The 72,089-nt window shown below is 37.4% G+C and overlaps 4 protein-coding genes and 1 pseudogene across 6 annotated transcripts; all 5 read left to right on the top strand.

Moving 5' to 3' along the window:
- The first annotated feature begins 21,655 nt into the window (after positions 1-21,655).
- FDH (formate dehydrogenase) lies at positions 21,656-24,003 on the top strand. Its single transcript, XM_079025778.1, has 6 exons — positions 21,656-21,853; positions 22,442-22,613; positions 22,709-23,249; positions 23,326-23,450; positions 23,539-23,651; positions 23,736-24,003. The coding sequence occupies exons 1-6, from the start codon at positions 21,758-21,760 to the stop codon at positions 23,847-23,849; spliced, it is 1,161 nt and encodes a 386-aa protein (XP_078881904.1). The 5' UTR covers positions 21,656-21,757; the 3' UTR covers positions 23,850-24,003.
- A 5,486-nt stretch (positions 24,004-29,489) lies between these two features.
- On the top strand, positions 29,490-30,029 carry LOC145089857 (uncharacterized). Its single transcript, XM_079028248.1, has one exon. The coding sequence runs from the start codon at positions 29,490-29,492 to the stop codon at positions 30,027-30,029; it is 540 nt and encodes a 179-aa protein (XP_078884374.1).
- A 1,303-nt stretch (positions 30,030-31,332) lies between these two features.
- On the top strand, positions 31,333-32,781 carry LOC145087734 (uncharacterized protein At4g28440-like). The gene is made up of 3 exons (XM_079025777.1): positions 31,333-31,472; positions 32,009-32,234; positions 32,312-32,781. Exons 2-3 carry the CDS (start codon positions 32,012-32,014, stop codon positions 32,500-32,502), a joined length of 414 nt encoding a protein of 137 aa, XP_078881903.1. The 5' UTR covers positions 31,333-31,472; positions 32,009-32,011; the 3' UTR covers positions 32,503-32,781.
- A 10,775-nt stretch (positions 32,782-43,556) lies between these two features.
- On the top strand, positions 43,557-45,875 carry LOC145090647 (uncharacterized). Of its 3 annotated transcripts, none has more exons than XM_079028777.1 (7): positions 43,557-43,727; positions 43,834-43,906; positions 44,461-44,631; positions 44,732-44,838; positions 44,914-45,046; positions 45,132-45,326; positions 45,403-45,875. In XM_079028777.1, exons 2-7 carry the CDS (start codon positions 43,892-43,894, stop codon positions 45,661-45,663), a joined length of 882 nt encoding a protein of 293 aa, XP_078884903.1. In that variant the 5' UTR covers positions 43,557-43,727; positions 43,834-43,891; the 3' UTR covers positions 45,664-45,875. The 3 variants fall into 3 exon arrangements, with proteins under 3 accessions (XP_078884903.1, XP_078884902.1, XP_078884904.1); XM_079028776.1 differs by having other exon boundaries at positions 43,798-43,906; XM_079028778.1 differs by lacking the exon at positions 44,461-44,631 and having other exon boundaries at positions 43,558-43,727; positions 43,798-43,906.
- Positions 45,876-48,440: 2,565 nt separating this feature from the next.
- Positions 48,441-50,029, top strand: LOC145087733 (UDP-glycosyltransferase 90A1 pseudogene; annotated as a pseudogene).
- Positions 50,030-72,089: the final 22,060 nt, after the last annotated feature.

The raw sequence follows: 72,089 nt of genomic DNA, 5'->3' as shown, positions 1-72,089 counted from the left end.
ATACACCATTTAGATAAGCATTAATAGAACCCTTTTCATGATCAAATGAATATCTAAAACCTTGTCTATATAAACCATGAAATGAAATGATGTTTCTTGCAATATCTGGTGAATAGCAACAATTCTCTAAATCTAATCCTAATCCACTATTAAGCAGTAAAGTAAATTCCGATCTTGGTGATAGGCAACGATCTTCTATTCCCCATGATCAAATTTATCTTCCTATGCTCCACATCCCTATCTCTTTTTAGGCCCTGCAAATCAGAACAAATGTGAAAACCACATCCTGTATCAAGTACCCAATAAATGGAATGCGATGAATCATTAGATTTAATTGTGTAAATACATGCGTAGGATGGCTTGATCTTTCCATCCTTGATGGCCTACATATATTCTGGGCAGCTTCTCTTCTAATGCCCTATTTTGTGGCAGTGGTGGCACTCTGCCTCCTTCAGGTTAGAGTTGGGTTTAGCAGAACCAAATTTGGTTCCACTAGAAGAGGTACCATCCTGGGATTTACCCTTGTGGTTGCTCTTTGAGGGAGCCTTCCTCTTCTTACCCCTCCCTTGCACAAATGCGAAAACAGGGGCAGCGGTTGGAGTGGGAGTTGATGCAGCAGACTTATCATTGAGATTGCTTTCAGCAGTCCAAATCAATCCTTGAAGTTTGCTCAAGGTGACCTCTTCCTTATTCATATGGTAGGTCATGCGGAACTGGTTGTAGCAGGGAGGCAGGGAGTGAAGGATGATGTCAATCGCCAGCTCTTCATCAAAGTTAACATTCAACTTGAGAAGACGATCAACATATCTCTACATCTTTTGCAGATGAGCGGTAAGGGACTCTCCACTACCCATTCGGGTAGTGATCATCAAAGTGATGATCTCATACCTCTCTTGCCTCGCACTTTGGTGGTACCGGTCCAGCAAGTCTTGATGCATCTCATAGGGATACATGTCCTCATAGGACTTTTAGTTCGGAAGTCATTGTCGCCAGCATTATGCAATGGACTTTCGTGGCATCACGCTCGTGGGCCTCAAAGGCAGCGATCTCTTCGGGAGCAGCAGTGTTCATGTCGATCTCCTTCTGCTCCTTATCTAGGACATGCTCGTTGTCCTCATAACGGGTGACCATTCTAATGTTACGGATCCAATCGTTGAAATTGTTTCCGTTGAATATCTCCCTCCCACACAAGTTCATGAGTGAGAATGAGTCGGAGGAACTCGAGCCGAAAGCGTTGTTGTTGTTCATGTTCGACATCTGCAAAGTAAAAAGAACAAAGTTTGATTAGAAATGAATCCTTAATTAAACACCCAAAATGAAAAATTAGGGCTAGGATCCAACAACATTATTTACATATTAGAAAAGGGATGTCGTAATCTAACATGCAAATAACTTGAAGGTAAGTGAATGACGATTCACTAATTCTCCACCATGAAAAACGAAAAGAAAATTAAGTTTTAAATGTATTGAAAACTCCTATATTCTTTTGAGATTCATTGAACCTTTCAATGGCATGTTTAAATCTCGATATGCCCCTCAAGTTTGTGATTGTGATGCCGAAGATCACAAAGCGGGTGTGAATAACCATGCAAATGTACATGGTGCCCTTACTGTTACAGTCACCTAATCGATATGTTGGTTAACTACACACGCTCGATCGAACTGTGACAAACAATGAGTCACCCTTTGCCACCTTTGCTTAGACCCAATTAGTGTGTCGGTTAACCACACACGCTCCACTAACGTCTTAGCAATGGTATAAAGTGTAATTTCATGAGATTGCATCAATTCACTTTGCCTAAAGTAACTAAGATTTGGAATTTTGTAAAAAAAAATGTTTAGTTACTTTAATAATTTATTATACTTATTAATGAGAAAAGGTTGCTCTATCCTACCCGTTCGGCTAACGACCCTCCACCAATCAAGGAAGCGGTGGGTGAGAGTGGACACCCATTAAATGACCATTTTATAGGCCATAACCTTATACCCCCTTGGAGATTGACTTTGTGAATGAGGCCTACTAACAGTAAGACTAGCATTTTAGGTTATATATATATATATATATATATATATATATATATATATATATATATATATATATTAATCTTATAATATTATAAAGTATAAGGTTGAATTTTAAACTTGTAAAATTCTAGGGTTTGAAATTTAAATAGTTCAAATTAAACATTTTAATCACAAAATTTAAATTTCAAAACTTGAGGACAAGTTTTGAACTTTTCAAAACACAAGGATCAAATAGCAAATAATTTTGAATTAAACAATTAATTTAATAATTATCTAAATTTGACCAAATCCATTTTATTTACAAGATAATTCACCAAATTAATTAAAATAATTAAATATTATCACATAATTAATTTATTATTCAAATAAATGGTAATTATATTTTAATTTGGTAAGGATAATTATAGCAAATATATGAAAATCGGATTTTATTATTCGAAAACAATTTTGGTAATTATCCAAACACAAAAACAGCCAAAAATCCAAATTTTGAGCCATCTGATCCACAGACTCGTCAAGCAGCTAACTGCACTCGTCGAGTCTGTCTGACAGACTAGGCTCACGTCGTGAATTGCAGAGTCACGTCCTGAGCTGGGTATTTTTCAAAAATGATTTTTAAATCAAGCAATGAACGAATATGTTAGCATCAAATATAATTGAAAACAATCAAGCTCTACTACCACTGAATGGTTTGAGCCATAAGAACATTCCTATGTGTACATGCAAACCCTAAACACTTGGACCTAGGTTTCACTATTGAACATGCAATTCATCCAAGATTTGGAACCCTATATCTAGCATATATATTAGAAAATCAATGTAACTAATGAGATCTAGATGATTACCTTTTGAATATCTCTTGATCTTCTTCTTCCTTGAGCTTAGAGTCACAAGTGTAACTCCTCTAATGGCTTACAAACACCAACTAGAAAGAGGGTAGAATATGAGAGAGGGAGGAGGTACTTAAATCGGCTCTAAGGTTCTAGGAGAAGCAGTAGCTGATTTTCTGTAACCTAGGGGTCCTATTTATACTGTGAGCAGCTAGGGTTTTAGTCAAAACCCTAATGGATAGCTTAAACATTAAGCAGCCCATGGAATCTTCTGGAATAACGCCATGGACGAAAATATGATGAGCTCCCATCATAATTTCGTTCACCCCATAGTCCATTAGGTTTCCCAGCCCAAAAATACAATTATCAAACATTTAATAGTTTCATCCCCTTTATTCAATTAATCTCTTTTAGTCACCAAATTAATTCCTAATTAATTTATGACTAATATTAATTAAATAATATGATTTCTCCTTTAATATATTATTCTTATAATATATTAATAAATCATAACATCTTCTCTCTCTCTCCATAAATTATCCTGTCAAGTTGCTATGGTGAAGGCAACCCAAAAGGACCATGCACAACCGGGTCAAGTACTTACTAAATATAGTTACGGTCTTAGACACTAATCCAACACTTTATACCTATAAAAGATGCACAATGATGAGTAGTTTCTGGATCCAAAGACTTAAGACCAAAACCACTTTCTTGATGATCTTCCTTCATACACAAGAATACACAAAACTCACTCTCAAGGCTAGGGTTTTCATTCTTAGGATTTATAGGAATGGAGGCTGGAAGGTGAGAAGGGTTGGAGGCCATAAAGTCTTTAAATAGGGTCTAAACCCTACAAATTAGGGGTTGTCCCCAGGTTACGTACACCCAGAATACATACACGTACGCTGTTAACTCCGCGATTCTCATGCCAAGCTCGTACACCCAGCATACCTGGCTCGTATGCTCAACATAAGGACTAATTTGTCAACTTTTTAAAACATGAAACTAAAAATGAAAATACTTGGAACACTTGATGTTACACCTGCCATGTCTAGCCAAGTACTATTGTAATGTCATGCCTATCCAAGTACTTTTTGTACTGCCGTGTTTACCCAAAATGTTATCATACTGCCGACGAATATCCTTTAGGAAAGACCTCTCGAGATCACCATACTAGGAATAAAAAGTGAGGATAACGAGAGTTGGTTAATTGGGTTATTTGGATACTGAAGATTGAGGTTTGCCAACCTGACCCACTAAACTTTTTTGTATTATAGGTAGCAATATAAAAAATATACATGCATGATGAAAGATTCAAGGAGACGTAAACCATTAATATATTGAGACATTGTAAGTCTCCATTTATGTTTATGTTTTGTATCAGTTATGACATCCTGAGTTTAAAAAAATATAACAAACACATTTCTTCGAAAATGATTTAATAATACTATTATCATGTTTTTGGGACAAATTCCGCATAATTAATCTTTTTAAAAGAATACTCTGATTTAACAAGCATAAACAAATCAATATTTTCTGATCGTAAAAATGGGGATGTCATAATTTGTGAAACTTGCAAAGAACCAACATCATCAACATCTCTCATAGCTTCTGGATCTTTGTTAGTGTGAAAGGCTCAATCTTTATGACTTAAAATGGCTAGATCTACGATGTTTTCCATGTTCTTCATGTTTGAGCAAATTTGGAAGGATGGACTCATAAAGTTGGCGACTTATGACTCTCCTGAGCCTAATGAGCATCATGTATTGTGGATCCAGACTTTGGTTGGAGTTCTTATGTTTTACATGAGTTTTGGTCATTTTTAGCTCATTTTTACCTAAAATGGATTATAGACATGTTTTGGATATACATGTCTATAAACCTTACACCTTTATAATAGATCTGGCATTATTAACCCTTTTGGAGTGGTTGTGCTAAGGACTTTTGCAGAATGAGGGCTTAATGGTTAAGATATTATGATATTTGGACTTATTTGGACCTAGGGTTGGAGATCTTAATCTCTTTAGGTGTCTTAATGGATAAAGTTGGAAATTTATCCATCTAGACCATAGAATGGACCAGATCTGAGCTTTGGATCTTTTGGAATTAAAGAAAACAACTTAATCCATTAAGTTGTTGGAATCTCAGCTCCCATAGCATGGCCATAGGTCGTCACGACGTGATGACTGGGAATTTCCCTTCTATTTGGTTGTTTAGGGCCAATACGTGACTAAGGAAGGCCACAACGTGGCAGTTGACTATAGTCAATGTTGGTCGTTGACTGTGATCATTGACTTTTGGTCAAATTTCTATTGGCTTTGTGATTCAGGTGAGCCTCCTCACTATACTCGGGGGGTCAAAGGCACCAATGTCACCTACTGGATTATGTATGTAGGAAGACAAAGTGGTGACCCCTGGTAATTGAGTGAAAGACTGTGACATCCCCATTTTCACGGCCAGAAAAGACCGGTTTTGTTTATGCTTTATAAAAATCAGAGTACCCTTTTTATAAAAATGTTGCGGAATTTGTTCCTAGAAAAACATGATAAATACATTATCAAAGCATTTCTGAAGAAATGTATTTTTTATTTATTTTAAAACATTGGGATGTCATCGTCAATACAGAAACATAAGCATAAACAGAACTTACATTCATTATCACTAGTGATTTACATCTCCTTAATCTCTCAGTGTAATGTAACTTCATATAGACACCTGTAATACAAATAAGCTGGAGTGGGTCAGGTTGGGAAACTTGGTGAGTACATAGGGATTTCAATCCCACAATGTTATATCATATATAATTTAGAACTCACAAAATATACAATTTCACCATATATATATATATATATATATATATATATATATATATATATATATATATATATATATATATATATATATATATATATATAAGCAACTCTTACCCCACCGCGTTAATCCTTACAACGAGACTATCCATACATTTGGACCTTAAATTTTACCTCTTACTTAACCCATACTCTCGGATCTAATTCATGTTCTCGGATTAATAATTGTGCCCATTCCATACTCTCGGATTAGGGATAAGTATCTATGTGTTAATCCATTCTCCCGGATTAACGACGAATGATTATGTCCTATCCATACTCCCGGACTGAGGACAACTGACTATGTCTTAATCCATACTCCCGAACTAAGGACAATTGACTATGTCTTAATCCATACTCCCAGATCAATGACAGTTGATTATGTCTAATCCATACTCTCGGACTAGGGACAATGACTATGTCTAATCCATGCTCCCGGATTAATGACATATACTAAAGTTCTATTCTCTGAGTATAACTTACTCGTACTCGTAAGAAAATACTACCCAATATTCCTCATAATTAATTTAGGTTTACTCTTTAACCTAAATCATCATGTATAATCAAGTATGTTCTTTAACACGTATTTTAGGCAACATCAATTAACTCGCAAAAAAACATATAATTAATACTTCAATCAATACTTGTATTAAAATCATGTTCATGAAAGGGACTATGCACTCACACATAAACTCTTTAATGTATATTTAATAATTTAATTCATAATTGTATTAAAATCATTGTAACAACAAAAAATACGACCCAAAATTTTTTGTTTTAATAATAATAAAAATCTAGTACTGTTCGTCACATCATAAAACCATGTGTCAATATCTCAACTCATAATAAGATGTCATGAACATTTGTATCAAATCAAACTATGAATCAACAAACTCCCAAGAATAAGACTGAAGCTGTGGTGTGTGCAATGTCATCATCCCGAGCTCTTCCCTTTACTTACGGAAGTACCTGAAACCAAAATTGAAACTGTAAGCACAAAGCTTAGTGAGCTCCCCCAAACTACCACATACCATACAATAACATATAACACATACTGGGCCCTTGCCGACTACATCGGACCGAAGTCCGGAAACTGCATCAGACCGAAGTCTGAAACTATCCAGGGCCTTGCCCTCTGCATCGGACCGAAGCCTGGAAACTGCATCGGATCGAAGTCCGGAACTGACTGGGACCGCATCCCCTGCATCGGACCGAAGTCCGGAACTGACTGCATCGGACCGAAGTCCGGAACTAACCAGGGCCTTGCCCTCTACATCGGACCGAAATCCGGAAACTGACATATCATAGCATAGCATAGACATATCAACTAGCACATAACTGCATATTGCATCGGACCGTAGACCGGAACACCCAACACATAAATCCTGTCTGTGCCACGAAGGCATCAAACATACTAACTACTGCATCGGACCGAAGTCCGGAAACTAGTGCTAACTAAACGGGTCGGCATTGTGGTCGTAGACCCGTTCCTACTAGAAAGAAACTCACCTCGTAATCTAGCTGCTGGAGGAACTGATCCAGAATCTGTCTGCTGCTGCTCCGGTTTCACCCCGACTACAATTTCCATAAGTACCATCAATCAAACACTGATAATAACACTGAGGGTACAATAACTATCTTACCCCTAGCCAAAGTCAACCTTTCGGTTAAAGTCAACACTCAGTTGACCTGACTTGTCAAGTTGGGTCACCAACTCGTCGAGTCCTTACTCTCACTTTATGCTTTTACTCGCTACTACTCGTCGAGTTTTGGCACAAACTTGGTGAGTTCCTCTTTGTTACTAACACTTTGACAATCTGCATCCGACTCGCCGAGTTGTATGAACAACTCGTCGAGTTCTCCTTCATCAGATGAACACACTAGTTGTGACTCGCCGAGTTGTATGAACAACTCGTCGAGTCTGTTCTTGAGGCATGAAGATTGCCTTGGACTCACCGATTCAGGGCATTGACTCGCCGAGTACTTCCACGAATGAGTTTAACCCTTTAGCTCACCGAGTCCTTCTCTCACTCACTGGTTCCACTCGGCATAACTCGAAACGGGGAAAACAGGGGACTCGCGACTCGACTCGCCAAGTCTAAAGAACGACTCGCCGAGTCACATGCATGCAAACACTATATACTCGATTCTGCTTGAAACCAGTCCATTCCATTCATAGATCTGGGTTCTTGGGGCTTGATTAACACGTAAAGTTTCCAACTTTACGTGTAAATAACATCAAATGAAGGTTTTAGGGTTCAAAGCACACTATAAGAGTAGATCTAGAGCTTTCATGCAAAATGGCTCCATAAAGGTACTAGATCTAAGCTTCTGGAACTCAAACCTAGCTAGATCCGAAGGCTATTCATCACAATGAGTCCTCTAAACTATTACCAAGCCAAGAAATGGTTCAAGAATAACTTTAATGGCTTTCCAAAGGGAATTAATGCATGAAAACAGAAAAGGGACGATTTATACCTCACTATTCTCTGAAATACCACAAAGATCCTGGATCCCCTTCTTCTCCTCTTGATCTACCTTCCTTCTTCTCTCAAAATCTTCAAAGAAACCCACCAAATCACACAAAATGCTAAAAGGGTTCTAGGGTTTCGAGTATGGTGTTCTGAGGGGTGATGGGGGTTGACTTGAGGCCCCAAAAGTTGTTTAAATAAGGTGCAAACCCTTGAAATTAGGGTTTCATCCAGAGTGGCGGACTCGCCGAGTCCGGAATATGGACTCGTCGAGTTGCCAACTTACACGTGCTCAAAGTCCCGACTCAACTCGACGAGTCTAGCTACTAACTCGTCGAGTTCCTTTCGAAAGCTTGAAAAATAATTATTTAAATTACATACCAGAATTGGGGCGTTACAACTCTCCCCCACTTGTCTCAGACTTCGTCCTCGAAGTCTGCTGCCGCTGAATCTGGAAACAACTCTGGGTAATGCCCCTGCATCTCCTCCTCGGACTTCCATGTCCACTCTGAACCCTTCCGGTGCTGCCACTGCACCTTCACTAACTGAATCACCTTGTTCCTCAAGGTCTTTACCTTCCGATCTAAGATCGCAACTGGTCTATTGACATAATTTAGGCTGCTATCCACCTGAATATCCTCAATGGGTACAATTGCCGACTCGTCCACCAAACACTTCCTCAACTGAGAAACATGGAAAATGTTGTGGATCTGGCTAAACTCTGACGGAAGATCCAATCGATAAGCAACCCGACCCACCCGGGCCAAAACCCTAAAAGGACCAATGAACCTGGGGCCCAGCTTGCCCCTCTTCTGAAACCTGATAACACCCTTCCAGGGCGATACTTTCAGGAGGACCATGTCGCCCACTTGGAACTCCAAACCTGAATGCCTTCTATCGGCGTAACTCTTCTGCCGACTCTGCGCAGTCTACAGTCTGCCACGAACCTGCTGGATCAACTCTGTCGTCTTGAGCACCACTTCGGTGCTCCTAATGACTCGCTGACCGACCTCGCCCCAACAAATCGGGGTCCTGCACTTCCTCTCATAGAGCATCTCGAAAGGAGGTCGATCAATACTTGCGTGGTAGCTGTTATTATATGAAAATTCCGCTAACAGAAGATATGTATCCCAACTGCCACCAAAGTCTAGAACACATGCCCGCAGCATGTCCTCGAGAGTCTGAATCGTTCTCTCACTCTGCCCGTCCGTCTGAGGATGGAAAATGGTGCTGAAATGGAGACGAGTACCCATCTCTTCGTAAAACCGCTTCCAGAATCTGGAAGTAAAACGGACATCTCGGTCCGACACCACTGAAACAGGCACTCCATGCCGTGCCACCACCTCTCTCACATAAATATCAGCTAACTTCTCTGTTGATATACTCTCCTGGATCGGTATAAAATGAGCACCTTCATCACCCGATCCACTATAACCCATATAGAATCCACTCCACGCGCAGTCCTGGGAAGCTTCGTGATGAAATCCATGGTGATGTCTTCCCATTTCCACACTGGAATGTCTAATGGCTGCATCTTTCCATGAGGTCTTTGGTGTTCTGCCTTAACCTTCCTGCAGGTCAGGCACCTCTCCACATACCAGGCGACATCTCGCTTCATGCAGGGCCACCAATAATAAGGTCGAAGATCTCTATACATCTTCATCGCCCCTGGATGAATGGAAAACCGAGACTTATGAGCCTCATCCATCAACACTTGCCGTACTCCGCCCCAGTACGACACCCAAACTCCCCCATGAAGGGTCAACAATCCTCTACTATCATAGTCAAAAGAAGCTACTCGGCCCACGATCCTCTCACACTTCTGCCTCTCTTCCTTGAGGCCCTCTACCTGTGTCTCCTTGATTTGCCCCAATAATGGAGTAATCACTGTCATCCTCAAACAAATGTCTCTGATCGGGGCCGCTACTGCCTTGCGGCTCAGGGTGTCGCCCACTACGTTTGCCTTCCCTGGATGATAAAGGATCTCACAGTCATAATCCTTTAACACATCTAACCACCGCCTTTGCCTCATGTTTAGATTCGGCTGATCCATGAGGTACCTCAAGCTCTTGTGATCAGTGTAAATGGTACAACGGACCCCATAAAGGTAATGTCTCCAAATCTTGAGGGCAAACACCACTGCCCCCAACTCCAAATCATGCGTAGGATAATTGGCCTCGTGAGGCTTCAACTGTCTCGAGGCGTAAGCTATCACACGGCCTCGCTGCATCAACACTGCTCCCATACCTGTGATCGAGGCATCATAGTAGACTACGAAATCCTCCACTCCCTTTGGCAGGGTGAGAATCGGCACCTCGCATAATCTCTGCCTGAGGGTCTCAAACGCTACCGACTTCTTGGTCAGTCGGGTGAGCAGTACTGCTATCTTGGAGAAATCCTTGATGAATCTCCTGTAACACCCTGCCAAACCTAGGAAACTCCGAATCTCAGATGGAGACTTCGGGATTTCCCACTGCATCACGGCCTCAATCTTGGCCGGATCTACCAAAATACCCTTCTGGTTGACGAGGTGACCAAGGAACTGCACCTCGCGCAACCAGAACTCGCACTTGGAGAACTTCTGAAAAGTCTCTCCCTCCTCAAAACCTCTAGCACCTCTCTCAGGTGCTCCTCATGCTACTCCTGAGTCTTGGAATACACCAAGATATCGTCTATGAATACTATCACAGACCGATCCAGCATCGGCCTGCACACGTGGTTCATGAGGTCCATGAACACGGCTGGGGCATTGGTGAGCCCAAACGGCATCACCACAAACTCACAATGACCATACCTGGTCCTGAAGGCAGTCTTCTGCATATCCTCACCTCTGACCCGCATCTGGTGATATCCAGAGCGTAAATCGATCTTGGAGAACCAAGACGCTCCCTGAAGCTGATCAAACAAATCATCCATCCTCGGAAGTGGGTAACGGTTCTTTACCATTACCTTATTCAGCTCCCGGTAATCTATACACATACGGTGCGACCCGTCATTTTTCTTCACGAATAAAATCGGTGCACCCAGGGCGAACTGCTCGGCCTGATAAATCCCTTGTCTAGCAGCTCTTGCAGCTGCGTAGACAGCTCCTACATCTCTGGGGGAGCCAACCGATACGGTGCCTTGGCTATCGGAGCCGCACCAGGGATTAGATCAATCCCGAACTCAACCTGTCTCTCAGGAGGTATCCTAGGAAAATCCTCTGGAAAAGCATCTGGGTAGTCTCGCACCACCGGAACATCATCAACTGTCATCTTGCCCTTCTCTCGGGCATCTAAAACATAGGCAATATAACTGGTGCAACCCTGCTGGAAGTAGCGCCTCGCTCTCGCTGTTGAACACAGAACTGGTCCGTGCTGTGGCCTCTCGCCCTGAATCACTAACTCTCCCCCACTGGGAGTGCGAACCTTCACCAACTGTAGCTCACAATCTATCACCGCCCCATTGGGGCTCAGCCAATCCATGCCTACTATAACCTTATTCCCTCGCAGGGGAATAGGGACCAAGTCCATTGGAAACTGCTCATCAAATAACTGTAGGGAACACCCTCTATGTACCCTTGCGGCTCTAACGGTCCTATCAGCTGCTATCTCAACCTCAAGTGGGCAATCTAGCTCCCCTGGAGCTCTACTAAACCTCTTGCTAAGCGCAAGAGAAACGAATGATCGAGTAGCCCCCGAATCAAACAATATTGTAGTTGAAATGCCGTTCACTGAGAACGACCCTATACAAAACATATAACCATAAGAAACAATCAATAATAAATGTAGAGATAAGGGGAAAAATACATACTCGTCACCACATCAGGAGTCGCTCGCGCCTCCTCTGCTGTCAACTGAAAAACCCTACTCTTCGCCACCGGTGTCTCGACCCGGCCCTGACGGCCATCTATAATCCTCAAAGTAGCAGGGGCAGGTGCTGACACCTTCCCCGCAGTAGCTAAACTCGACACTGGGACTTTTTATGTCCCCTCTGATTGCACTAGAAGCAAATCAAATCTGATGGCGCAATGGTGGTAGTAGTGGCCGTACAATCTCTGCTCATATGCCCAGTCCGACCGCACTTGTAGCAGCCGACACTCCCTGCCTTGCACGCCCCATCATGCAATCTCCCACACTTCCCACACCGATAGTGGCTCTGCTGACTCTTAGCTTTGTGATCTGAACCCTTGGGCTTTTTTCCCAAACTCCCTGAACCTGTAGCTGCCTCCGACTTCCTCTTTCTCTCCATCTCAAGGTCAATCTCTCTCTCTCTCTCTCTCTCTCTCTCTCTCTCGCCCTAGCAATCATGTCATCCAGCGTCTTACAGCTGGACCGACTCACGAACTGGCGGATATCACTCCGCAACATCTCATGATAACGAGCCTTCTTCATTTCCTCATCAGCCGCATACTGAGGAACGAGAAGTGCCCTCTCTCTGAACTTGGTGGTAATTTCCGCCACTGTCTCTATAGTCTGGGTAAGATCCTGAAACTCTCTGGCCAATTGCTGCACCTCAATGACCGGTGCAAACTCTGCCCTGAACCTGGTAGAAAAGTCTGCCCAGGTCATGGCATCCAAAGCTACGTCATCCCCGATGGCATGACCAACCTCCTCCCACCAATCCCGTGCCCTGTCCTTCAGAAGACAGGACGCCAACCCGACCTTGTCCCCCTTGGGACATCTGCTAGTGCGGAAAGCGTTGGCCACATCCGCCAACCATCTGGTACTCGCAATGGGGTCCCGCGCCCCGTGGTAATCTGGAGCTCCACATGCCCGGAACTCCCTGAAAGTAAGCGTGCGCGACCCCATCATGGCCGCTACCTCAGCACGGAAAGTGCTCAACCTCTCGTCCATCAACTCTAAGATGCCCTCATTGATCGAACCGAAGATCACAGGAGTCTGCTCAAGTATTGTGCGAGTAATCTCCGAAGAGAGAAACTCCCTAGTCTGCTCATCCATCTGCCCGGCCTCCGGGTCTGGTCCTGATCCCCCTTCGGCACCTGAACTGCCGACTGTTGGTCGAGGGCGCAATACCACCATTCTTAAAACACATCATAAAAAACTTCAGGATCATAAATATATCCCAAGGGATCACTATTATCACAAGTTTCCTGGTCTCATCTCAACTTTCCTTGATTCGAGTACGGATCCTCTGCTTTCAGTAGTACGGGCTCATACTATCTTCCACATCTATCCGTACTTTCCTCAAGTACTGCCTCAACTCCACCAAGTCACTTCTACTACTACTGATCTCTGTTACTCTCATCCTAGGCTTGCCCTAGGGAACTTCTAACTCCACCTAAACCAGTCCTCAGCTGCTGAAGGCCTCCTTGTAATGCCAATTAGCCACCACCTGAATACCATCACATGCAATGAGGCTCGGATAATCCTTCGAGTAAAAGACTCGTCCCTATAACGGTTAGACTCAAACGAGAGCTGTGCAGTAGGGCCAATTCCAGCACTCTGAGATTATTCAACTCTGATCACATGTGATGTGACATATTCACCTAACGGCTAACTCCCATCACTCAGAATCCCACCAAACACAAAGCAAGCAGCATTCGGATAAGGAAACATACCCATGCAAAACTATTCTCATAACGAGAAACTATACTAGCATACAATGCTAAGCTCATACTATCACGCATAACCTACACAGGCTATCCTACTACTGTCTATTCAACATTAGCATGAAATTCTTATCAAGATGAAACACATAAAGTAGGCACATAAGGCATTCTCCTAGATCCTTAGTCCTATACTAGCATGTTGTTCTACTGAAACTAAAACTAAAACAAAAACTGAAACTGAAACTGATGTTCACAAACGTGTATGGGTAATTTGGGAGTACTTACTTGAGCTCGGCTGATTGCATGCACCACACCCTTTTCTCTTTTCAAAATTCTTTTCGCTTTTTCTAAAACTCTTTCCTTTATACTTTTTCTGAAATTGTTTTCTTTTCTCAAAATTCTTTTTGAAAAACACTTTTGAAAATCCTTCTACCATTTCCTCAGTTTGAGTTCAGTCACACCCGAGAGTGTGCCTGAATCTCTCAAACCAAGGCTCTGATACCAATTTGTAACAACCAAAAATACGACCCAAAATTTTTTGTTTTAATAATAATAAAAATCTTGTACTGTTCGTCACATCATAAAACGATGTGTCAATATCTCAACTCATAATAAGATGTCATGAACATTTGTATCAAATCAATTTATGAATCAACAAACTCCCAGGAATAAGACTGAAGTTGTGGTGTGTGCAATGCCATCATACCGAGCTCATCCCTTTACTTGTGGAAGTACATGAAACCAAAACTGAAACTGTAAGCACAAAGCTTAGTGAGCTCCCCCAAACTACCACATACCATACAATAACATATAACACATATTGGGCCCTTGCCCACTGCATCAGACCGAAGTCCGGAACTATCCAGGGCCTTGCCCTCTGCATCGGACCGAAGCCCGGAAACTGCATCGGATCGAAGTTCGGAACTGACTGGGACCGCATCCCCTGTATCGGATCAAAGTCCAGAACTGACTGGGACCGCCTCCCCTGCATCAAACCGAAGTCCGAAACTGACTGCATCAGACCGAAGTCAAGAACTAACCAGAGCCTTGCCCTCTACATCGGACCGAAATCCAGAAACTGACATATCATAACATAGCATAAACATATCAACTAGCACATAACTGCATATTGCATCGGACCGTAGACCGGAACACCCAACACATAAATCCTGTCTGTGCCACGAAGGCATCAAACATACTAACTACTGCATCGGACCGAAGTCCGGAAACTAGTGCTAACTAAACGGGTCGGCATTGTGGTCGTAGACCCGTTCCTACTAGAAAGAAACTCACCTCGTAATCTAGCTGCTAGAGGAACTGATCCAGAATCTGTCTGCTGCTGCTCCGGTTTCACCCCGACTACAATTTCCATAAGTACCATCAATCAAACACTGATAATAACACTGAGGGTACAATAACTATCTTACCCCTAGCCAAAGTCAACCTTTCGGTTAAAGTCAACACTCAGTTGACCTGACTCGTCAAGTTGGGTCACCAACTCGTCGAGTCCTTACTCTCACTTTATGCTTCTACTCGCTACTACTCGTCGAGTTTTGGCACAAACTTGGTGAGTTCCTCTTTGTTACTAACACTTTGACAATCTGCATCCGACTCGCCGAGTTGTATGAACAACTCGTCGAGTTCTCCTTCATCAGATGAACACACTAGTTGTGACTCGCCGAGTTGTATGAACAACTCGTCGAGTCTGTTCTTGAGGCATGAAGATTGCCTTGGACTCACCGATTCAGGGCATTGACTCGCCGAGTACTTCCACGAATGAGTTTAACCCTCTAGCTCACTGAGTCCTTCTCTCACTCACTGGTTCCACTCGGCATAACTCGAAACGGGGAAAACAGGGGACTCGCGACTCGACTCGCCAAGTCTAAAGAACGACTCGCCGAGTCACATGCATGCAAACACTATATACTCGATTCTGCTTGAAACCAGTCCATTCCATTCATAGATCTGGGTTCTTGGGGCTTGATTAACACGTAAAGTTTCCAACTTTACGTGTAAATAACATCAAATGAAGGTTTTAGGGTTCAAAGCACACTATAAGAGTAGATCTAGAGCTTTCATGCAAAATGGCTCCATAAAGGTACTAGATCTAAGCTTCTGGAACTCAAACCTAGCTAGATCCGAAGGCTATTCATCACAATGAGTCCTCTAAACTATTACCAAGCCAAGAAATGGTTCAAGAATAACTTTAATGGCTTTCCAAAGGGAATTAATGCATGAAAACAGAAAAGGGACGATTTATACCTCACTATTCTCTGAAATACCACAAAGATCCTGGATCCCCTTCTTCTCCTCTTGATCTACCTTCCTTCTTCTCTCAAAATCTTCAAAGAAACCCACCAAATCACACAAAATGCTAAAAGGGTTCTAGGGTTTCGAGTATGGTGTTCTGAGGGGTGATGGGGGTTGACTTGAGGCCCCAAAAGTTGTTTAAATAAGGTGCAAACACTTGAAATTAGGGTTTCATCCAGAGTGGCGGACTCGCCGAGTCCGGAATATGGACTCGTCGAGTTGCCAACTTACACGTGCTCAAAGTCCCGACTCAACTCGACGAGTCTAGCTACTAACTCGTCGAGTTCCTTTCGAAAGCTTGAAAAATAATTATTTAAATTACATACCAGAATTGGGGCGTTACAATCATGTTCATGAAAGGGACTATGCACTCACACATAAACTCTTCAACAAATATTTAACTCTTTAACATATATTTAATACTTTAATTAATACTTGTATTAAAATCATGTTCATGAAAGGGACTATACACTCACACATAAAACTCTTTAACGTATATTTAATACTTTAATTCATAATTGTATTAAAATCATGTTCATGAAAGGGACTATGCACTCACACATAAACTCTTCAACAAATATTTAACTCTTTAACATATATTTAATACTTTAATTAATACTTGTATTAAAATCATGTTCATGAAAGAGACTGTGCACTCGCTTGATTAGGTGGTGATTTTGAACTCAGATAGCGCTTCGTTATCTCAAAACAAATTTTCCTCGACAAAACCTAGTATCAATACCACTAGGGTTTAGTTTTTAACGTTAACCGCGACTAATTAATAGTCTAGCTATTATTACTATTATATAAGTGTTATATAACACTCAATATAACTCATAATAATAGCCCAAATAATTATTTTAAGGTCCTAATAATGTTACTATAATTAAATAAAAGCTATATTAAATATAGTATAGGCGTAGCTCACTTACAGCGGTTTTTTTATTAAAAACCGGGCTTCGCTGGAGCAGCGTTTCCGAGCCGAAAGCTTTTCTTCTCGGAGCCGTCGGGCGCTCCGGGGCTTTCTTCTCGTTCTAGGGAGGTTCCCTAGACTTGGGAGGGGTTTAGGGAGGCTAGAGAGAAGTTAGAGAGAGAAAGAGAGGCTTATGGTGTGAAGAAATTATGAAGAGTTCATCTCTTATTTATAGGAATTTTATAGTAAAGTAGCATCTAAGCTTCGTCTGTATCTTCCGCGTACGAGCTCCGTTTTCTAGGTTATTTATATCCACTCGTAGGTATTTACGAGTACTACAACTGTCATTTAGACCCCGTCGGCTAATTCTTATTGTATCTCAGATTTACAAAACTTTATTCGAATTCGTCGCGCTCGAAAAGTAGAGATTAAGCTTCGTCCATATCTTTCGCATACGAGCTTCGTTTTCAATATTATTTATATCCACGTGTTGGTATTTATGAGTACTACAACTTTCATTTAGACATTGGTGGCTAATTCTCATTCTATCTCGGATTTACAAAACTGTATCGAATTCGCTGCGCTCGAAGAGTAAAGACTAAGCTTCGTCCATATCTTTCGCATACGATCTTCGTTTTTGACGTTCTTTATATCCATGCGCAGGTAAAAATAATATCTACAACTTTCATTTTGACTCCGTCGACCAATTCTCGACCGATAATAAATTTAACAGTAGGAGGAGATTAGACTGTTAAATTACCGTGAATAATTCGTAACTCCTTCATACGGACTCTGTTTTCGTCTATCTTTTTACCTTTGAGTTCCTATTAATGATCTCTTCAACTCTCATTTAGGTCGCGTAGGCCAAAAACCGCTCGAACTAAAATTCGAGTTTCGGGTCGTGCACTACTAAGCAAAATCTTAGAAAAATCATAACTTTCTCATACGAAGTCAGATTTGGGCGTTCTTTTTATGGACGCTCTCAGGTGAGCATATTCTACTACTTTTGTTTAGATCTCTAAGGCCAAAAAGTCTTCTATCATAACTTCACTATTTACGTTGCGCCATGTCATGCCGGTTTTGCCGTAAAACTTCGACGGGTCATAACTTCTTCGTTATAACTCAGATTTCGGCGTTCTTTATATGTATGGAGCCCTTGAGACATATTCTACAACTTGGTTAAGATTATTTATTCTAAATAATCTTTTGTATTATCTCTAAATTAACTAGCCCAGATCTACGGGCGTTACAAAGACCTAGATACGACTCTCGGCAAATTATATGCAAGACCAAGCTCTTGACCTTGGCAGTTATATGTAGAATGCTAGTTGTCTTTGTGATACTCGCATGGAAGACCATAAGGTGATTCTTGTCACTTGTTTGTCAGACTCGGGTTTTAGCCCCCAGCTTGGCAAAGAAAGATCATGATATGGCTCATGACATAATGAAAATTGTAAGACTATGGTTAGCACATAACAATCTTTATTGTATGTATGATATGTGGTATTTTAAAAAATTCACTAAACTTTGTGTTTACTGTTTTATATGTATGGTTTTAGGTACTTTCGATTCTTAAGGGAATGACCCGACATGACTGGACTACATCCCCCAGAGTTTTCGCATTGACTACTTGTGATTTTTACTATGATATTTACGTGATGTAATCACTTTGGTTGGTTTTGGAACAACTTATTTGTATGACTTATTGTTTTAAAAATAAAAATTTTACTTTGAAATTTTACAAGGCCTAATAGACATAAGCAATGTTCCAACTCATCCCTACATGGAGATAGTTTAGAATTATAGACCAAAAACATTCGATCTTCATAATTCGTCCATGATGCATCAACCTCGTATATAGGCTCATCCTTAAGAAAATGCTTATTCTTCTAACGAGAAATATACTAAACAACGTCGGTTTGTGGAGTCATCAAAGTAGGGAAGGAAATATGTACCTAATTGCTTTCAACAACCAATTGATTTTCCACATGATCTTTTCCTACCATTAACACGGCCCATTGTCAACACACGATGTTACCATTTGTTGTAATATATATATATATATATATATATATATATATATATATATATATATATATATATAATAAGTTTCTTGCATCACCATTATTAAATATCTTTGACAACATTACATGTTTGAGCAAGGACATAAAAGATATAACATGAGCAAATCCAATAAAATAAGTCATGACTTTTCATGTCATATACTCTAAAATTTCATTAACTTTCTCTTTGAAAATCTCTACTACCAAGCAATATTATCATATCTCATCTAGTAAATTTATTTTTTATTTAAAGAAAATAACTGAAAGATCATATAATAACATTAAAAGAAATCAGAAGGTGTTAATGAAGAATATTTAGTACATAATAAGTTAATAATGTGGCAAAATGTCTTAATTATTGACATCTCTTTAGGTTTTCACAACCTAAGTTTACATCAATTAGTCTAGTGGTTTGTTTGTTTTTTTTTAACAGACAATTATATTAAAACAATGGTCCTAGCAAGATGCTAGGGACCAAATACTACATCGTACATAGGAGACATAACATAGAGAAAGATCACCATCTATATGCAACTAATAGGTGACATACACCACTTCTCCCACTCGATAGCATCACCTCTACGCATCCTAAATTTCCGCCAGGTATAAACCATCGATTTGATAATGTCCAAGATCTTCGCCGGTTCCACATTTACACCTTTGAATACCCTATCATTTCTCTCCTTCCAGAGACTGCATAATGTTCCATATAAAATACAACTTAACATCTCTTTCTTTTTTGGGCAATGTCCCCAACTCCGGGAAAACTTTAAAACCTCAGCAACTTCAGTAAATTGTTTGTCTGAAATGCCGCATCAATTGAGTACCCTATTTATCGTGTCTCTCGCAAAAGAACAAGATGTGAGAATATGGTTTGCCATTTCCACGGTGTTACTGCAAAACCCACACATCGGGGAAGGGACTTGGATGTTTCGTTTTTGTAACTCTGCTGCCAAAGGAATCCGTCCATGTTTCGCCCGCCATATGAAACTTACTACCTTTTTCGGGGCTGAATTTAACCACCAAAACTCCTCGTCGCTAATAGGATGTGATGCTCTATCTAGTCGACTACGAAGTTTTGCCACATTGAAAACCTCATATTCCACAAAATCTGATCTCCATGTTATTTCACCATCATTTGAGTATAAGATATCCCTCGCCTCCATATTTAATTTCCATAGTCCATTCTTCACCCTATCAATGGCTGACCAAACCCCACTGACCCTTCGTTTTGAGAAACAATACCAAGGGCAGTTTGTGTGGCAATGAATCCCCCTGATGATTTGAGCCCAACGAGATTGTGGTCTTGATTTGAATTTCCACCACCATTTTGCTAACAGAGCTAAATTTAGATTCCTCAAAGAACCCAAATCCGCTCCTCTAACATCCTTTGGAGCCTTCAATCTATCCTAAGCAATCCAGTGTACTGTTGCCCTTCCGGATCCCCCACTCCAAAGGAATTATCTTTGAATCTTTTCTAATTCTTCAATTACTCCAATAGGGGTTGCAAACAAAGAAAGGTAGAACGTGGGAAGATTCCCAAGGACCGATTCACCAAAATCATTCTTCCACCAAAACTCAGAGTCCTAGCCTTCCACATTGAGAACTTGGAGTGAAACTTATCTATAATCCGCTTCCACGCTGTTTTCCTGTTCATATTTTCTCCAATTGGGACCCCCAGATAGGTGAATGGAAGGGATGATGGGGCACATCCTAGTGGAGCAGCCCAACATCATACATCCGATTATAATGCCCCGATACAAAATACCTTCGATTTATTAAAGTTTACTTTCAACCATGACACCACATGAAAGCATCTTAGGATTATAGCCAGATTAGAGATGTTTTTCCTTGACCAATCTCCAATAAATAGAACATCATCTGCATAAAACAAATGGGAACAAAAATGTTAGTGTTTGGAATATAGACTCCATCAAAAACCCCTTTTTATGTAGCCGCCTTCATCATAACATTTAGCCCTTCCATTGCCATTATAAATAGAAAATGTGATATCGGGTCGCCTTGCCTCACCCCTTTGAACATGGAGAACTCCATTGTCGGATTAACTAGCAACAAGAACCTAGTGGATTCAAGGCATCCTTTTATCCACCCCTTTGAACATGGAGAACTCCATCCTTTGTTTGTTATGACGTAATTAAATGACTAAATGAACAACGTAATTAAATGTCTAATTATATTTCATTGTTATGTTTGGTTGACTTATAAGTCATTTAAAAGTATTATGAGTATTTTATCTCTAAATATGATACAGAGTAAAAAAAAATTAAAAAAAGAAAAATAATAAAGACCAACATGTTATTTTATAATATTAACATTTAACTAAATAAATACATATTATTAAAAAATATCAAAATTAAGAAAAAAAAAATTAATAAATTTCAAATACTATTATTTTATATAAGTAGGTTGATGAATATAAAAAAATATAGTATTTATTTTCTCATTTTCTTGTAACATTCTTTACTTCATTTATATCCTCCTGCAACGATTCTTATTTCATTTTCAAAATTATGCATTTTCCTAGTAAATTATAATATCGAGATTACAATTAATGTCACCAACCTTTTCGAACACGTGGTTGTCATGCACCGATTATTTAAGGGGGGTGGTCAGAGACGTCTACGATTTTGTAACAGACTTGGCAGTCCAACATTTTCACGTTCGACTGTCTTCCTGAGTTTGCCTTTATCCAAATTTCCAAAGAGCACCAGCGTTGCGACGGCGATGATGATGGCGATCGCGATGAAGCGTGCTGCTGCTACTGCTGCTCGTGCTATTTCCACTGCTAATTCCGGTTCGATTCTCACCAGACACCTTCATGTAAGCGATTCTATTTTATCCACCCAAGCCCTTGCTATACTCGATTCCTGTTTCTATTCGGTTTTCCAATTTAATTTGTTAATCTAGCCTTATACTACAATCGCTGCTCAACTACGCTGTTCTTGAATGTCCCTTTTCCTGATCTGTGGTCAGAAACTCGCTGCCACTGTTTAGGATTTGGATGATAACTACAAATTTTCAACTGTGCCTTTGTGCTTTTGGTGCTTCTACTTTGTCTTTTTAACTGTACGCATGTGGTTCTTGGCGATAACGTGATTCGGTCACTCGTGATCTGTACACGGAGATCACTTAATTTATTTTTTACTTAGTTCACCTACAATCAAAAAATGGTCTCCTTCAAGTATGTACTAACTCTTCAACTTTGTTGAAGCGTCAATGAGATTATCCTCTTTTGCCAAAATAAATAAACCATAATAGGTATTTCAAAAAGGCAAATGTTTGTAGAAAACTGTTATACCCAAATAAACTTTTCATGTATTAAATCTGTTGCTTCAGATGATAGTCAGATCTGAGTTTTAGAAGGTGTAGAAACCTGCAAACTTAAAATTGCTCCAATTGCTTCTGCAGGCTTCTTCCGGCAAAAAGAAGATTGTAGGTGTTTTCTACAAGGCACATGAGTATGCTGAGATGAATCCCAATTTCGTGGGTTGTGCAGAAAATGCATTGGGCATTCGCAACTGGTTGGAATCACAAGGCCATGAGTACATAGTCACTGATGATAAAGAAGGACCAGATTGTGGTAAGCTCCTAACTTGACTCCAAATTAAATTTCTCACATTTATCACAAGTATATACGCATATACACTCACTTCTTATTATCATTTCTCATTACAGAACTAGAAAAACATATCCCCGATTTACATGTCCTCATTACCACCCCATTCCATCCAGCCTATGTGACTGCTGAAAGGATAAAAAAGGCAAAGAATTTACAACTCTTGCTTACAGCTGGAATTGGATCTGATCATGTTGATCTCAAGGCTGCTGCTGCTGCTGGATTAACTGTTGCAGAAGTTACTGGAAGCAATACTGTTTCTGTTGCAGAAGATGAACTTATGAGGATCCTTATTCTTGTTCGTAATTTCTTACCTGGACACCATCAGGTTATCTCTGGTGATTGGAATGTTGCAGGTATTGCTCACAGAGCTTATGATCTTGAAGGAAAAACAGTAGGAACAGTTGGTTGTGGGCGAATTGGAAGGCTATTACTTCAACGATTGAAGCCTTTTGGGTGTAATCTTCTTTACCATGATCGGATTCAGATGGATTCGGAATTGGAGAATCAAATTGGTGCAACATTTGAGGAAGATCTTGATAAGATGCTTCCTAAATGTGACATTATTGTCATCAACACCCCTTTAACAGAGAAAACAAAGTGAGTAATAGTATTTCTTTTGTCAAAGTTGAGATGTTTTTATACTGATTTGGAGTATTGATGTGGTATGTTTCAGAGGAATGTTTGATAAAGAAAGGATTGGTAAATTGAAGAAGGGGGTTTTGATTGTTAACAATGCTCGAGGTGCTATTATGGATACACAAGCTGTTGTTGATGGGTGTAATAGTGGACACATTGGAGGTTTGTTTTAACGTGAATTCATGTCCCATGAATGACATGAATTCATGACCCTCAACTGATGATTATTATTTTTTTTGGTGTGTTTTAGGGTATAGTGGAGATGTTTGGTATCCTCAACCAGCTCCAAAGGATCATCCATGGAGATACATGCCGAATCAAGCAATGACACCTCACATTTCTGGAACCACCATTGATGCACAGGTATGTTCTTCTCATTCAATTTGTGTTTGCAATTGATATATGATATATTATAGAATTATGAAGTGATTTATAATATGTTTGCAGTTGCGATATGCGGCTGGAGTGAAGGATATGCTGGAGAATTATTTCAAGGGAGAAGAGTTTCCACCCCAACATTACATTGTCAAGGAGGGTGAGCTGGCAAGCCAGTACAGGTGATCTGTTCTGTATTTGCCTCTTAAGTCTTAATGGGTTGAGTTTACTGCTGAATAAGTTGAGTTGATCTCCTAAGCTGTTGTTTTATCACCTTGTAATATAGTAAGGTGTAGTTATGGACAACTGAATGGAAATGAATTTGGATCTCTTGATTTTATGGTGTATGCGGTTATGGAATCAGACAATTGTTGAACATAAAATGTGTAAAACATTAATTGAAGAACAAGTTCAAAACTCATCAACCCAATTTGAAACTTATCAATCCGGTCTGAAACTCATGAACAAGTTCAAAACTTTCACAGTATTAAAGTATCTTTTGGGAGGAGAAGTAGTTTAGAATATGTTTTTTTTTTTAATGTGTCAATCTCAAAAGGCATGTTGGCCAAGGTTTAAAAGTATGGAATCGAGCCTCCAGGCGAACCGAGGTAGTATAAAAGATTTTTTTTTTTTTTAATATTATGTAACTAATAAAATAATAATAAAGTTACATAAAAACTCATAATCAACTAGAAAATAATTTTTAATAAGATTGTAATATTAGATAACTAAATAGCAACTGATATTAAAAATATATTAACAAACTATCGAACAAAGTTACATCAATATAAGTTAATCATGTATGATATTATGGGCGTGTTTGGCAAAAGTAATGGGTAGCGGTTAGCTGGAAGCTGATAGCGGGAAGTTGTAGTTTTTATCTGTTATATGAATGTTTGACAAAAGTAGCTGGAAGCTTTTGAAATATATAAAATTACATAAAAGAACAATTGATTAAAAATAAAAAAATATTTAAATATATTTTTAAGGGTAATTATGGAAATTGATTTCAAAAGTTCCGGAGCGTTTTGTTAAAAGCTACATGAAGTAGTTTTTAGAATCGGAGCGTTTTGTTAAAACTAAAAGCTAAACGCTCGTACTGCTAAACGAAACTTTTTGTTTAAACTAGAGCGTTTTGTCAAAAGCTAAAAGCTAGAAGCTCCCAAACGCTTCCAAAAGCTCCGTGCCAAACACGCCCTATATGTTAAAAAAAGTACTTTTGTTTATATAGATAAAAAGGGAAAACAGTCTGACAAAAATTATTACATTTCTCTTCATTTTAATTGTTTTATAAGGCTAGACGGTGTGGTGCGGTCTGAGACTGCGGTTCGCTGCCACCTAAGCATGGAACACCGCCCCCAGGGCATGGTTTCCTGCGGCCTAAACTGCGGTGCGGCCCTTAAAGGTCGTGAATTCTGATTGGTTGGTCATCTTTTTGACCGTTGAATTGCAGCAAGATTCGTGCAATTTTTTTTTTCTTTTGCTTTTTCTTTCCTATATATATACACATATCAACTTAACTTTTTGACAAAACTTCAAAAATGGTCCATGTGCTTTTCGAAAATATCAAGTTTAGTCCTAAGTTCAAAAAACCTCACAGATGGTCCTTGTGGTTTCAAAACTTTTAACATTTGGTCCTTCCGGCTAACTCCGTTACCATTTAACCGTTATGTCAGGGGCATTTTTGTCATTTCACTACACAGGGACCATTTATGAGGTTTTCAAATACTTTTTTTTAAATAAATAAATAAATATATAATATTTAATATGCAAGGGGTCCCACCCCACCCCATCTCTCTCTCTCTCTCTCTCTCTCTCTCTCTCTCTCTTACCGGTGGAAGAAGCTCCATGGAGACCAATTTTTCCAACCAAGAGGAGGCAGAAACCCTCTATCCCTCTTCTCCCTTCTGCCATCGGTTCCCTCACAAAAACACCCTCACCACATGCTGTGATACTTCCGTTCCTCCCTCTCTTCATGTATCTATTACCAGACAGAAAAAAATCCAACGAGGAGGCTGCCGGAGCATCCCTACCACCTCCTACTGTCAACATTCACAGCCTCTGCTCCCTTGCATTTTTCTCTCGTCGAACATCAACAACCAGACACCCTTTAATAGTTGTGTGCCATGATCTGCTTCACAATTCTATTCCCTCCCGTATTGCTGTCGATCGAACCATAAAAAGAAAGGAGAACGCCGGTGATAGCCTTCTGTCGGCGTCCCTCTTTGCTATCTGCTGAGAAATCCCACGAAACCCCCACCCCCTGTCATGTGTTGTTCTTGCTTCTTCTTCCTCGATCAAATGAGGATCGAAGGCCTTTCCCTTCACTGCCCCTCTCGCTGGTAACGACCTTCCGCCTCTGTGTCCCCTCCTTGTAATTTCCCAACCATCACAAAACCCCACTCCACCACCGGTGCTACCCAATCTGCTGCTCAATTTGTTTTTCCTTTCTCCCCGATCTGAAGATGAGTACTCTCACTGTTTCTATCACTTTGTCCAGATCAGCCCCTCATCTTTAATAAAGGAGCAAAACAATATTTACGTTTGTTCAATGGTGTAATTGTAAAGAGAGAGAGAGAGAGAGAGAGAGAGCGATGGGGTGGGGTGGGACCCCTATATTAAATATTATATATTTATTTATTTATTTAAAAGAAAGTATTTGAAAACCTCATAAATGGTCCCTGTGTAGTGAAATGACAAAAATGCCCCTGACTTAACGGTTAAATGGTAACAGAGTTAGTCGGAAGGACCAAATGTTAAAAGTTTTGAAACCATAGGGACCATCTGTGAGGTTTTTTGAACTTAGGGACTAAACTTGATATTTTCGAAAAGCACAGGGACCATTTTTGAAGTTTTTTCTAACTTTTTTTTACACAACACAATCTCCTCTATCTCTCAAAAACATTTTTTTTAAATCACCACTCTCCCAAAAATGTCATCTTTTTCATCTTCTGAAGAATTTCAGACTATTTTTGATACCGCTATTGCGTGTGTTCAAATGGCGGAACAAACATACAACGTTGTATGTAACAACGCAGCTGCAAGTTCTCAACAGAGAACACGAAGATATATTTACAGAAATCGTGAAGAAGCCAACCAACGTTTGGTGCAAGACTATTTTGCAGAGAATGCCACTTAACAAGGGTATTATTTTCGTAGGCGCTTCAGAATGCTCAAAAGTTTATTCGAACGTATAGTTGAAGATGTAACGAGGGAGTGCCGTTTTTTTCCAACAACGCTACGATGCTAGAGGTACACTCGGTTTCACTCCCTTACAAAAATGCACGGCCGCACTTCGTCAGTTAGCATATGACATTCCGCCTGATGCGTTAGACGAAAGTGTTAGGATGTCTGTGACATCCCCAAAATCTCGGCTAGAAAAGACCGATTTTCATTTATGCTTTTAAATATTTTCAGAGTAAATCCTTTTGATTTGAAAGAGTTGCGGAATTTGTTCCCAAAAACAAAACATGATAAAACATTGTTTACCGAAGCATTTCATAAAAGAAATGTATTTTCATTATAATCAAAACTCGGGGTGTCATGTTTCGATACAGACCAATAAGCATAAACGAATACATTACAAGTCATATAACAAATATAAACATATGCAGACTTGTAAACAAAACAACTTGATGGTTCATCCATCTCATGCCCTTCCGCCACTACCTGTAATACAATTTAAAACTGAGTGGGTCAGGCTTGGGAGCCTGGTGAGCATATAGGGTTTTCAACCCACAATAAATATCATATTTAATTTTCACCAACCAACAATAACCCAATTACTCATTCCCGTTATTCTCACTTTAATGTCCCTAAAACAACTAACATAAGGGACCTAGTCTAAGAATATTTCATCGGGGCGACAACACATGCTTCGGGGGTACCTCAGCAATATAAGTCAAATAAGGCAACCATGAGGGGGATGGAGTACAACGAATGAACACCCAAGTTCATTAACACCTACAGGTGGCGAACCTGCTAATGTTTCCACAAGACTGTCTAGAATAGCCAGTGGTCGTCATCTAAACTCCGCTAGATGACTCAATCAAACAACAACGAGGCCTCTCATCTGTTTATTACACACCAACAGTCTACCCATGTTCTACCCAACATATTAGTAGATAAAAATATACATTTGTATACATAGTTTAAAGAAAACCTGTATAGCATGCTTTAATCAACACATATATCACATAACAGATGAGGCACACACACACATAACACGTATCTCATAAAGAAATAAGCAGATCTATAAGATAGAAGAGAGTGAATACTCATTCACACATAACACAACCAAATATATACACATAGCACGTATTTTTATATAAAATACTTCGTATTATTGTATTAGAAGAAAATAACTACACACTCACTTGATCAGAAGATGATCCGACAGCACTACGGCTTATAGAAGTACTATTCCTCAGCAGATCTGGAAGATCTTCACAAAAATCGACTTTTCGCGGGCAGAGCTTCGACTCGGGAACCGCACTTTTCGGGATCTTCGGGGTCTCGGGACTTGCCTCGGGGCTAGAGTATGATACCGGGACTTCGGGATAGCTTCGGCACGAAAAACGATGCAAAAGACTAGATTGAAGAGAAGAAATTGAACAACAAAGAAGGCTGTCTTCGGATCCTTTATATAGAGGCTGGAGCCTCGGAGTACGCGGGGCGTACTGCGTTACGCGGGGCGTACTGCCCAAAACGTCATTGCTTACGTATCCGAAGTGCTCGAGTGCGAGTGTCGACATCCCTCGGAGTACGCGGGGCGTACCTCGGATCAGATCGGTGACTCCTTCGGATAATGCTTCCGAATTTTGATTTAAATATAAATACAAAATGATTAATAAACTTCGGAAATTCATAACTTCTTCATACGAACTCCGTTTTCGACGTTCTTTATATCCACGCGAAGGTGAGACCACGCTCTATGACTTTCGTTTAGACTCCGTCGGCTAATTTTGACTTTATTTTTATTAATTATTTTTAATAGGCCGGGACAGAAACTTTCGTTATAAATTCATAACTTCTTCGTTTGACGTCCGTTATCGCCTAACTTTTTATCGTTTCAATACCAACAATGAGATCTTCGATTCTCATTTAGATTGCTTCGGCTAACAACCGCTCGATCTCAAATCGAGTAAAACAGGCTGTATATCGCTAAGCCGGAACTTCGATAAATCATAACTTCCTCATACGAAGTCAGATTTGGGCGTTCTATATATATTCGGAAACCTCGTTTCAATTACTACAACATTAACCAAAGATATTAAGTTTATTTTACACTTAAATTTTGACGCTTATTTTTATTCTTAATTAATCAAACCACATAATTAAGCAATTAAGCACAAAACACATAATACTCAAATAATATAATCTTATTATTTCAAAACGGGTTACAAAGGTTAACCTAGACTATTACATTGCTACAAATGGCAAGCCCGAAACACAGGCGTTACAATGTCTGCTAGGATAGCACGAGATAGTCTCCATTTTTTCTGCAAAACTGTGATTCAGTTTTATGGTCCAAAATATTTACGTAAGCCTACACTTAATGACATCCTGCAATTGCAAGCTCATCATGCTAGTGTGCATGGGTTTCCTGGAATGCTAGGATCTTAGATTGTCTCCATTGGGCATGGGAAAATTGCCCTACAACATATCATGGGCAATTTACCCGAGGTGATCATGGTTACCCAACGGTCATACTTGAAGCAATTGCATCACAAGATATGTGGGTTTGGCATGCTTTTTTTGGTTCTCCTGGTTCGATTAATGACATCAATGTTTTTAACCGTTCACCAATATTTAACAACATATACGATGGATTCGCACCAGATTCTTTTTTTTCAAGTGCGTGGAACGCCATATAAGTATGGTTATTATCTGGTCGATGGAATCTATCCTGAGTATGCTGTGTTTGTTAAATCGTTTTCAGCTACACATGGTTCTAGACGAAAGAAATTCAAGAGAGCTCAAGAAAGAGATAGGAAGGATGTTGAGCGTGCTTTTGGAGCTCTGAAGAAACGGTGGTTCATATTGAAAAAATCAGCAGCTTATTTGGGCGAGGAAAAACTTCAAGAAATCATGTATACATGTATTATATTGCATAACATGATTATTGAAGATGAAGGAAGAGCGATATGTGCGTTTGACGAGGAAGAAATCGTACCAGAGACACAACCAATAGAAATTGGTGAGGAAGAGTATATAAACAGGAGAGCAGAGATACGTTGCACCGAAACATTTCACAATCTTCGTAATGACTTGGTGGAACACATTTACGGGGTTCAAAACATTAATCTTAATTTGGATCCACCGGATGACCCCGAAGACGAGTTCTCGGAGAACGACTTTATTTAGTTTGCTTTAGTTATTTTATTTATGTTTTTTTAAGTTTCTAGGGTTATTTAAATGTCATGTGTGTGGTTTTTTTTTCTTTTTTTTTTTTGGTAACACAATGTACTGTTTTTTTTTTATTTTTTTATTTTTTTATTTTTTTAATTTTCAAGCAATGAAGAATTATGTTTTTTTTATTAAAATAGAAGGTATATTAAATTAAATTAGTTAAAAAAAGAAGTTTTATTAAATTAAAATACTTAAAAAAACAAAAAAAATAAAAGAAATGAAAAGTGTGGCAAGAAACCACACTTGAATGGTAAAAAGTGACATGACGCTGATGTGGCGGGGGAGGGAGTGCGGCTTCGGTGACACCACTCCCTCCAGCCTAACAAGTGCCTCTCGCCTAGCCTTACGCCTCGAGGCTGTGTGTCGTTTAGCTAAGGCACATGCCTCAATTAGACCATATGAGGCGCCACCACAAGTACGTTTTTTCATTACATCGTCTGAAGGCGTGCCTCACCTTATTTTTGAACCATGATGTTGGTAATTTAAATAGTTTCCAGGATGATGGTTATAAATTTATTATAACTACCTTAGAAAAATAGTCATTTTCATGGACACCCTACAAAAGAAACTTATAAAAAGACCATGAACATATATGTTTATGGACCAACCAAGCAACCTCAAGTTCAACAATCTTCTTTTATATGGGAGGATTTGTTAGATCTTCTTTAGTGTGAGTGTGTTAGTATAGCCTAAAAGCCTAAATGATAAAATATGATTTAAAAATAGCGTTTGAAAAATATATGACGAGATAAAAAAGTAATTAAATTTTCTTTTTATAATTAATTAAAGGTATTTTTGAAAGAATTGTAAAAAAACTACTTAAAAATTAGTCTAAATAACTTTTAAAAAGCTAAGTTATTAGGTATTCTCTTGAAAACCTAAAAAAATTGAAAATAAACTAGCGTTATGACATGCTAAATAGAGCCTTAATTTTTATATATGTGAATGTTTATAATATATGTGAATGTTTATAAAAAGTTTATCTTTCTATTATTACCAAAATACTATAAGTTGATAGATAAACTACAATTATAAAACTTAAAAAGTGTTAAATTATGAAGATAGTTTGTTTTTCACGAACTTATCGATTAAGATGTTAGTTATCTTTTTAGTGATTAAAAAAGCTGGGAAGATATTTTAAAGAAGTAAAAAAGGAAAACAATTATTCTATTTGAAGAGGAAACCGTTCTTCAGCCGATTTCCATGGGCACTAGAAACTTGGACGATCAAGATGCAATTGAGAAATTAGGGAAAATCAACGGTCACTATTAAATCAAAACCTCATTCTTCAGCCGATTTTCAGGGTAGCACGAACAAAACGAATAAGAAAAAGAAACAGATCAATCCATCTGCTATCGCAAAACGTCATTTCTGTTCGGCACAAGGAATCGGATAAAGGTAATTATGCATATCATCTCGTTAATTCTTTCAGTTTTTCTTCCTTTCATCATCGTCGTCTTATCTAACACTTTTCGTATCTGCATAATTCCAATGAATTGTATCGATCGATTTTTGAATTTTACTGATGCATCTTGTTTCTTCGGTAATTATTAAGTACGTCATGGTTTATATGGATCGGTTATAACGAAACAATCATGGAAAAAAAAGGAAGAACAGATTCATACCTTTTCAAATATTTCGTTCCAATTTAACCAAACTTGTGATCAGTTCTCAAAATTTTGATGGCGATATCGAATTCTGTTTTTCTTGATTTCCATGTTTATGGTCACTTCTCAAAAAATTGAATCACACTGCCCGAATTTCATCATAGATTAGGCATTTCATGTTTTTGTTATTGATAACCCCAATTTTATTTTACTAGAGTCGTAAACATAGGTTAAAAACAACGGATTTCTGCAAATGCTGAGTGGATGTCGATAGTTTTATCTTATCTCATTGACATTGACACCAATTGTTGTTTTGAACAAGTGTAGATAATGGCTGAAACAAAGTCAGGTATGAGGAAACCTGTTTTCACAAAGGTGGATCAACTGCGACCTGGAACCAGTGGCCACAATCTGACTGTCAAAGTTGTTAGCTCCAAGCTGGTGTTGCAGAAAGGCCGACCAGATGGCCCACAGCTTCGCCAAATGCAAATCGCTGAATGCTTGGTTGGAGATGAAACAGGGACTATAGTTTTCACTGCAAGAAACAACCAAGGTAACTTTCAAGTTTCACTTCACCAAATTATAAATTAATCTATTTTGGTGAAATTTATTTTATTCCCATGGTTGCAGTGGACTTGATGAAAGCTGACAACACTGTAATTCTGCGAAATGCCAAAATTGACATGTTTAAGGGATCAATGAGGCTTGCAGTGGACAAATGGGGACGTGTGGAGGTGACAGAAGCAGCTAATTTCAAGGTAAAAGAGGATAACAATCTTTCACTGGTTGAGTATGAGTTGGTTAATGTTGTGGAAGAGTGATTACAACAGAAGATGATTCTTCATGCTATTTTGGGCCATAGTAATGGAATCTGGCAGAATATATGGCTAGAGTTATGGGGTTTTATTGCAATTCATGTTATGGTTTGACTGTTTATTGAAAAAAAAGTCTGCAAAGAAAAGGTGGATAACAGATGCAGTTGCAGTTGGTGGAACAATCAAAAATAAAAGATCATAGCAGACTGTGTTATGAGGTCAAAAAAAAAATGGTTTGTTGTTCTGTTCCTTATGTTATCAAGACTTGAAATGATGTTGTTATCATGTTTTCTGGAACATGTATATGATCGAGCTGCACGTAATCACATAAACTGCATAGTAAATAACCACATACCATGTAACATTTTTAACTGAAACTCTTAAAAACTCACATAGATAACATTTTTAAGGTGAGGTACAAGGCAAAATGCATAACTTACATTGACCAAGTTAATGCGCGTAACTACGTGAGTTGTACATCGCGTAGACCATCTTAGAAATATATAAAGACGATATTTCATAGAATTTCTTCAAATCAAACACCTAAACCTCAGAGACATTGAAAGGGCGATTGTTGGGGGACGAGAAAAACATACTTCAGATTTTATTGTTTGGTTTTCTTAATTGATGAAGTAAACCCTCATAAATTGATAAGAACCCTTAATTGTGGTGAATCAAACTCATATGTTGAAGGTATGATTCCATGTTCTTATTAGCTGAGTTATTATGGTAATTAGGATTCCTACATGAGTAAGAGGTTTGATGAATTGACACCATATGTTAAAATTTAAGGATGATATAAAACAGATAACTCAAGTAAAGATGGAAACAAAGTGGTAATTGTTTATTGTACCTTATAATTGGAAGTTGGGATTCAAACTTAAAGTCGTATGTTTAGAGGATTTGATGTGTAAATTGTTGTATTATTTAAGTGATAGTTAACTATGGTAAATAACTCGCAAAAATACGGAATTAAGAAAAAAATTGCTTGTTAATCGAGTGTTGCCTTAAAAGTGGATTATTATCCTTGATCAAAGGTGGTTAAAACCTTAATGATTGGAATTAAATTAATAATTCTGAGTTAGTAAACTAGTTAGTGCTAAAAATACACCTGTTTATAAAAGTGGAAAGGTGCTATGGAAATTTCCATATTTATAAGTAGGTTGCTTAAAAAAAGGTTACTATAGATATGGTTTATGTTGGATTAAGCATAAATGATATGAAATGAATAGAGTGGTATTGTAATCCATTATGTTACTGAAAGTTAAAGATGGTTAATAAACTTATGAAAGATACAAGTGGTGTTTTTGAACCTTTAAACTGACACAAGTGGTGTCTAAACAACGTATGTGACATCTTTAACTCCTTTAAAGACATAAGTTGTGTCTAAAGAGGTATGTGTCGTCTTTAACTCTATTAAAGACACAAGTGGTGTCTAGAGATGTAAGTGACATCTTTAATTTCTCATTAAAAGACAAGTGGTGTCAAGATAAGTGGTACCTTTCAAATTTTGAAGTGATACAACTGGAATTTAGAAAATTTTAATCGTGATAAGTGTTATTATGAAGGTTAAAACTGAACGCGAAGGACATACATTTACATTACGAATATTATGTTAAGATGCCTTAATGGGTTGTTATTTTGTCTTGTTGGCCATAGTTACTTTTGTAGTTAACATAATGATGTTATACTCTTGTTTCTATTCACATATGTAGTGCTTATTACTCACTAAGTTATTTAAAACGAGCCCACGTGAAAGGTGTTTTTGAGTTGTGATGTATAAAGGGCTTTTAAAAATCATGATGGCAACATAGTGATTTCAATGTCCTAAAAACACTTATGACGAGTTGTTAGGCGTGAAGTGTTGCAAGGCAAATCAAGGCGGCCATGATATGTTATGATATGTTATGGCGGGAGTATTTTTTTTTCAAGGAACATATTTTTGTTAATTTTTTTTGGCTTTTTCTTATCGGACGTAAAACGATTAAGTTTTTGTTATTAGTTGTTGGGATAACATTTCTAAAAACTTGATGTATTTGATATAAATATATAAATTTGTGATTTTTATGTATTCAAGTTTACTTTAACTGGATAACAAGGTTGTAAAAATTGTTCTGCAATAGTTCGACGGTTGACTGAGGTTAAAAATTAATCTGTGACCATAATTTATTAATAAAATACGATATATTGCTCTGATGTTTTTACAACTATCTTTTTTGAAGCAGATAGTTCACAGTGCTCATTTTATCGATACTGGGAAAGAAAAAAAAAAGAATGTTTACACTCAATTTTCATTACGAAGATGTATCACGTCAGGATCCGTTGCTCAAACCGAATCATGCCAAGGGTTGGTTTTCGCTTGCTCTTTATCACACTTGGTTATTCCTCGTAAAATGAGTTTGGGGAGGGACTTAAAAGTGAATGCGATCCATTCTTTGCTCTCCTCAGCATTCAGAAAATCGCAACCAGACCCACTCTTGCATATTCAAAATTTATATATCTTAAGAAAAAGAAGTATTTCGTTGAAATTTTGGTATAATAAGAAAATATATTATGAAAATATGAAAATATTTTATGAAAATATGAAAATCATGGTATAATATTTGAAGAGTTATTATTAAAAAAGTCACATTATTTTGTCCAAGTTTGTGAAAAAGTCCAAACTTTTATTTTTTTAATCGAAAAGTCTCAATTATCTAATCTTCCGCGATAATTTGTCAAATCATGTTTAAAAAAAGAACATTGTCATTTATTTGGGCTAAATATTAAATAATGAGATTTTATTGTTCAAAAAATAAAAATTTGGATTTTTTTTCATAATTTAGGTAAAAAAACGTTAACTTTTGTTGAACATCAAGAGTGCCAAGACGAACGCCAAGAGCGCCAAGCCCGATGTTGACCGTTTTACGCCAAACAATCAAGCACCCCTAATCGTAATCAGTTGTAAAACGTCAAAACAATTAATCCACGATTAATCTTAATTTGTGCAACACTACTAAATAATAATATAACACACACACACACACACACACACACACACATATATATATATATATATATATATATATATATATATGGAAAGTCAACACATGTTTATACAATTTGCCGTTTGAAACTTTTGGTTTCATTAAGATTAAGTCAAATGTTGTGACCCTTCAAAGTTTCCAAGTTGGTTGCTACTTCTAAGGTTGCTATTAAAGCTTTTTAGCTAGCAATTCCTTTTTACTTGGGTGTTGCTCTAGTTTGAGGCTTAGGGATGTTCACTATTTGGATAAAACCGAATTGTCCAATTGGACTATTTGGTTCGGATATTCGGATTTTTGGATTGGTTTTCAACAAACCGAATTATTATTTTGAATTTCGAATTGGTTTTGGTTTATAAAATAAGAACCGAATACTCCAAAAAAACTGAATAAATATTTATTATTTATTTATTTGTAATATATATCTATAGTTATTTATTAAATTTGTAATTTATTTTTTCAAATAGGTTCAAAACGTTTCACCCGATAAAAAAACATTAATATGCATTTTCTCTGAAAAGTTTTCTATCTATAAAATATTTAACTATCATATATATCTTATTAGTAGTTGTTTATAAATTTCAAATCACAACTAAATAATTTGTTTTTGTTTCTTGCGTAAAGTTGAATAATATTATAATTATATGAACTTATGCTCCCACTAGCTTTGACATGTATTCAGAAAACAACTTAACTTCCAGAAAACAATACCTATTGAATTTCTTAAGTTCATATTTCTAATACCTAATGCTTTGATAATCCTTTATCTAAGCTTCTCAAACTTATACACCTTTGCCTTAGATAGCTCATATGTGTGTCTAAGCAATTCAGACTAATTGCCAAATCTCACAATTCGAATCATGGAAAGGGATACCGTAACCATAATCGAATTCGAGAATACAATTTTCACAATCACTATCTTCTTAAAATCTCTCTTAGTGATAGCATTTCCTCACAGTCATTTTCATGAAGGAGGGAATCTTATGACACTTAGATTTTAATGGTGTATGTGTTCCTATCCATGCGAATTTGTCAAAACCAAAGTTTGCGACAAATCCAAACTTATATGGACCGAACTTTCTCAATCTTGATTTCTTGCCTTATGGTAACACGAGTGCCCACCATGTCTTCCAAGTAGTTAAGCAGCTCATCCTTTCCCATCAATGTACTTTTCATTGACCAAGGTGCTTGCCTTTTATGCGTTCGAATGAGAACTCATAGAACTCACATGCATAATTAACTCAATTGGAACGGCACAGAAACAAGATAGTGTCAACACGATAGGTTGTGAACCTCAAGTTGTGTGCTAGTGATGATCGATAAAGTTTATTCTTGATTAGTTCATGAACTTTTCAAAACCATTAAGACTCCCACTGACTCCTTGACATATAAGATTCTCTTGTCAATAAACATTTCTCGACAAACAAATATTCAAGAGTTAGTGTAGCTTTTATCAAGACAAAACACTTCATAAAATTGGTCCTAGTTGGTCTTTGTCTTATCTAAGACATCACAAATTTCCACATTTGATGAATGTTATAAACCTACTTAATACTTGTCACTCAATGTCACAATCTTAACTCTAAGACTTGTTTTGGAACGAAGTATGATTGACTTCTTGATTTAACAATTTCTTCAATTCTTGATTCCTCTTCTCAGACATACAATTGTACTAAGACTCATTTAGAGGATCAATTGAGATATGGTTCTTAATCATTAAGACCTATTATAAAACATAATAAAAGATACTCTCCCTTCTTCTTAGAATAGAGAAACTTTTATCTTTCTGCCTACTTGATTCTTCTTTATTCGTTCTGCTATTTATTGAAACTCTTTCAATCAACTGAGAATTACACTTAATCTCATAAGTATAATCATATTTACTTAACCTTAGTAAATCATGACGAATATCTTTGTTACTCTTGTGGTGGACTTGATCAACACACAACAACACTCAACTTTGTGTACTCGATCTCCTAGTCCTTCACTTGACATTTTGTCAACGAATTAGTCTAATTTCCAAATATAAAATTTCTCATTCATCATGCAACCAAGTTGCATGATTCCAAGTCTCCGTCCAATTGAAACTTGGGCGATGAGAAACTCTCCCTATTTGGTAAATTCTTGACCGTTCCACAATTAACATAATTAAGAATCAAATCCATTATTGCTAATAATAGAAACTTACAAACATCAATTTTTCATACACGCCATTGTAAGGATAAATAAATAATATAAAATCAAAATTTATTTTATTGCGGAAAAATTTGTCCTTGCAATTCAATTGAAAACTATGTTAATACATATTTCATAGCAATCTATTCTAACTCCAAGTAGTAGCTTAAAATTCTAATCTTCAAGCAATGTGATCGAAATCCATTTCTTCACGATTAGATTCATCTCACTTCTTCCCTTAAGCTTCCTCTCTTTTCTTCGATCCTATAAAACATCAAAATGTAATCTTATTACATCATGTATTAAGAATCTAGAATAGGAACTTAAAAGAGTTTGTTAATGGATTTTAATTGAAGCAGAGCCATGCATCTTGACTCTCCCATCTCTTAGATTTCTCAGGTAGTTAGGGCAGTTTCGTTTCCAATGCCCCTTTTCTTGGCAATAAAAGCAAATGGACTCCTTTGGCACATCACATCGGACAATCTTAGACTTAGTTCTTTCTAGACTTCCGATGTTGCCAGTGCCCATTGCAGTTTGGGAGTTTGACTCACCAGACAAATTTGCTTGACCAGCACGCCAAATCATTGTTGATTCAACAACTATAAGCAAATAGGTGAGATCAATGAGAGTTACGTCGTGATGCATCATATAGTACTCTCTAACGAACTCACTATATGATTCAGGAAGTGACTGAAGAACCCAATCAACAGCCAACTCGCCTGAAATCTCGACACCCAACATCCTTAACCTATCAATATGTGACTTCATATCTAAGACGTGTACACACATAGGTTTCCCATGTTTACTTGCCAAAAGGGCTTGAGTGAGCTTGAACTTTTCAAGCCTTCGAACTTGTGGGTTAGGGAGAATAATTGGAGGAGGTGAAGGAAGTGAAGCATGATCTCTTGTTCCCCGGTTGAATCGTGGATCATCATCTTCATTTGGAAAGCTTGTTCCATGGAATTTGGGAAGATCATGATTATCATAACTAGACATCTACAAAACGGGAGAGAATTCAAGTTAAGTTGATTAGAATCCTTGATGTGACACCCAAATGAAACATCGAGGCTAGGATCCAATGTGTGCATGCAAACCTAGAGTTGGATCTATGTTTTCACTATTAGTTATACAACTTTATGAACATAAAAAGAAACCTGGCATGCTACTATTATTTTTGAAATTCATATATAAAAATATAATACATACCTTTTGTTGTTATATAGCAATAACAACTAGTTCCTTGAATTTCCTTAGCTCTTGAAGGCAAGTACCACAAGTGTAGTACCTCTAATGGCTCACAAACACACTAGGTGAAATGATGAATATGGGAGAGAGGAGAGAAGGGTATCTTGCCCTAGATTTTGTCCCTTTTAGGGTTTCCCAAGGCTTGGACGAAATCTGTGACATCCCCAAAATCACGGCCAGAAAAGACCGATTTTTGTTTATGCTTTATAAAAATCAGAGTACTTCATTTTATAAAAATGTTGCGGAATTTGTTCCCAGAAAAACATGGTAAATACGTTATTAAAACATTTTCGAAGAAACGTATTTATTTCATTTTAAAACGTTTGGGATGTCATCGTTAATACAGAAACATAAGCATAAACAGAACTTACATTTGTTTACACTAGTGATCTACATCTCTTTAAATCTCTCAATGTCAAGTGACTTCATATCAACACCTGTGATATAAATAAACTGAGTGGGTCAGGTTGGGAAACCTGGTGAGTACATAGGGTTTTCAACCCACGATAATATAAATATTATGTTAAACAATCAAACAATCCACCCAATTACCCATCCCCATTATCTTCTTTACTCTTAAGGATTTAACCTAAGAGTCATCTATCCTGCATTCGTTTATTCCGAAGTCCCTTACTTCCAGGGTTATAGGACTGACACTAAATCCATAGTTGCCGATGTTCGTTCGTAAAGCACTAAATCCATAGCTGCTATATCCTACTCATCGGGTACTAAATCCATAGCTACCAGTGTTTAATAGGTACTAAGTCCATAGCTACCAATTCCTAACAGGTACTAAATCCATATCTACCAGCGTCTAACAGGTACTAAGTCCATAGCTACCAATTCCTAACAGGTACTAAATCCATAGCTACCAGCGTCTAACAGGTACTAAGTCCATAGCTACCAATTCCTAACAGGTACTAAATCCATAGCTACCAGCGTCTAACAGGTACTAAGTCCATAGCTACCGGTGTTCGTCCCATAGGCACTAAGTCTATAGCTGCCAATGTATACTCACATCATCTTCTATCTCTCATCATTCATCTACCCATCTCATACCCAACATATTTGTATATATAAAATACGTATACAGTTTAAATCCTTGAAAACATGTATAAAACGTTCATCCAGCATAGACAACAAGTATCCAGATAATATACACACATAGCACGTAGTTTATATAAAATACTTCATATCTATGTGTAAGATGAAAGGGACTATGCACTCACTTGAAAGGTGGTGACTCAGCACTCGGACCGCGCTTCGATACTCTCAAAACAATTATCCCTTGACGACACTCACTTACAGCGGGTTTTTCGCAAAACCGGGCTTCGCTGGAGCAGCGTTCCAGAGCCGAAAGGCTCTTTTCTCGAGGCTACGGGAGCCTCGGGGGATTCCTTCGGGTGCTAGGGGTTTACCCTAGGCTTTAGGGGGTTAGGGAGGCTTAGAGAGAGATTCTAGAGAGAGAAAGAGAAGTTGGAATGTGTGAGAAATGAGGATGCCCCGGTACCCTTTTTATAGGCTGGAAAAGCCAAAAACTTGTCGAGTTGGCCTCAAACTCGTCGAGTTCCAGGCCAGGTGTCACCATCTGGTGGCTAGCCTTGGGGAGGAAGCAACGGCCAAGATTGCGCCACGTCACCCGATTTCTCACAGCAGCCTCCCGACTTAGAAAAATCATAACTATCGCATACAAGCTCCGTTTTTTACGTTCTTTTTTTTCACGCGTAGGTAAAAACAAGATCTACAACTTTCATTTAGACTCTGTCGGCTAATTCTTGACCGATCTTAAATTTAACAGTAGGAGGAGATTAGACTGCTAAATGACCGCGAAGAATTCGTAACTCCTTTATACGCACTCCGTTTTCGTCCATCTTTTTACCGCTGAGTTCCTATTAATGATATCTTCAACTCTCATTTAGGTCGCGTAAGCCAAAAACCGCTCGAACTAAAATTCAAGTTTCGGGTCGTGCACTGCTAAGCCGAATCTTAGAAAAATCATAACTTCCTCATACGAAGTCAGATTTGGGCGTTCTTTTTATCGAAGCTCTTGGTTTAACATATTCTACAACTTTTGTTTAGATTGCTAAGGCTAAATCTCACTCTATCGTAAACTCACTATTTACGCTTCCCGATTTTGTGCCGGTTTTGCCGTAAAACTTCGACGGACCATAACTTCTTCGTTATAACTCGGATTTCGGCGTTCTTTATATGTACGGAAACCTTGAGACATATTCCATAACTTGGTTAAGATTATTTATTCTAAATAATCTTTTGTCGAAAAGTCGTTTTCGACCCCTATTTCCTCTAAATTGACTAGCTCGAATTTGCGGGCGTTACAAAATCTTAGTGCCTTAGGGTGCTATTTATACTTAAGGCTAACTAGTGTTTCAAGGTGTAAACCCTAATCCCTTAGCTTAGGGCCTAAGCAAGTCCATGGACTCCTTTCCTTAAGCCCTTGGACGAAAACTCCTAGATCCTTCTAGGATTTTCGTTCAAGCCTTAATAAAGATGATCCAATAGCCCAAAGCCTCAACTATTGAATAATTAAAAAATAGCCCCTGTACTTTTAATTAATTCCTTTAATCCCGAAATTAATTCCTAATTAATTTCTAATTAAATACTAATTAATAATACGACTCCAAATTAATATATTATTCATATAATATGTTAACAAATCATATTTATACTCCAATTTATTATTCTTAACAATAAACCAGTCTCTCTCCTCAACAATCATCCTGTCTAGTCACTAGTGTGAAGGCAACCCAAAAGGACCATGCACAATCGGGTCAAGTACATACCAAAATAGTTATAGAATTAGACACTAATCCAACAATAAACATATCCCTTATTGTTAAATGGTGGTGGAGGCTTAGCGTAAATATGAGATCTCTATGGGCAAGGGTAATATCGGGATGCCACAACCTCAAAAATAAGCCGAATAACAGTCTATCCAAAAAAAAACTCTCAGTGGAGTCTGGAATAATATTGTTGAGGTCAAAAAGGAGCTTCAAAAATGCGAAATTAATATTGATGATATCTTTGCAAAAATGGTGGGTAAAGGTGACGACACTTTGTTCTGGTTTGACAAATGGGTTGGTCCGGCTCCCCTAAAAAATCTTTTCCCGAAGTTGTACTGTTTGGAGAGGCGCAAACAATGCAAGGTTGAAGATAGAGTGTCTTCGTTTGGATACTCTTGGGATTGGTCTGCTGTTCCTTCGGCTGATTCTCAAATGTAGGAACTGAGATCGCTCACCTTACTTCTTGGGGCATTCCAACCAACAGACAGGGGCGACTGTTGGAATTGTTCAATCTCCAGCAATGACACCTTTCATGTGGACGTTCTTAGGAGAAGGACTGATGAACCGGCGAGAACACCATCGAATGGTATCATCAATTGGATAAATGAAGTTCCAATCAAGGTTAATTGTTTTGTCTGGAGGGCTAATCTTGGGCGCATTCCTGTTATGGCGGAGCTCGAAGCGAGGGGGCTGCTCAATGGGTCTAATACATGTGGAAATTGTTTAACTGAAGTGGAAACGGCGGACAATGTGTTGGTAAAATGTCCATTCGCAATGGAGATATGGAGCATGCTTCTTTCTTGGTGCGACTCCTCTAAACCATCATTAAATAAGGTTAGTGATGTTGTTAGTTTTGTTGCTCAATCGTGTTGCTCCGCTAAGAAAATGAGGAACCTCATCAGTATATGCTACGACTCTCTTTGGTGGATTTGAAAGGCCAGATGTGATAAAATATTTAAGAGAGTCAAGATTCCACATGATATGGTGGTAGATAGTATAAAATAAGTTATATTCACTTGGTTGAAGTTTAGGAGAGATAATTGCTCATATGTTTGGGATGGCCGGTGATCCCGACTGTTTTCCTGTTTGTAAACTTCCTTGTTTTGTCCCCCTTTGTCTAGCTACTTGTTAGACTTTGATGGTTTTTTTTTATAATAATTTATTTCTCGGTTCCAAAAACAACAAATCAAAATTAAAAAGTAAAATAAATAAAGAAGGAAGTCAAGGAACTTGAATTATACGGTAATTCATTTTTCGTGACGGTAATTTTATTTTTTTACATGTGCACAACAAAAGTTTGACGGAAATGTTCGTATACGACCGTTAATTACATGATAAATCAATTTACTATGAACAAATGAACAAAAGGTAATTACTGATTAGTCAATTTCCCTTCATCATCTACATAGGCCTGTCAAATCGTGCCATCGTGTCGTGTTTTTGTCTGACACGACACGACACAACAATGTTTTTTGTAACACGAACACGACACGACACGATGTCGTGTTTTATTTCACTAACACGAAAACGAACCAATTAAAAAACGACAACACGACACGACACGACAAAGATAATATTATAGAACTATTATTTTATTTAATTCATATTTAATCATATATAACACGATAAAAACGAAAAACACGACAAACACATGCTCAATCGTGTCAATTTCGTATGGATTTGTAAACACGAACACGACACGACATTGTGTTTTTTATATTTGACACGAACACGACACGAAAACGAATTCGAATTTTGATTTCGTCCCAATTTCGTTTTGTGTCGTGTCATAAATTGACACCCTACATGTGCATCGCATTCGTCGGCGGTGACCAAAGTTTCTAGCTCCTGCCGGCATAGGTCAGCATTGTCTGACTTCTTCTTTTTCAGGGCCGGTTCCTAAAACCCTATTTCTGCCACCTAAACAAATACTACACACCGACACGCGTCGATCATTTCACATCAAGTTTTCTTCAGCAGGCGCATGGTATGCTAATTTTATATTTCTAATTTTGTTTATCGCCATTTTTAACTGTCTCTATACATGCATTTATTAGGGGATGGTATGTGTGTGTACTATCTACTGAATGCAGATAGGGTTTTCACATTTGGATCTGTCGACTTCAAGCTCTGTTGATCTCGTTAAAACCAATGGTGAATTTTAAGGTTTTTCCTATGCCCCTTTTCAATTTTGCCCTTTCTTCCATTAACTCCCTTAGTTTTGATTGTATCAATGTATCCGGTTCAACATTCTAAGGATTCCTGTTGGAGAATTGTTGCAGATTCCTTTTTTTTCTTCTTCTAGTTGGAAAGATTCATGCTTGTATAAGCATTTTTCAAAAGTTAGAACCTTTTTAAAAACTTCTTTTTAGGGTAGTAAAAAGTTGTTTTCAAAGCATTCTTTTATTTCCTAAACACCTTTTTAATCTTATTGAATTTTTGAAAAACTAATAAGTCAATAAGCAATTTTCAAATTCAATCCCAAACACCCCCTAATCCTTACATTCATTTAAATGTTATGTTACTACTTACTTATGATCCAAATAAGAGATTTTGATCCAGTAATTTTCCAGTGGTTGACAAAAATTCTCATTGATGAATGCATCATAGTTCTGTGAACAGTGAACACAGCTTTCATATGCATATGATGTTCTTGTATATTGTTATATGTCAATCCCAAATGTTATTTACACTATGAGGCCTCTTTCATTTTATTTCAGCTTTGTATAATGATGTCAGAAAATACCATCAGAGATCTTAATATACTACCTAAATCTGAAAATCTTGAAACTAAAGAAACACCAAACATGGTAAATGGTAGGGTTGCTGAAATAGAATACATTGAATCTGAGAAATTGGATGATTTTGAAGACGTTGACAAGAGTCTAAAGGTAGATACTAGATAAGTAAAGTACCTTCTTTCTATTAATATATAATGTTTGTGACTCTTTTAAATAAAAGCTTTAAATACTTTCCTCATTCCCTCTTCAGATGCTCTTAACCGGTTTAGACACAAAAGATTGGGTTTTACTCTGTGAAACACTCAACAATGTACGTCGTTTCTCCATATACCACAAGGAAGCAATAAAAGATATACTGTAAGCCTTATTCATATATACACTCATAAACTTATTATGTATATTGTATGAATTATTCGTTCATCCCAAAAACAGGGAAAGAGTGATTACCCTAATTGTAAAATCCCTCAAGAATCCAAGAAGTGCAGTTTGTAAAACCGGAATCATGACTTCCGCCGACATTTTCAAAGCATTTGGTGACCAAATTATCGAATTTTTAGACCCGTTGGTAATTTCCAAGTACTTTTTCCTTTTTTTTTTCTTGAAAAGTGTTGATAAGTAATTAATTGAAGTTTTGTTGTTTGGATTCACAGCTTTTACAACTTCTTTTAAAATCCTCACAAGACAAACGGTTTGTATGTGAGGCTGCTGAAAAGGCATTAATAGCCCTCACGACATTTGTTTCTGCTTTTCTACTTTTACCAAAACTACAACCTTATCTTAAGAACCGAAACCCTCGGGTAAGGGCAAAAGCGTCAATGTGCTTCTCGCGTAGTGTCCCACAACTGGTATGGGTATCTACATACTTTTTTTTAGTTTCTTTTTTTTTTCAAAGTGAAAATAGCATTACTTTGTTTTGTTAAGGGTGTGGAGGAAATGAAAGCATATGGGATGGAGAAACTGATTGAAATAGGGGTATCACAATTGAGTGATCAGTTACCTGAGTCACGTGAGGCTGCACGTGCTCTCATTTTGGAGTTGCATACTGCATATGAAAAGTATTATTTTTTGGCAACATGTGAAGAAGAACAACAATATTCTTGGGAACAATTTTGTGAATTAAATCTGTCTAAGTTAAGTGGACAAGCCGTCCTTCGTGTCACGAGTGCTGGTCGTGACTCGTGAATTGTGAGTTTGTATATTTTAATTTATTTTGAGTTTTTGACATATGATTCAGCCAACATTTTACAAGAGTTTTGTTGGCATTTGGTGTCATAAGTTCATTTCTTTAGTAGGTAGATTGTTGAGGTTGTTATCTTTCACGAGATTGTACATTATGTATTATTACTTGTACTTGCTAAACATTGGAAGTAGATAAAATACTAGTATTTACCAAATGTCAAGAGAAATTAAATATCCTCTAATCTTTCTATTTATCTTCTTAACTGTGTGAAATGGTGATATATGTCTAATTTTGATAAAATTAATAATATTTTAAAACAACTGTCACCGTATAGGCTACAACCTCAAAAACAATGTTTTTTTTTTAAGTTTGAATCTTCGTAGCTCTTTCATATGGATTGCCGTTTGACCTGATTTTATTTGTTTTTTTTATAACAAGGGCTATCTATGGACATCACATTTCTAATTTGGATTTTGGAAAATCATATTCTTTTTGCCTCTAAAGTAAGATAGCCGGTGAAAAAAAAAATGAAAAATAACCCCTCTTACTATCAGTACGCGTACATCTTCACCATGAGACTCCCTTCTTGATTATTTACATATTTCTGGTCCAACTTAAGTGTTCCTCAACTCCTGCTCAAACTGCGTGAGCATTTTAGACTATATATTTTGTATTTTGTGTTAAGCTCACTCTATGTTGTAATATTGTTTAGTTAGCCCTTAATCCGGGGCTTGTGGTCGTTTTACATATATTGTGTGTATATTCATTTTGTGATCAAGGAGAATGATAAAATCTCACACTGATTTCCTATTTAGACTCTCATGGGTAAGTTGTTAGGATAATTAGAATTTTAGGAGTAAGTGTAATTTAGGAAAGTTTCCTTATTTTACTATTTGGTAATGTTTACTTCTAGTAGTTGTATTACACAAAGATTCTATTAGTGTGGGATTAGGATTTTATTTAGTCTGGCATAAATAGATGTAACGGTTTTCCTGTTTTCAATAAGATTTAAGCAGTAATTTTCTCTGGTTATTTTTCCTTTCTTATTTTCGGTTCTTGCTATAGTTGAAAGCAAAGTGTTTATCAAGTTTAAACCCAACAGAAGTGGTTCAATCTATTAGGTTTCAAGAAGAACATGTGTTTTTGATGAAAACTTACAGATATCATACAAATGGTTCAAGCATAGAGCTAGATTTAATTTCTTAAATTGAAATTTTTGGCGTTGTTCTACTGAAGAAGAATGCTCTTTAACATCTTTTAACATTCAGTATAAGCAATAAACAGTAAAACAACGATGAGAGACTGAGAGTTACCCACACCCTTTTATCCCAACACAAACTTGTTTATATCCGTCGTTTTTAAAATACAACAAAAATATTAAATGCATAACACGACCTGTCATTGCTAGGCATTTTTTTTTCAGAATTGTGGATTAAAGGATTGGAAGCCACCGCATTGACTTGTTTACCGTTGGCCCACTCGAAGACCTTGTCATTGGCAGACATTTTTTTTTAATATACGAAAACATGTTTATTTGTCATACACCGATCATTAATAATCACGATTTTTAGAAACATCTTCTAGAAAATTTAAAATGATTCACTAATAATTAGGGTGTCTAAATGGTAAAATGAGATGTTTTTTTTAGCCAACTATTTCTTTTATTTTAGGCACATACTTGACAAAACTTTGGGATATCTAAGAAAATGACTATTAAGAATAAAACAAATGGCTAATGATTTTAATATTTACGGAAATTAATAATCATATTTGGAATGAATCACTAATTTTATGTTATATGAAAATTATATTTTATTACAAAAAGATACATTTAGTAAAAAAAAAAAACTATTTCAAAATTTAAAAGCCGATGCCGGAATTTCAAGAAACTATTTAATTAATTACTGAATCTAACAAAAAAAACAAAAAAAACAAATGTGAAATAAATACCACACAATGGCATAAAATGAATATCTTAATGAAAAGCGGTTAATACAAGACATTCCGAAAAAAATTAGTGGGAGATTTTAACAAGTAGTTTGTGCATGTTAGAAAAAAAAATACACATTATATATTTAAATAATAAAATCGGAAATGGTTATTTCGGATTTAATGGTGACAAATGCCTAAAAATTAGATTATTTCTTAATATCTTCTAAGATCAGGTAGTCATCTTTGTATAATTCATTTCAATTGTATAAATTAATAAAGTAACGAAACATTACTTTATCTATATGTAAAAAAAATATTAAATGTTGTACAGGTAAGCGTTTAATAGGTACACAGTGAGATTCTTATGGATTCTTTTTTGTTATATTATTAAATATTTTGTTTATAGCATATAGTATATAGTACGAGCAATTTGAAGTGGTGTTATAACAAGAAGTAACAAGAAGACGGGATGGTGTTCATGGTGTTATAACATCCGTTAAGAGGAGAGAGATATAGAGAGAGAGAATTTGTGCAGCGAATAGAAGATCATGTTTATCTAGTCATGACCAAAATAAGAAGCAATACAACTAGATATAACAAGAAGGAAGGTGGTGTTCATCTTGTTATGACTAGGTTATGAGGTGTTATATCAGCAATAATAACATTTCTCGTTGTCAATATCATATACTTACTTTTATATAATAAATCGTAATGATACGATTCTCTAAAACTCATTTTTCTCAAGCAATTAAAAAAATAAAAAAATATTATTATATAAATTGGCATTTAAATCCCATTAAAATAAATTGACAAGGGATGCATGTTATTTAAGACAAAAGCCTAGCACGTCTCTCTTAAGTCTCGTTAACTCCTTTCAACTACAAAGTCTAGAAGGTGCAGATCTCTCTGCTCCTTCTTCCATCACACAGATGACTTCAACTCAAAACCCTCCTCATTTTGCATTGTTTCCGTTCATGTCCAAAGGCCATACAATCCCGTTGCTCCAGCTATCCCAGCTTCTCGTCTCCCGCGGCGTTACACTCACCCTTTTCACCACAAAAGCCAACCGACAATTCATCGCCGACTTTCTCCCCCGACAATCAGATTCAATCTCCATTGTTGATCTGCCATTTCCTAACCAAGTTGAAGGAATACCTCAAGGTATAGAGAGCACCGATAAGCTCCCTTCTATGTCCTGCTTCCCGCAATTTGCCACTGCAACCAAGCTTATGCAGCCACACTTTGAACAAGCACTCGAGAAAATTCCCCATGTGACCTGCATCGTTTCTGATGGGTTTCTGAGTTGGACTCTTGCATCGGCAAATAAGTTTGGGATCCCTCGCCTCTGGTTTTTTGGCATGAGTGCCTACTCCAATGCTGTAAGTCAAGTAGTGGCTGTAAACCGATTGTTGTCAGGACCTGAGACCGATGATGACTTAATCACCGTGACCAGGTTCCCGTGGATTAAAGTCACCAGGAATGACTTTTTCGAGCCTTTTAATCAGCGAAATCCCACGGGTCCTCATCAGGACTTCGTAATGGAAGCTACCAAAGCAATGATGAATAGCTATGGCCAGATAATGAACAGCTTCTACGAGCTAGAGCCACAGTTTTTAGACTACTTGAATGGCGAATCTATGCCCAAAGCTTGGTGTGTCGGTCCCCTCTCCTTGGCTGTGACCGATTCATCGCCAATCGTTGACCGGAAGCCGGAATCAGAATGGATTCAGTGGCTAGATCAAAAGCTAGCTAAGGGATGCTCGGTTTTATACGTAGCATTCGGTTCTCAAGCAGAGATATCATCGAAACAGTTAGAAGCAATATCAAAGGGTTTGGAAGAATCCCAAGTGAGTTTCTTGTGGGTGGTGAGGAAGTATGAGACTCGTGTTGTTGACGAGCTACAAGAAAGAGTGGGAGAAAGAGGAATGATTGTACGAGAATGGGTGGACCAACTGGAGATTCTGAAGCACGAGAGCATAAAAGGGTTTGTAAGCCACTGTGGTTGGAACTCGGTGTTGGAGAGCATATGTTCAGAGGTGCCGATACTAGCGTGGCCAATGATGGCTGAGCAACCTCTGAATGCAAGAATGGTGGTGGAGGAGATTAAGATCGGTTTACGGGTTGAGACATGTGATGGATCAGTGAAAGGGTTTGTAACATCAGAAGGGTTAAAGAAAATGGTGAAGGAGCTAATGGAGGGTGAAAAGGGGAAAGAGATAAGGAAAAAGGTGAAGAAGATTGGTGAGGCTGCAAGGGAAGCAATGGCGGAAGGTGGGTCATCTTGGCGGACACTGAATGAGCTCATAGATGAGTTACAGACTATGAGAAACTCCAAAACAGACGATTTTCGTAGATCGTCAGGAGATACAACCTCTGCTACAAGCTATGGAGAGGCATAGATTCCTAAGGGGTCCACTTTTAGCATAATGGTTGCACAATATATATATATATATATATATATATATATATATATATATATATATATATATATATATATATATATATATATAATTCGGACGGTCTTTACAATATATTTTTGTTGCACATTGGGTTACTCATAGACCTAAAATGACTATATTACCCTTATTTGATTTTTTTTCTTTTATTTTTTTGATTTATTATTATGGAAACCAAATATTAAAAAAAAAACTAAACAACCGCCACACATTTTCTCCCACTTCCTTTATTCCCTCTTACATATTTTCTCCCCCGCCAGCATGTTCATTCAAGGTTCATCCATCGACGTTCCTTCATCGACCATTGCCATCCGTGTCCAATGATGGCGGTGGATTTAGTTATCAAAATCCTTGTGGAGGGTTGAGGTTGAGTTTCAGAGTCGATTTTGAGTTTGATTTCAGTTTGAGATCCAATTTTTAGTTTAATGTTTGAATTTAGCTTTATCGATTTAGTTCTGAAAATCGATTTGCATCAGGTGGTGGATTTAGTCCTAGAAATCGATTTTGTTTAAGATATCATCTTCTTTGTAGATTCTCATCGGATGGGTTTCATTACCATTGATGTTCTTCTCTCACATGGAACTAGATTTATGGGTTTCAAACATCTATTTCCCATCACCGGTCTTGTTTTCTGCAACATTCCATAAATACCGAGTAAAATTTTTATTTTAAATAAGTCAAAACCATTTGTACATTATCTCAAAAGACGATTAGAGTATAAGTATTCTCAAAACATCAGCGTAAATCATAAATAATCATTGCAGAATAAATCTTAAGGGGATGCCATGTGATCAAGCCAGACTCTTCTTTTTAAAACCGCAAGTACCTGAAAATGTTTAACCCACAAAACAGTAAGCACAAAGCTTAGTGAGTTCCCCAAAATACAGCATACCATACATATATGCCAGCTTAAGGCTGTGTTCGGTCTATTTCACCCCCAAGTCTATTTCAACTCATATGTCAACACAAGGCTGTACTTGGTCTATTACAACATCGGGTCTATTTCACCTCTGAGTCTTCAACTTATATGTCAGCACAAGGTTGTACCGGGTCTATTTCATCATCGGGTCTATTTCAACTCATATGCCAGTACAAGGCTTTACCAGGTCTATTTCACCCCCGGGTCTATTTCACCCCACATATATATAGCAAACAGGCACACATGCATACAACACATACATCAAAAGTCACAAAGACTACAAGCACATACAATCCCTAGTGTCTAACAGTATAGTGTGCAAACTCACCTAAACTACTCATCAGAAGCTCAACCGCCACTTCAATAACATAACTGCCAACCCAAGCTTCCTAAAGCCAAATCGAATCAATCCTTAGCCAAATGCTCAATTCTACTTAAGTTTGACCAAAGTCAAACTAGTGAAAAAGTCAATGGTCAAAGTCAACCCAGTTGATACCCACTTTACGGCCAACCCATGGCTATGCCGTGGCCACTCCATCTAGTCCTGGTAAAAATTTACTACCACGCTGTGGCATACATGCCACTACGTCGTGGGCACGTCCAGATAAAACAAACGTGATAGGTCCCACCACAACGTCATGGCCTTCCTTAGAGTATATGATTGGTGTTCTTTCATGACATAGAGTCTATTAGCTCGATTAAGTATACTCTCGAAGTCACAAAGCTTTTTATGTGATCCTTGAATGGCAGAGATCAACATAGTTTTTCAATGAACTTATTCATCCAATCATATTAGATTTAAACTTCTAGAATAATGTACTCTTATTTTGTAGTGTATTGTGTCATTTTGTTTTGGTTGGACCTCATTCCAACTAAACTTACTCTTCATCCCTCAATGAAGTCATAATCCAATTATAATTCATAATTATATACATTTGTTTAGAATCGGAATCTTATGTAGCTCTTTACATAAATATTTTTATTTTAAACTATATGTCTCATATACATTCTCTTAGTCCTTCTAAAGCACTCTTAGAATGTTCCTATAGTCATCTGGTGGCTTAACTATGTATTCAATTGATATATTATGATATGCTCATAGCATGATCATACACCAAGTCTTATGCATAATATGACATAAATGATGGATTCATTTGCCAAGAAAATTGAATATAAATCATTTTAGCTAGTTCGAATCTATGAGCTAGGTCCTTTTGAGGCTGACTCAAAATCAGCGACATGTGACAATGTAAAGGTTCCTCTAAAGGAATCTTCTATATTGTTCTCTTTCAAGATGTTGTTATTATATGCAAAAAGGATATTAAAATTTTAACATTCATTTCATCTATCTTTATAGATTTTGCATTGCAAGAATGTATATTGTCCTTCCAAAGTCTTTCATTTTAGAAACACATTTCGAGCCAAGGTGAAAACCCTGGGCATGGTCAGAATGCAATTTCTCATGATTAAGTATGTCTCATTCATAAAAGATTAGGAATGTCACTATGTTCTCACTAGTTCTTAGTAAACACACATGTTCTATTCATTTTAATTTAAAAGCATACCTTGTGGTTTTACATTAAAATGAAGATTGTAACATTGAGATATTTTCTTTTTATCCACAAGTGGATCTTAAACTCTACCATTTTGTTAGGATAACATGGATTAAGAAAATCTCCTAGCTAATCTATATGGATATCTTCTAGTAGATGTCTATTAAGAAGAACGGTCTTTCTTGAAATCTATTCTCTATATTTCATATTAATAATATGAATTTATAGTAAACAATATCATTGTTGATCTAATCATAGCTACTTGTGAAAAATGTTTGATCATAGTCAATGTCATGAGTATGATAAAGACCATATTCAATGACATGAGTACGAGAAAATCCTTTTATAACAAGTATTGCTTTAAATGTGTATGATCATCCATGTAATGTATTCTTTCTAGAAGAATTACTTACTCTTTCTAGCCTTGCTATAGAGAGGAAGTTGAATCAAGACCATACTTTATTATCATACATGTATTACATCTCATGTTCACGACTCTAAGTCATTAATCATAGTCGATATCTGACATAGCATCTTGGTATTTGATGAATTTGCTAGAAACCATCAATAAAATCTCATCAATGAGAGATTCCACATTTCTCAAGTCATAGATGTTTTCTACCACTAATGCGAACAATTTGTGTTTGTGAATAACGATTATTCAAGTTTAACAATCCTTGTTAAAAAACTAGTACCAACTCTAACTACATCAGGTTATGGTTCTTGAGCTGCTTCAAGTTCTATGTACTTCCCACTTGCTTTGTCATTAGAAGCTTGCTTTATACTAACTCAACTATCAAGGGAATAAGAAAAATTATTCTTGGTGGGTTTGTATATAATAATCTAAGCCACAATTAGAATATTATACAAATATGTATCTAGTAGATTTTGTGTTTAAAATCTTTAGTCCAACATAGACTTTAAATCCATAAACATTTAATAAGATAGGTATGAAGGCTTTCTATACAAAATCTTATAAATAAAATGTTATATCTACTTCTTTGTTGTTATTTATACTCAAGGTACAATTGATAGTGTTATATGTTGTATCCCAAGGAAATAAAAGGAGGACGTTTCTACTGATTAGAAAGTAAATCATACCAAGAAGATTTAATTCACATTTTATTATCATTAAGGCCTTAAATGGTTCTTATTGATTTGTATCTCAACTTTATACTTGAAAACTTAAACAAAGGTTTCACAATTATGTTTTACCATGTAAAATATAAGTGAAACTACCATAGTTATTAATAAAGTTGATTTGGTATCTTATGACATTCATTAGAAAGGAAGCCATACACCATAGTGTATAGTTCCTTAATAACTTATTTTCTCTACTATTCAGTGAAAATATCATTAAGAATCTTTTATATATGAATAAGATTTACATATGTCACATAAACAACATCATTTGCCTTCAAGGATCCCTTTCTTGAAGTTAGAATATGTGAATGTCATTTATATAATAAAGATAACAATGTCAAAGATAAGTTTGATTTAAAACAAGTTTAAGTCAAAAATATTTTTCATATAGAACTTGTTATTTATAAAACATTGATATTACTTTATGATTCTTATTAAGAGATCTAGTCTCATAAAATATTTTTAATCATTTTCGAATATGATGGTGATCGTTATGAAAAATGATTTAAGAAAATAATCAATCATTCATAAATTAAACTGAGACATATATTTAGGAAAGCTAAATTCAAACATACATTGTTCCTTGATGTGCACAAATTATACCTATCTAGCTTTAAATTTATAAACCTAACTACCTATCTACTAATGCACCTATAGGTAGTGTACCTAGTTAGTATATAGTATAGTAAAATAAGTTGGGTATTGAACACACGGAACATATTTAGCTAATACTTTAACTACTAAAAATTAATCTAAAAACAAACTCTTAACTAAAAATGGATGTAATCAAGATAATAAAAAACACTTTTGTTTAGTTTTTAATACACATTTTTCCTATGGTTAGTTCTTATTTGTGGATTAATGAAGTTGGTTACCAATCTATATGTAATTAATAATTTTAGTCCAATCTACTAATATTTTAACCAGTTCACGTTCTACTATGCAATGGTCATACACAAGCAAACACATAATTGATTATTAATGATGATTGAGCTATTTAAGATATATCTAAGATAATTATCTATGTTCAATACAATTAATCAAGCACAATTATGATCATAATTATGTTCTCGAACACAATTAAAGTTGTTACCTATTTTGAAGCAATGAAGAAGAATTATTTGAGTATTATGTGATTTATGTGCAACATATGTGCTTATAATGATATAATAAAATAATAATAAAAAATATGCGTCAAAAATAAAATAATATATAGACCCGAGGTCTATGAAGAAAGTTGAATTAGTCATAACAAGGATTTCGGAGATATAAAGAACGCTGAAATCCGATTTATAACGAAGAAGTTATGACCCCTCGAAGTTTTACGACTAAACCGACACAGCGTCGCGTATCGTAAAAAGTGAATTTTTGATAAACTACTTTTTAGCCTTAGTGACCTAAATGAAAGTCGTAGTATACGTTAAACCGAGAGCGTGCATAAAAAGAACGTCCAAATCTGACTTCGTTTGAGTAAATTATGATTTTTCTAAAATTTAGCGTAGCAGTACACAACCTGAAAAATTGAATGTTAGATCGATTGATTTTTAACCGACACAATCTAAACAAGAATTGAAGATCTCATTAATAGGATCTCATCGATATAATGACAGACAAAAACGGATGTCGGATGACAAAATTATGAATTTTTAACGGAATTTAATTGTCTAAGCTTGTTAAAATATAACTTTAAAAATAAAGTCAAAATTAGCTGACGGAATCTAAACAAAAGTTGTAGATCACATCGTTACCTACACGTGGGTATAAAGAACATAAAAAACGGAGCTCGTATACGAAAGTTACGGATTTTAGAAGATAATTAATTTTTCTATTAAGTTCCGGAGGTGACACGTGGCACCATCACAACTGCACCTTCTTCCCCACGGCTTTGCACAAGATCGCGACACCTGTCACTGGAACACGCCGTGTACAACTCAAAAACACACCGTGTAGCCCAATTTCACATCCTATAAATAGATGCACAAATCACTCTATTTCTCATAGAAATTATAATCCATTATCTTTCAAACCACCCCAAACCCTCTAAGCTTTTCCTTAGCACTTCCTAGTAGGAATGGTAACGAGGCGGGGCATGGTTTCCTAAACCCGCCCTGATATCTTTCGGATATCTTATCGGGGAGCCTCATTAGGTTTCGGGTTTTGGGTATCTTATCGGGTTTACAACAATTCATAATGAAATCATTATTCCGTTTTAAGGTACCCCGATGTCCTATAAAAAATACATGTTCTAGCGTCACATTTAAATTAAAAATATGATGCATCACTTTAATAAAATACATTGGACGTTATATTAAAAATTATTTGATTTAAGTTTAGCGTATATGTCAAAACATAAAAAAATGATCATTCACACCAGATTGTTCATAACTAAAAAGATTGTCCACAATAAGTATTTGATTTTTGAACGCGTGGAATTAACATCAAAAGGTTTTGAACATTATATATATATAATCGGGGCGGGGCGGGGCGGGTCAGGGCGATGATAACCTAATCCCTGCCCCGAACCCGATAAAAAATTCGATAACGACTCGTTACCCGACCCGAAATGATCGGGTTTCGGGTTTCCCCATCGGTTTTGGGCTTTTTTTGCCATCCCTACTTCCTAGGTGTTAGAAGTGAGTCCCGGTGCGCCAGAAGGCCCGGACAAGAAGAGCTTTCAGCCCAAAAGTTTTGCGCGCGCAGAGCCTAGTTCCTCGCTAAACCCCTTTGTAAGTGAGTTATGCTTACCCCACTTTAAGTATAACTTATGTTTAAGTTCATTATCATTATTATGAACCTATAAATAAGATTTATCAGTGATTCAAAGTCGTTATACTGATTGATCTACTTACGGGGATGATGTCTAGGCTGTAATTTAGTGAGGTGTTTAAAGTGGGCTTTCCAAACAGTATACTTTGTATACTAGACGGATCCTACCTCCGATATGATCCTACCTGGTTGTTCCTTACTTGATAGATCATGAAAGCAAACTTTGAGTTAATGATGAATCAAGACTAATAATTAGTCGCAATAAATATTAGACTGAATTTAGTGATAATAATACTAGGTTTCGTCAACGGAAAAGGCAATTGTTAGAAGCGAAGCGATGCTCAAATTTCGCTCATCACTTTAACAAGTGAGTGCATAGTTACTTTCATCTTACACATAGATATGAAGTATTTAATATAAATTACATGATATATGTGCCTATTATATGTGTTCATGATATATATGATGGATGAATGATTTATACACGTTTTAATTGATTTAAACTTTATATGTATTTTATACGTATAAATATGTTGGGTAAAGATGGGTAGATGATATAGACGATGAAAGATAAAATAAAATGATGAGAGGCCTAGATGTCACAGTTGGTATCATAACATTAGTTTAAGCGAACTAGGAATTTGTAGGATTTCTAGACTTAAAATTAGAATGCTAAGTGATGATTGAGAGATGAGCGTCTGCTATATTTTAGACACGAGCACTAGCTTATTTTAGGAAAGATGCCTAAATTGCTCTTATGTGCTAAATGATTGATGTATAGCTATAAAATGCGTTATGATGCTATTATTTTCTCAGATCTATGGTCTATTGTCGACCGGATTTAGAAACTTTGTGTTTTCAGATTTCTAAACGTTTAATTACGTATTAGAACTGGCATGTAACTTTTCAGAGAGAAAAGAAGGATTTATACGTCTATCGTAAATAAAGATATAAATTCGCCTACTTTTATGTATAGATCGACATGGTGAGGACTCGAAGTGGATTAGGAAACGCTAATGGAAACCATCAGCCTGAGCCACGAGTGATTGAGCGTGCACCAGAGGTAGCACCTGCACCCGAGCCAATCACGATCACAAGAGTACAATAAATGATTCAAATGATGTTGGATCGTCAGATGAAAGAAACAAGACGTCTACTTCAATATAATAGGGATGAACCTACTGTGCTTGTTGAATAGCCAGAACTGAACATCGAAATGTCAGAGGATGAAAATTACAGTCGTACTGTGAGTCAAGTTGAAACACGATTGGTTAGAAGAAATAACAAGGATGAAGGAATTGAAAGGAACGAATGCAAGTATAAAGATTTTACGACTTGCAAACCATCAACTTTTACTAGGAAAGAAGATCCAATCGGAGTTTATGGACTGGATCTCTGAGATGGAGCTAGCTTTCATAACATGTGATTGCAAGGGCAAGCTACAAACCACTTATGTTGTGAGTCAGTTTAGGGGTTGAGCTGTTCGTTGGTGGAACACTTTGGTAAAGACCATAAGCCCCAATGAGTTACTACAACTGACATGGAAAGAATTCTTGGTACACTTTAAACGCAAGTTTTGCTCAGCCCAAAACATATTAGAGCTAGAGAACCATTTTCTGACATTGAATAAGGGCAACATGTCCATTGATGAATATACCAATGCCTTCACAGACAAGATGGAGTTTTCCTTGCACATCGTCCCTGACGAGCTAACAAAAATCGATTAGTATATGAAGGGAATACCATGCGAGTACGTTGTGCCAGTATGCCAGGCACCTACTGTTAAGGCGTCCATCTAGGCTACTAAGTCTGTTGAAGAAATGATCAAAGACAGAACCATCAACAAGGTTGAAGTTGTAGAGAAGAGGAAGTTTGAAGGATCTTCAAGTTGCAATAAGAAAAGCAAGTTCTCGAAGTCTGGTTCTAAAATTTTTTGAGGAGGAGGAGGAGGGGAAGCAAGATTGTGTGATATGTGCAAAAAGAAACACTTTGGAAAATGTAGTGAGGAGGTGACTTGTTTCAAGTGTGGAAAGACTGGGCATTACGCCAATGAGTGCACATCCAACAAGAGGGTGTGTTACGAATGTAATGAAGAAGGGCATATTTCTAAGGATTGTCCAAATAAGAAAGAGGCGGCAAGGCCTAATGTTCTGCTAAGGCCAAAGGCAAGAGCATTCCAGATGATCCTGGAAGTAGCAAGAGATGAAGCATATATTGCTTCAGGTACCTTTCTTGTAAATGAATTGCATGCCAATATATTGTTTGAATCTAGAGCAAATTACTCCTTTATATTGCATAATTTTGGTGGAAGACTAGCATTGCATGTAGATAAACTTGATAATGCTCTAGTTGTAGAAGTTGCCAATGGCAAATTCATACATGTTAGCAATTGCATTAAAAACATTGTCGTCGACTTAAGCGAGAATAAATTCTACGAGGAGTTGTTGCCCACTGAGTTGAACAGTTTTGAAATCGTACTAGGAATGGATTGGCTTAGTGCAAATGATGTCGATATACTATGTAGGAAGAAGATGGTGAGAGTAAACCCACCTGGAAAAGAGTCGTTTATGGTGTACGGGGACAAACGTAGAGTAAATTTTGGAATCATTTCCCTGATGAAAGCCAGAAAATGTTTGTCCAAAGTATGCACATCATACTTGGCATTTGTGATCGATGCAAAGAAGGAAAAGAAAGAGATGAAAAGAATACCACTGGTGTGTGACTATCAAAAAGTTTTTCCCGAAGATCTTCCTGGATTTCCCCTTGATAGACAAGTAAAGTTTCGAATAGACTTGTTGCCAAGATCGACGCCAATAGCTAAAGCATCATACCGATTAGCACCAACAGAGATGAATGAGCTTATGATGAAATTTCAGGAGTTGTTGGACAACGGTTTCATTAGACCTAGTTCATCACCTTGGGGAGCTCCGGTGTTATTCGTAAAGAAGAAGGATGAGAGCATGAGGATGTGCATAGTCTATAGAGAGCTGAACAAGGAAACGATAAAGAACCAGTATCCATTGCCAATAATTGACGACCTGTTCGATCAACTACAAGGTTCGAGCTATTTCTCAAAGTTCGATCTTAGGTCAGGATATCATCAGCTGAAGGTGAGAGAGCAGGATATTGTGAAGACCGTATTCAGAACGAGATACATACACTATGAGTTATTGGTTATGTCATTTGGACTAACCAATGCTCCAACAATATTTATGGATTTGATGAACAGGGTTTGGAAACCACTCCTTGATAAATCCGTAATAGTGTTCATAAATGACATTCTGATTTACTCAAAGAGCCAACAGGAGCATGGAAAGCATCTACAAGAAGTATTAGAAGTTTTAAAGAAGGAGAAGTTGTACGCAAAGCTCTCCAAATGTGATTTTTGGATTCGAGAAGTCCAATTCTTGGGTTATGTGGTTAACCAAGAGAGAATAATGGTTGACCCAACAAAGATTAAAGTTGTGATGAAATGGGAACGACCAAAAAGTCCCATTGAGGTTCGAAGCTTTCTGGGATTAGCTGGATATTACCGAAGGTTTATCCAAGGATTTTCTTCGATAGCTGCTCCATTGACAATTTTAACCCATAAAGGAGCGACATATACATGGAGCAAGAAACATGAAGAAGCATTCCAGAAATTAAAGAAGAAGTTGTGTGAAGCACTGATTCTTTTGTTTACCTAACGGAGTTGAAGATGTCGCAGTCTATGGCGATGCATCTGGAGTTGGGTTAGGTTGTGTTCTGACCTAGAGATAAAGTGATAGAATATGCATCTCGACAATTGAAAGAACACGAAAAGAACTACCCCACTCATGATCTGGAGTTGGCAGTGGTAGTATTCGCATTAAAGATATGGATGCATTATCTTTATGGCTCAAAGTGCAAACTCTTCACTTATCATAAAAGTCTCCAGTATCTCTTTGATCAAAAGAAATTGAATATGAGACAACGATGCTGGCTAGAATTTCTCAAGGATTATAACTGCGAGATACTTTATCACTGTGGTAAAGCAAATGTCGTAACTGATGCTCTAAGTCGAAAAGTGAACCTGGAAAGAAAGAGGCCAAGAGCGTTAAGGATAGAAGTTTTCTCAACAATTGTGGAGAGCATCAAGAAAGCTCGGTAAGAAGATTTGGAGAAAAATGACTGAAAGGAAGAATGTTTAGGCAAAACATTGGTGTTCGGTACAAACAGTCAAGGATTGAAGGTATTCCAAGATAGGATTTGGGTACCTGAGATGGGAGGCATAAAAGATCTTCTGATAGAAGAAGCTCACAATACCATGTACTTAATTCATCCTGATAACACTAAGATGTATAGGGATATGAAACCTTAGTACTGGTTGTCGAAGATGAAGCTCGATGTCGCAAAGTATGTGGCAGAATGTGTAATATATGAGAGAGTAAAAGAGCAACATTAGAAACCATATGGGAGTTTAGAACCTTTGCTTGTACCCATGGGTAAGTGGGAAGACATCACCATGTATTTTGTGACTAAACTACCCAAGACGAAAAATGGACACACCATGATTTGGGTAGTCGTGGATCGTTTCACAAAGAGTGCACACTTCATAACAGCCAATGAGAGGTCGTCTATGGATAAGCTTGCAAATGCTTACGTGAAGGAGATAGTAAGACTTCACGGTGTACCTTTAACGATTATATCAGATTATGACAGTCATTTCACATCAAGATTTTGGAAGAGTCTACAAGAGGAAATGGGTAAAAAATTGTGTTTAAGTACAATTTACCATCCGCAGACTGATGGTCAGAGTGAAAGGACGATTCAAACACTGGAAGATATGTTAAGAGCATGTACCCTAGAATTTCAAGGTAACTGGGATGAGCATTTACCCCTGGTAGAGTTTTCCTACAACAATAGTTATGTCACACCCTCGAACCAGACGGTGGAAACGTCCGGGGGCTCGTGTGACTAACAATTGAATAATCATCACAATGAATATACATGAAACATAACACATTCATCACCAACATTACATATTACAATCAACATTGTTCACATCAAGTACATTGTTAAAAATTCATAAGTTCAAATTGTTAAAAGTACGATAAGTGATGTTACATAAAACAAAACCATACAGACTTGCAAATCTTCCAGCTTAATGATTACCTGAGAATACAAGTTATTTTGAAAACGGTCAACATATATAATGTTGGTAAGTTCATAAGTATGTTTGAGTAAAAGTCTTTGTATCTTTCATAAAAACCCAGAAAATCCGATATTTTCTGTAAAATGTCTGAAAATGATGTGAAAATCAAGTATATAATCAATGTGTGAATTTCATAGTTGTGATATATATATATATATATATATATATATATATATATATATATATATATATATATATATATATATATATATGTAGTTTAGATTTCCTTGTATTGTAAGTAAGCGATTATTGAGTATTGATCTTTCCCCAGAAAATCCGATATTTATTTATTTATAATAATGTCGAGGTTCTTGTATCGAAGAGATTATCTCCAAAGTATTAATTTTTGGTATAAAATCCTAACATGAGCCGTTTTAATCATACATGGTAATGACTAGGTTGCTTGTATTGAGATTTTTCCAAATGTCGTGATTTGCTCAAGGTTTTGTCACCCTAGACTAGCCTAGTCTAGCTGTAGCGAACAGCTAAGGCGTGGAGGGTCACCCCGTATAGATCTATACATCAACTCTCGCACTCCCTCCGAGTGACTCTGCTTATAACTACAAGCTACAACAATACACTCAAGGTGCCAAGCGACATGTCTCACTAGATTCTCGACCTTTCGTACTATGTTTAATGTTTACGTGTATGTTATGCGTTATCCATCCAAGGTACATTTATAAGTATACAAAGTTCAATAGTTATGTGAAGGTATAGTTACGATTTTACTAAGCATGTGAATCTCAGTCCAAGCCCAATTAGCACGTAAATGAGTCACAAAGGCCCAAAAACATGTAAGTGGGTAATTTGGGCCCAATAGGCATGTAAATGGACCACAAAGGTCCAATAAACATGTGACCCATAACTCAGGCCCAATTTAACATGTGAATGGGCCGCGCGGCTCAATAAACATGTAATGGATGATATTGGGCTCAATTTACACCTGAATGGGCCCTTAGGGCCTATTGGCCACGTAAGATGAATATTAGGCCCAATAAAATTATTAACGATGTATTTCGTCCATTCGTATTGTTTCATTGCTTATTTTAGCTCGTGGTTTACTAACTTATTATAAAAAGTCTCTTTTTTCATAAAACAACATATTTGGCTAAAAGCCTCAAGTTTTAAATTAAGGCCCAAAACTTTGTAAAAATGACATTTTAGTCCATAGTTTGTAAAAATTCTCAATTTTGTACCAAATGTTTAGAAATTCACGGTTTTAGTCCAAAAGTATATATATTTTGACATTTAAGACCTAGTTTTGCAGAAAAGTGCATTTTCAGCCCTTTGTTTGTAAAAATTTACACTTTCAGTCCAATTTTGGAAAAAATTTCTTTTTTGGTCCAAAAGTTTGGCCCATTAAGCTCAATTTTGCATTTTTTGGGCCCTTTTAAAGGTATGTTTAACATAAAATTCTCTTTTTATACATGTAGGACCTTTTTGGTCCCTATAAAAACATAAATGTTACTTTTTGCCCTTATCTTTTGTTTTCTTGACAATTTTGACCCTTAATAAAGTTTTTGTCTTAAATTTTTGTATCTTAAACATATAACACTTTTAACTTGATAATTTGATGTATAATGTGTCTTAGTTCGTGGATCTTAACCCTATGTCACATAAGAAGTCGTGATTTAACATGTTTTTACAACATAAACTAAGAAATCACACAAGACATGCATATAACACATATATCTTTACATTTTACTTGAATTCTCCCCTAAAAATCATGTAAAAACCAAAAACAAGGGGGTATGAACTCACCTTTGCTTGATGTTTCGGATTTTGAAGAAGAAGTGGAAGAGATTTTTGGTCCTAACAACACCTTTGGTGTAGATCTCGAGCTTATGGAGGTTTTCTAAGAGTATGATCACCAAAAGTGTTTAGGAGAAGTGATCTAACATGAAAAAGGAGTTATATACTTGGATATGTAAAAACTTACCAACAAACAATGATATTCTAGTGAAAATCCTCTTGAAACACAAGCAAAATTTCGATATTTTGGAGGAAGAAGGAGAATGATTCTTGAGAGTGATAGAGAGAATCTGATGTAGTGTGTGTGTGTGTGTGTGTTTGCCTCTCAGCCGAGAGTAGAAGAAGAGAGGGGAGAGAGGTAGTGAGGTGACTTGCATGGGAATATGAGAGACCATGCCTTGATACATGGTGAGTATTATGGAGGTGGCATCTCCAAAGTCAACTCCCTCACTTCCATTTCATTTTTCATTTTTTTAATTGATGATGGGCCAAGGGTTCTTGGGATAGGAGAAAGGGTGGAGTAGTTTGGGCCTTGACTTGCCTTTACTCGAGATCATGAGGCCCAATGATTACTTTTTGGCCCAATGGTGTAGCACCCGGTTCCTGGTACGTAAATGTTATTTGAGTATTTCCTTTCTTTTAGCCTTGGACTCGGCGAGTCATAGGTCCGACTCGTCGAGTGGATGCGGGACCCGGGACAAGTTTAAGTTGGCGACTCGGTGAGTCATAGCTGTTGGATGAAACCCTAAGTTTCAGGGGTTTGTACCCTATTTAAAGGACTTATCCGCCCCAGGTCAGCCCCCATTCTCTCCCCAGAGCTCCCAACCCTCGTTTATGCTTGTTCTTTGAAGTATTGAAGCTTTGTTGTGTGCTTTTGGAAGGTTTTGAAGGAGGAAGGAAGTAGATCCAGAAGAAGGGAAGCCATCCAGGAATTATTGTGTTCTTCCAGCAGTTCCTTTGAGGTATAACCCGTTTTCCCCATGATTCTATGCTTAGTACTTCATTGAGGTCATTCTTGGACAAATCCCCAAGCTTGTATGTGCATTATATGTCGTAATAAGATGTTTGGTCTCTGGATCTAGGCAAGATTGAGCTCCAGGAGCTCAGATCTGTTAGCTTTATAGCCCCATGTTGCTTGTTCACCCTAGATCTACCCTTTTGAGACATTTTGAGCCCTAAAATCCATATTGGTGAATATCCACACGTAAAGTTGGAAACTTTACGTGTGATTCGTGTCCTAGAAGTCCAGATCTGTGAATGACATGGACTGGAATCGAGCAAATCTGTGTATTTAGTGGGTGCATGGCAACGACTCGGCGAGTCGTTCATATGACTCGGCGAGTCTGTTCGCGAGTCTCCGAGTTTGTCCCCTTTTCGTAGTGTCGAGTGAGCAGTGAGTCACGGGGTGTGACTCAGTGGGTCGGAAGCTAAACTCATCTATGGAGGTACTCGGCGAGTCAATGCCCTGACTCGGCGAGTTCAAGGCAATCTCCTTAGGTCAAGAACATACTCGGCGAGTTGTTCATACAACTCGGCGAGTCTCAGCATAAGTGTTCTTCGGATGAAGATGGACTCGGCGAGTTGTTCATACAACTCGGCGAGTCTTAGCATGAGTGTCCGTCGGATGAAGATGAACTCGACGAGTTGTTCATACAACTCGGCGAGTAGGATGAAGGACTTGAATATTGGTTAAGAAGGTGAACTCGTCGATTCGTCGCCTAACTCGACGGGTAGGATCGGGATTCAGGGCAGTCGTTTGGGTAGGGACTCGGCGAGTTGGAAAGCCAACTCGGAGAGTCGGGTCAACTGAAAGTTGACTCTGACTTTGACTTAGGGCGTGGTCAGGGGTAAAATGGTCATTTTACCCAAACGTCAGTGAGCAATGTTTGATTGAGTATGTTGTGGGAATTGCAGCCGGAGGATTTTAGGAGCAGCATCAACAGCAGTAGGCAGTCAGTTCCCGATCAGATCAGCAGCTACTTTGAGGTGAGTTACCTTCTAGTAGCGGTGGGTCTACGGCCACAATGCCGGCCCACCAGTAGGAGTTATTCGTAGATGTTTGTCTCTGTGATATTCATCTAAGTATTGACTGCGTTATGTTATGTGCTAGTATGTTATGATGCTATGTGCTAGTGACAGTAGAAGGGAGATAGTCCCCGCAGTATCCGGTCGGTAGGACCGAAGGGGAGGCCAGCACCCAGATATGCTAGGCAGTATCCGGTCGGTAGGACCGAAGGGGAGGCCAGCACCCAGAAATGCTAGGCAGTATCCGGTCGGTAGGACCGAAGGGGAGGCCAACACCCAGATATGCTAGGCAGTATCCGATCGAAAGGACCGAAGGGGAGGCCAGCACCCAGATATGCTAGGCAATGTCCGGTCGAGAGGGCCGAAGGGGAAGGTTGGGCACCCAGATATGCCTGACGATATATTTATGTTATGAGATTATTTGGTATATGGTACGGTGGGGGAACTCACTAAGCTTTGTGCTTACCGTTTTCAGTTTTGGTTTCAGGTACCTCCTCAGCTAGGGGAAAGGAGCCGGCGCGGTAGCAGCATCTCACACACACACTCTCTGGTTTCCCCATTTACGAGATTCTCTGGGATTTATACTCTGATAATTTGATTGGTTGTATGATTTGACTTTTAGACACGGTTACGTTGTATCACAGTTTGATCAAACAATGTTTTAATTATTAATGTCTCCTAAAGTAATGTTTTAAAACAAAATTTTTGGTCGTGAAAATTGGGTTGTTACAAATGGGCTCATTAGATAGCTCACGGCCCATTTTGAAAGAAAAAGGGAGTTTATGGCCCATTAGGGCAAATTAATTCATTAATGGCCCAATAAGGCTCATTAAGGGTAAATGAATTTATTTTGGACCCACAATGGCCCAAAATGCTAAGTTTTATGGAAGTGGGTCCAATTAGACTCCAAATAGGGTTTCCAAGCTCAAAATGGTTGAATTGGATGCTTATTGGTCAATTAGGCCCAATAAGGAAATCCTAGTCCAATATGGACTTAAACCATGGTTCTTAGGGCTTCAGACTCTTTGATGAACATAAATGGTGAATCTAAATTAGCATTGAGTGATATTTACTTAGAGTATATGATTTACAATAGTTGAATGGTTACACAGGAACATAATTTCCTAGCTAAAATGCTAGTTGTGACAAGTTAGCATTCGAGCATTAAGATGACACCTTATCAAGCCTTGTATGAACAAAAGTTTCGTACGCCGTCTTGTTGGCTTGAGGCTGGAGAAAAACAGTTTATGGGTTCCGAAATAGTCCATTAGACTGCTGAGAAGTTAATAGTGATTAGAGAAAAGATGTTGGCAACTCAGGATCGCCAAAAGAGCTACACTGACAAGAAGCGACGATCAGTGGCATTGGAAGTTAGAGATTCGGTATTGCTCAAAGTCTCTCCGTGGAAGGGACTTATAAGATTTGGAAAGAGAGGAAAGTTGTGTCCAAGATTTATTGGACCATTCAAAGTTCTTCTGAGGATTGGGAACCAAGCTTCCAAAATGGAATTGACGGAAGAACTAGATGGTATTCATAACCCTTTCCATGTGTCTTATTTGAGGAAGTCCACAGGAGAATTTCCTGATATAATTCCACTTTCGGAATTAAGGATTGATGAAGATAAGAGGTTAATCAAAGAGCCTGAAGCAATTGTTGACCGTAAGACAAAGAAGTTGCGACGCAAGATGATTGAACTAGTGCTTGTGCGATGGAAACATACGAATGGGCCAAACCTCACCTGGGAAACAGAGAGTGACATGATGAGTCGCTATCCAATTCTGTTTGATGATGCATGATTCCGGGACGAAATCATCCTAAGCAGGATAAAACTGTAACACATGCGTTTCTGGCTAAGCATTAGTATAATGATGTAATAGTTAGGGCCAACAATTGTAACCTATTTTGAAGCAATGAAGAAGAATTGTTTGAGTATTATGTGATTTATGTGCAACATATGTGCTTATAATGATATAATTAAATAATAATAAAATATATGTCAAAAATAAAATAATAGATAGACCTGATGTCTAATAGAAAAGTTGAACTATTCATAACAAGGATTCCGGAGATATAAAGAACGTTGAAATCCGACTTATAACGAAAAAGTTATGACCCATCAAAGTTTTATAACTAAACTGGCACGACGCCACGTATCGTAAAAAGTGAATTTTTGACAAACTATTTTTTATCCTTAACGACCTAAACGATAGTCGTAGTATACGTTAAACCTAGAGCGTTCATAAAACGAACATCCAAATCTGACTTCGTTTGAGGAAGTTATGATTTTTCTAAGATTTAGCGTAGCAGTACACAACCCGAAAATAGAATTTTAGATCGATCTATTTTTAGCCAACACAATCTAAATGAGAATTGAAGATTTCGTTAATAGGAGCTCATCGATATAAAGACAATTGAAAACGGATGTCGGATGACAAAGTTATGACTTTTTAACGGACTTTAACTGTGTAAGTCGGTTAAAATATAACTTCAAAAATAAAGTCAAAATTAGCAGATAGAGTCTAAATGAAAGTTGTAGATCACGTCGTTACCTATGTGTGGGTATAAAGAACATAAAAAACGGAGCTCGTATGCGAAAGTTACGGATTTTAGAAGATAATTAATTTTTCTAGTAAGTTCTGGAGGTGACTCGTGGCACCATCACAGCCGCACCTTCTTCCCCAAGGCTTGGCATGTGACATCCCCAAATTTCACGGCCAGAAAAGACCGGTTTGTTTATGCTTTATTTTAAAATCAGAGTAATCGTTTAAAGAAAACGGTTGTGGAATTTGTTCCCAAAACAAGATATGATAAAAACTTATCAAAACATTTCTTAAAGAGAATGTATTTTCATTAAATAATAAAACCTCGGGATGTCATGTTCCGATACAGAAACAGAAGCATAAACAGAACATACATTCATTTACTCTAGTGATTTACATCTCCTTTAATCTCTCAGTGCAAAGCAGCTTCGTATCGATACCTGTGATACAATTAAAATGAGTGGGTCAGGCTTGGGAGCCTGGTGAGCATATAGGGTTTTCAACCCACAATAATATAATTATTATATTTAATTATCAAATAATCAATCCAATTACCCACCCCCTTTATCTCCATTTATTTCTTAAATATTTATCCTAAGAACCGATTACCCTTCTCCCATTCATTCCTAAGGATTGCCCTAAGGAATTGGCACAAAGTCTAGTGCTGCCATGGTTCTTAGATCACCTCTGGTGAACACGCAATTCACAATAATTTAATGGACACCTAGTTTAAGAACACCTAAAGAACATTTAGTTCCAATATTACCCAATGAACCTAATTATCTAAGGAACATAGAGTATGAAAGCTCTTAAATCAAACAACGTGACAATAAAGTATATCTCAATCCTGCAAAACCACTGATATTATGAACACATATTATATTTCTAAAACAACATATCCCATCTCGTCGATCCCCACATACTGACCCTATACAATGATCTTACGAGATCTAGCCTAAGGATTCGATATGAATAACAACTGACGAAGCTGCTTCGGAAATTCCCTGGCAGCAAACGAGGATCAATAAAGACATCAAATGAGGGGAATGGAACAAGTTTCACCACGAACCTTCGTTCGTAAAAGAAAGAACCACAAGACATTTTAAGTCAGGGGTAGTTATCTAGATAACAATGCCTAGGCGTGATCCGACTATCATGAGGTATTATACCCCCAGACTCTACCTATCCTAACAATATAACACCAGACATACCTAGCAGTGGTCTATTACCAACGCACTTTATTAGGTAGTCTACGAAGTTCCCTTAATTACTTCGTGAAAGAAAACGCTGACATATGAAGCTCAGTCGATCACTTCATAAAAGAAACGCTGACTCCAAAGCTCTCTCAAAATAAAAGTATGGGGAAATACTAATAGAGTATTCCCGTACGCTCTCGTATCCGACACACAAAATTGTCGAAAGACTTTGTACAAGATAGTACTTCTTGCACATTATAGTACTCTGGTATGCGAAAGAATCGTACCTGAGAACATAATAGTACCTTGGCACAAGCAGCACCCAAGACACAGAGCTTTGAAAAATACTTCGTACATAAAATGTGCTTCTGTACGTAGGACGTACTCCACCGATCATCAATCTCACCCCACACGTACTCTTAATAAGAGACTACCCAAATCCCAATCCTAATTGAACTAAACATCCCATTTAAGTCTTAACCCATCACTAGGCAAACCTACAATGTTTATAATCAATTTTTGATACTATCTCCGTTTAGAAAACGCTAACTAGTGTATACTTAACACAAGGTTTTTAAGTAATAGTATCATATATACACATCTTAACACATATTGAACCATATCTGATTCGCACGTTGTATATTATCAAATATATCTAACACGTATTTCGGACAATGACAAATACTTCACATACATATGTATATTTCATATTATAATCAATACTCGTATTTAAAATCACGATTCCTAAAAGGGAATATACACATGATACCTTATCGAATGAATACGTAGTTCTAAAATACATAATCCGTACTCCCAGATCTTAAATTTTCCTCATTATCTAATCCATATTCCTGGACCTAAAACTAACCTCTTGATCTGATCCATACCCTTGGATCTAAAACTAACCTCCTGCTCTGATCCATACTCTCGGATCTAAAACTAGTTTATCTCTTTATCCTTTTATCTCCTGGTCCAACCCACCTTTTATCACCTACCAACAACCTCATCTACTCATGTTCTACCCAACATATTTTTAGATACAAAATACATATATAGTTTAACTCATTAAAACTTATATAATTCATCCATTCCACAATTATCTCAAATAAACAACAATATATTATACACATAGCACGTATTTCATAGCAAATACTTAATATTTATGTGTTAGAAGAAAGTGACCACACACTCACTTGATCAGAAGATGATCGGGCAGCACTACGGCTTGTAGAAGTAGTATCCTTCGGTGAAACTGTGATCTCTTCACACACCGGGCTTCTCGCGGGTAGAGCTTCGGCTCGGAAACTCTTTTCTTCTCGGGATCTTCGGTGCTTCAGGACTTGCTTCGGGTCTCGGGGTTGATACCGGGGCTACGGGATATTTATTGCACGTAAATCGAGGTAAAACGGGAGAGAGAGAGAAGAGAAAATAGCAACCCTAAACGGCTGGCCCTTCAAATCTATTTATAGGGCAAAATTGGCCCTTGCCACGTCGTGGCAACCTTTTTCCACGTCGTGGGCTTGGTCGTCACTGCATGCGTCATCGCAAGTTGCATCTGGGGGACTCCCAGAGGTGTCAGAGGACTTGCCACGTCGTGGCACTACTTGCCACGTCGTGGTCTCTGACAGTTTTGGGGTTTTGCGCCCCGAACTTCAGAAATTCATAACTTTCGCATACGAACTCCGTTTTCGACGTTCTTTATATCGACGTGAAGGTGAGATTATGATATACAACTATCGTTTAGATTCCATTAGATAATTTTGACTTTATTTTTAATATATTATAAATATATTACTTATATATTATCTTTAGTAGGCCGGGATAGGAAAACTCCGTTCGAAATTCATAACTCCTTCATCTGAACTCCGTTTTCGTCCGTCTTTCCGTCGTTGCACTACTATCGATGAGATCTTCAATTCTCATTTAGAACACTAAGGATATATATCTATCTACCTTAAATTCACTATTTACGTCGCGCTGGGTCTTGCCGGTTCTGTCGCGAAACTTCGACAGGTCATAACTTCTTTGTTATAACTCGGATTTTGGCGTTCTTTATACGCACGAAAACCTTGTGACATATACTACAACTTGGTTAAGATTAATCCTTCTAAATAATCTTCCATCAAAAAGTCATTTTTGATGCTTATCGTCTCTAAATTGACTAGCCCGGATCTACGGGCGTTACATGGCACGAGATAGCGACTCCTAGCACTGGAACACGCCGAGTACAACTCAAAAACACGTCGTGTAGCTCAATTTCACAGCCTATAAATAGAGGTGCAAATCATTCCATTTCTCACACCATTCTAATTCGTTCTCTCTCAAACCTCCCTAAACTGTCTAAGCTTTTCCCTAGCACTTCCTAGGTGTTAGAAGCGAGTCCCAGAGAGCCATAAGGCCCCAAGAAGAAGAGATTTTGGCTCAGAAGTTATGCCCGCTCAGAGCCCGGTTCCTCGCTAAACCCCCTTGTAAGTGAGTTATGCTTACCATACTTTAAGTATAACTTATGTTTAAGTCCATCATCTTTATTTTGAACCTATAAACAAGATTTATCATTGATTCAAAGTCATTATTCTAATTGATCTACTTATGGGGATGATGTCTAGGTTGTGATTTAGTGAGGTGTTTAAAGTGGGCTTTCCAAACAATATACTTCGTATACCAAACGGACCTTACCTACAATATGATCCTACCCATTGTTCCTTACTTGATAGAGCACATGTGTGGTGATCAGATGAGAGATCTATGTATTATAGGTCATTAAAATAATAGATGTTTGTAAGGCCTGTACTATTTATGTTTATGCTTATGCACTGTATTGACGATGACATTCCAACGTTTTTAATATAATGAAAATACATTTCCTTGGAAATGCCTTGATAATATACTTATAATATTTTTGGGAACAAATTCCGCAATATTATTCTTAAAAAGGATACTCTGATTTTATATAAAGCATAAACAAATCGGTCT

Source organism: Lactuca serriola, chromosome 2 (genome assembly GCF_051521515.1).
Source record: "Lactuca serriola cultivar US96UC23 chromosome 2, Lser_US96UC23_V15, whole genome shotgun sequence".
In the NCBI taxonomy this organism is placed as follows: Eukaryota; Viridiplantae; Streptophyta; class Magnoliopsida; order Asterales; family Asteraceae; genus Lactuca; species Lactuca serriola.
The sequence above is the reverse complement of the archived record's forward strand: the minus strand, read 5'-3'. Positions and strand labels throughout refer to the sequence as shown.

Bases quoted from the DNA above. Each gene is read 5' to 3' on its own strand.
- FDH (XM_079025778.1), top strand. From the start codon at position 21,758: ATGATGATGGCGATCGCGATGAAGCGTGCTGCTGCTACTGCTGCTCGT. The intron at 22,614-22,708 runs GTAAGCTCCTAA...TTCTCATTACAG, and splicing joins TAAAGAAGGACCAGATTGTG to AACTAGAAAAACATATCCCC. The intron at 23,652-23,735 runs GTATGTTCTTCT...ATATGTTTGCAG, and splicing joins GAACCACCATTGATGCACAG to TTGCGATATGCGGCTGGAGT.
- LOC145089857 (XM_079028248.1), top strand. From the start codon at position 29,490: ATGGATTCGCACCAGATTCTTTTTTTTCAAGTGCGTGGAACGCCATAT.
- LOC145087734 (XM_079025777.1), top strand. From the start codon at position 32,012: ATGGCTGAAACAAAGTCAGGTATGAGGAAACCTGTTTTCACAAAGGTG. The intron at 32,235-32,311 runs GTAACTTTCAAG...CCATGGTTGCAG, and splicing joins CACTGCAAGAAACAACCAAG to TGGACTTGATGAAAGCTGAC.
- LOC145090647 (XM_079028777.1), top strand. The intron at 44,632-44,731 runs GTAGATACTAGA...TTCCCTCTTCAG, and splicing joins ACGTTGACAAGAGTCTAAAG to ATGCTCTTAACCGGTTTAGA. The intron at 45,327-45,402 runs GTATGGGTATCT...TGTTTTGTTAAG, and splicing joins CGCGTAGTGTCCCACAACTG to GGTGTGGAGGAAATGAAAGC.